Source organism: Streptopelia decaocto (genome assembly GCF_964273445.1).
Source record: "Streptopelia decaocto genome assembly, chromosome: 1".
Classification (NCBI taxonomy): domain Eukaryota; kingdom Metazoa; phylum Chordata; class Aves; order Columbiformes; family Columbidae; genus Streptopelia; species Streptopelia decaocto.
The window spans coordinates 67,805,556-67,877,644 of NC_138663.1; the positions used below are offsets into that span (position 1 = coordinate 67,805,556).

The 72,089-nt window shown below is 39.6% G+C and overlaps 1 protein-coding gene across 1 annotated transcript; it reads right to left on the reverse strand.

Annotated features, from left to right (window-relative positions):
• Positions 1–8,370: 8,370 nt before the first annotated feature.
• On the reverse strand, positions 8,371–50,042 carry PKP2 (plakophilin 2). The gene is made up of 13 exons (XM_082052557.1): positions 49,810–50,042; positions 42,431–42,539; positions 39,193–39,890; positions 33,689–33,827; positions 30,480–30,687; positions 24,786–24,963; positions 16,126–16,243; positions 14,481–14,642; positions 13,459–13,632; positions 12,716–12,869; positions 11,271–11,460; positions 10,210–10,297; positions 8,371–8,720 (listed from the first exon to the last, which is right to left on the reverse strand). The coding sequence occupies exons 1-13, from the start codon at positions 50,025–50,027 to the stop codon at positions 8,652–8,654; spliced, it is 2,505 nt and encodes an 834-aa protein (XP_081908683.1). The 5' UTR covers positions 50,028–50,042; the 3' UTR covers positions 8,371–8,651.
• Between the last annotated feature and the right edge of the window lie 22,047 nt (positions 50,043–72,089).

The following is a 72,089-nucleotide window of genomic DNA, read 5'->3' on the forward strand; positions in this document are numbered from 1 at the left end:
ATACATTCCAGCGAAATGGCAGGTTGCAAAGCAAGCCTGAGAGCTTCTGAATCCTCTTACCACTGACAATGCGCTATCCATTATTTTAGGGGTATCCCTTACAAGGCCCATGTTTTTAAATTCTCTCTCCATCCCCTGGAGGATTCTGTTCTTTGTATGGTACTGGTACTGCAAACACATGTGTCTGTGTGTGTGTGGCTTTCCTGCACTGTTGTGACCTTAACCCTCCCTACCTGGGGGGAGCCTGTAAACCTGTGAGCAATCATTGTATTAACACAACTACTGTAATGAAGAAGGACCCAAACAGATGTATATGTCTTTGTTTTGGCAAGAAAATCCTCAAGCCACATTTGTGGTATCCTTTGTTTCACGAACCTCCCTTCCATCCACTCTGTCCTGACTTTTGTGTGCCTGGTAATGTATTTTGGGTTGTATGGAGGTAAGCAATATATTACTCTGACTTCACTGCTGAATTTAGAGTAGATGGAACTGACTTTGATGTGGGAGCAGAGATGGGACTGCTGAATTATTTCTGCTTGCATCTGTGTCAGTGAGATGTGACCCTCAGAGGTTGTCTGCTAAGCCAGAGCAAAAATCATTTGAACTTTATAACATGTTTGCAGTTTTCAGCAAGCCTGTTGTACAAAGAGATTCTCAAAAAAAAAATATTTATTCTGGATGGGGATGGACAAAGAATAATATTTTGCTTAATTTAGGGGGATAGTTATAGTTTTGGGCCAGAAAGAGAAAAAATGTTGGGAACATCTTCACATAAACCCTTCTTCTCTTTTTCTCCTTGCCTTCCTCTTCTTACCCTAAAAAATCTATGTTAAATAGCATGAATATAGAAATTAAAATGGACAGTAAGTGTACAGTACAGTCAGTATAAACTATGGGCTATTTGCTGTCCTTTCTGTGAAGGTAGCAGGTCATGCTGGGGCTTCACTTGCATCCAGAGCACTGGAACAGGCTGCCCAGAGAGGTTGTGGAGTCTCCTTCTCTGAAGACATTCAAAACCCACCTGGACATATTCCTGTGTGATCTGCTCTAGGTGAACCTGCTTTAGCAAGGGTGTTGGACTGGATGATCTCCAGAGGTCCCTTCGAACCCCAACCATTCTGTGATTCTGTGATCTTGTGGACTGCCCGGGGTGAAGGAAAGTGGTGCTGTTAGCAGTCAGGATACTGTTTTCCTGCCCAAACCACAGGGTCATGAGCATTTAACAAGAATTTCATGTTTAACAATGATTTTGTTAAAATCCTTGTTAATCCTTAAAATCAGCACACTGATTTTTAATTTTTTCTTAGCTGTGTGTCTACAGAGGAAAAAAAAATCCAAGCCAAGGCCCTACAACCAGACCACATGAGTGGGAACAGTGGCAGAGAAAAATATATATCTGCTGCAGGTGACTGGTACAAACTCATGAGAGATCAGGGACCATTGTCCAGGGCTACACCTTATTTACCTTTGTTTTCTTTCCTGTCTGGGAATCAACTAACTGCTGTTTGCCAACTTTAATGGAGAACCTGAGAGCAAATGAGAGCTGGGATGGGCCAGGGGTGGTTGCCATGAGCTGGGCTGCTCTCTGGCCCTGTGGGGAAGGCAAGTATGTGCCACAGCAGGGCAGATGACACGTGCCTGCCATTTTGTTGTTGAAGTCACACAGTGAAACTCTCATGTGGACCAGTAAATGTTCTTCCAAAGCTGCTCCAGTGCTGTGATGCGGTGGAACAGGCTGTGGGTGCTGGGCTTTTTTATTTTAATTCGTCTCTTCCTGAGTTACAACAGTAGGATTTGAAAGCACTTTTCCATTGAAAAATACACAAAATGGTAACCGTGGGCTCCAACTTTTAAATCTACATATAAACATCTTCTTAGATCAAGTCACCTCAGGTTCTTATGCTTTTTTTTCTCTCCTTTTTTTTTTTAATGCCAATGTAACAAGTCTACATCTGTATCCACCATGGTAGATGTGAAGAACACAAGGTTGCCTGTAAAAATACAGGTCCATGTCTCTCAGGTGTACGAAATATCTCCTTTTTAATAGGTAAGCATATTATAGACTAGAGAACTTATTGTGTCCTGCTTACTATCCATAATTACCTCCACAATAACTTAATTATAACCCCAAGCCCCAGTAATGGTGAATCTGTCCGTCTTTCTTCATAACAGGAGAAAATAACTGAACTAATTAGGAAGAAGGTCCTTGGTAGACAGGTGACCTGCAGTGTTTATTCAGAAAGCACAGCAGTGGTCAGGCTGCCAGCTGGCAGATGTGGCTGCACAAGAGGCAAGTGCCAGACCACTGTTGGCTTCCCCCAGCTCAGTGTGCAGGACTACAGAAACCTGCAAAACAAAATGCCTTATCTATGACCAGCCCCTAAACCTTGGGAATATCTACTCCAGCTTCATGTTTGTCCCACGTACAAGTTGGGAAGGGAGTTGTGTGGAACGCAGTCAGGGTTATCCTGAGATAAGTCCTCCTTGCTGGAGACGCTGGAAGTGCCTCTGACCCTGCATCTAGGCGGTCTTACTTTCTGCCAAATGAATTTCAGAGCTTCTGAAATGTCTCCTTTCTTTTCCACACTACTCACTTGGCCTTTCTCACTTTCACAGTTTACTCACCTCATAACTTTTTTGCCAAGATAGCATTTGCTGGCTGACCCTGTCTGGTAACGCTTCTCACTGGAGGTTTGGCATCCCTCCTCTCTCACCAGAGAGAAGCCAGCTCCCTTCCTTCCTCCCCATGCTCTGGCTTCCCTGTCCCTTCCTCAATGACCTGCACTGCCAGCCTCATCCCTTTCAAATGCCTCTGCTCCAGCCTTTCACACCAGAAGACAGATTTTCCTCCACCTCTTTGTGTCACTTAAGCTGTGCCAAAGCTTTTGCAATAACGCCTGCAGGAGCATTACTGCTATGCAAAGCATCACTTATTGACTTCCAGGTTTTAAGTATTTTTGGGTTTACTAGTAGCATAATTAAAAATGAACAAACAAACAACCAACCCCCCCCCCAAACCTACAGCAATTCCTGTAATCCCAGTTTTCATGTTAAGCATGAAGTAAGAGCTGGATAATACACTTAATCCAACCTGCTAGCGAATAGAGAGAGCTGACACCCTGTCCCTCCTCAGGGTAAAGGTTGTCTGTGAAAGCCTCCATTGTTCTCTCTGCAGCATCCTGCCTGTTACCCTGTTGCAACTGCAATGCAAAAGCAAAGGTAACCACAGCAAAAATGCACCGTATGACCTGCCCCAGCTATGCTGCTGAGCAACGTTTTAATTACAAAGGGGAAGTTTTATGATGAAAAAGAGTAATTCCTCTTCACACTATTTCCTCCCTTTTAGATAACAGCTTTTTTTTTTCTATGCAGTCTGTTTTAATCTCAGTTACAAATAATCCCACTTTCCAAGGTTCTTCAGCCTTAAGAAGTTGCGTGGTTTAAACTTGTGCAGTTTTTAGTGCCCAGTTTTGTCTTAAACTTCAGTGTGCTCATGTGCCCTGAGACGCAGTGTGCTTTCCAGAGAGAGTTCAACACTGATACTATAACATTGCTGATTTATTTTGTTATTATTCCAAGCCAAACACAGCTATTCTGACTGTGGCCCATTATCTTATGACCTTCACGGGCTTCAGAAAGTTTTTGAACTTTCTGAAAGATATTACCCTCTCAGCCAGCAGCTAAAAAATCCCCCTCAGTCTTCATCATTTGTCTGTGTTTGCCCGGTGGCTCAGTCTTGGCTATTTCATTTCTTGGCGAACACAAAGTACGACATATTTTTGAGGGTCAAACAATGCCCTTAGATCTCTCTAGAACTGAAATCTCTTATTTAACCTACAGGAGCTCTCAGATATCTAAACACGTTCAAGGCAGTAGTGGTGTCCTTCTGATCTCCAAAAAGAAAGAGCAAGCTGGTGAGTCTTGAGACCAACACCTTTCAAGGTGTAAGTGATGGCAGGTTGGCTGGTAGTCCTACGGCTGACTACAGCTCAGAGATGGCAAAACGCAGGCAAAAGTAAGAGAGACCCTTGCACAATTTCAGAGGAAATATGTGGTCAACGTGGAAAAAAGAGCCCACTGATGAGCGTTTGCAGCTGGTGTCCCTGTTCCCTTTCACAATCATGGTGCTGCCTGCCCTGTGACCAAGGGCATGGGCATGTTCAGAAGGCCTGGGGGGAATTTGCATTATTAGCTCTAAGCTGTAGCTGCAAAGGATGTGTAAGGCAAAGGCCTGCTTCCTCTTTTTGATATCCATGGATATTCAGGCTTGTCTGAGAGGTAACTAAGAATAATAGGATACAAATAAGGGAATGGGAGCTTAGGTTGAATAATGGAAAAATTTGCAACAAATGTTACATTCCTAAACTTGAATTATTTACAGTCACACTGGACACAACACTGGAAGACACAGCTGAAGAACAGATGCAAGCAATCCCTAATTTCTGATCCTGAGATGACAATACCTTTACTGTATATAATAAAACTGTTCTGGCTCCGAACATGTGAAATAAGATAAAATGGGCTTATTTCCTCATAATATGCAAACCTATTAACATATCCAAAGCATGACTGTAGAGAATGGCAAAACCCTGCTGTATGTATACTATCTGGTATAAACTTGCTTTTTATCTTTTGTATAGTTGCGCAAATCTCCATACATTTTTTTTCAGGGGGAAAATGCTGTGCAACATCTAAACCAACATGTTAAAAGTAGACTCACAGGGTTATATTCACACCTGATTCTTCAAGCCTTGTCCTTGATGCACTGTGATGTTGAGCTAAACATGCGTTTTCTCCAGCCCGATTTCTGCTGCTACTTCCAGATCTTTTTCTCATGTCAGATGATGCCTTAAGGTCATGTTATCTTCCCCATGGGTTGGGTCTAGAGTTTGAGTCAGGAATGCAAATTGAGGTTTTAATCAGTAGCAATTAAAGTAAAAGAAAGGAAGAGCAGCTGCTGGAGTTGAAATAACTTACCTAACGTCAGTCTCATCACTTTGCATAGCTTGTGTGTGATTCACCCTGTGACTGTGCTCATTAGGCCATCCCATGAACCATACCCCAAGGGGGCTGTGAAGTGATACTGTTGGGATTTTTGGTCCTGAGCCATAAGGACAGGAAAAGGCAAGCTGGAGGCTAAGGGCTAAACATGGTAAGAAGCAAATGGGCAGCCTGAGGTACAATCCCTCAGCTTTACTGAGTTGCCTTTTGAGGATGTGCTGCCAGGCTGAGCAGTGGCAAGGGAACGGGCTGGGATTTTTGTATCATGGCTCATGATGGTGTCACTTCATCTCACCTGTGGTTTTGTACGGACCCAGCAAGGAGGGTTGAACATGTTCCTACTCAAAAGATGCTCTCCCTCTTCCCCCCCACTACAAAATGCCATGTAACCTAAACCCTATGTCTGTGCACAATATAATGCAATATTTTATGTAGTTTAATTCTATCTAGCAAGGAAGAGAGGAGAAAAAGCTTTAATATTTAGAAGCAATGACAGTAGGAAAAAGGTAGGAGGATGAAATGGGGAAAGGAATGACTAATTCTCGTGCAATGAATTAATGTCTGCATTCTGTGGTATCTACTACAATATTATCCATACTAATGAAGAATTTCCACTAAAACAATTCAGTGAAAGGTGTTTGCACTGGATTGTAGTTAAAACACTATGTCAAGATAGGAGGATCTGGGGTCCGTTCTTGGTTCAACCAAACACTTTTTAGACACTACCCAGCACGCTTAAATTCAAGGTCGCAGGTCTCTGTAATATTTCTTAAGTCCAAGACTATGGTGAGGATGATCCCAATAACGTTTGAGATCTCCAGTGGTGATATGGCCCATGGTAAAGTTTCCTGGCAAAGACCAATTAAAGAGGGGTGAAGACAGAGGATGCCAGGTGCTTTGATAGGTCAGCAATTCTGGACAAAGAGAGCTGTAACAGATTTTGTAAGTAAAAATAAATTGTTTGCAGAAGCACTCTGATGTCAAAAGGAGCATTACACAGCTTGCCTTCAGGAACACTCTCCTGTTGTAGAAAAGTCTGTGTCTCTGCACCTAGATTTAATTTAGATATGAATTTGCTTTTTTAAAGGAAGGGCTAAGGCTTGAAAATACATTTGTTGCATCACAGCAAGTAGGTTCACTAATAATAACAAAGACCAAAGACAGACTTTTTGCATTAGAGAGAATACTTTATTATTTCTCTGACTAACATTGTTTGCTTTCTTTGGATTCCTGCTGAAATGTTTTTGATTGCATACAAGTAGGAGATCAGTTGTACTAAGGTGTGTCATTGTTTCTCATCCCTGTTTATAGCTTTCAGTTGTTGCCCAGTCTGATATTCTTCCTTGTGACTTCTGAACACTGTTTGATTTTAAAGGGACGCTGCCGATAGAAACAACCCCAAAAGTTTGCACCCCATTCTTAGGGACATTTTACTGGGACTTAGATATCTTAAGAAGGGCATTTGAAAATGCTCAAAAAATGCCCAGCATTGGTCTTCTTTTCTCTTTTTTGAATAGCGTGTGGGTTTCACAGAACTAAACCAATACTCAGGTGTTTCTGGAAGCCCCCTTCCCGACCTTTAGGCTGCCGATCTTTGTTCCTGTGCTGCTCTGTATTTAGGTTTACTCTATGTATATTAATTGTGCCTATTGCTACTTTTTGGACAGTAAAAGCATACTTGTCCAGGTTTCCTGGTGTTTTTTCATTCATGGCATACATAGTGTTACTTGGGTTAACAAGTCAGAAGAAGAAGTTAGATTTTAATTGTCTGTTTTCTATCATATTTTTTAAAAAATTATAAAAACAATTTCCTTGACATGCAGTGTAAGTTCCCCTCCCCTGTGTTGCTTTTGGATCTGGAGTATTTTGAAAACAAACCTCTTAAAAAAACAATAGTATTTTTAAAACCTCTTACTGGAATGCATTTGATTTGAGTTATTCAAAGCAAATGCGGAGGACTAACAGCCCTATGAAAATGATCTGTGATGGGAAAGCAGGGCTGTTTGCCCACCTCCCCAGGACACGTTCTGTTCTGCACGCACATGTGGAACTTCCCGGGAACCCTGTGAGAACTATGTGCACCCACCAGCAGAATTTAGCTTGCCAGTATCCAGAAATATGTTTGGACATAGGGCAATGTCACAATTGGCTGGTTGCAAATTTCTGGCAGGAGCTAGACCTTTGGCCAGGAGTGTTGAAATGAATAGGCTTGATGATCTCCTCTGTGAGGTCCCTACTCAAAGGACTGTGCGTCCCTTTCTGGATAGGAGGAGCTGTAATAGCTGCTGTGCCAGTAGCTCAGCATGGACGTACAGGACGGGCTCCATTTGTGCAGGAAGGATTGTAAATACATACGCCAAAGTCCTGGTTGCCATAAATGTAGCTTAGCTCCCCTGATTTCGGAAGAGACCATGTCAGCTGATAATCCAATCCACAGAATTTTATATATGAGTTTCCTGTTGGTTTAATGGACAATTTAACTACAGGTTTGTTGAGATAGATCTCGCTTACTAAAGGTATCAGATGGGGTTTTTTAGTGCTTCTTTTCCCTCTCTGAGGATCATATAATGCCTTTAAGTACTCAGGAATTTTTCTTCTCCTGTTACCTATTCCCACATGTGCAGACATAGTCCTTTGGTTATCACGTTGCATGTAATTGCTGTAGGGAGAAGGATGATTTCAAGTAAGAGAATATGAAACAGGATCAGATGAATTCCTTAAGCAGCACAGAGCCTTATCTCTCCTGTGTGTGTATCTGTTTCTTCAAAAATAAAGGCGAGACTCCACTCCCTTTACTATATATAGATTAGCAATAGAATCTTTTTGAAAACACAATTTTCTTAAAATAATCACTGAATCACCAGCAGCTAACTCTTCCACCAGTTAGCAAAGAATGATGGATCTAAGGTCAGTCCAAAGTGTCTGAAATATATTGGTTCTAGTTAAAACCCTTTCTGGACACAGTTCTAAATTCCAACAGCCATGTCAGGGAGGATGAGAGGAACAAGGTACGATAAGACCTATGTAAAATCAGTTTTGTTGCTGTTGCTAATGAAATCTCAAAGAAAAGAGGCTTAAGAACCAGTGAGCACATGTATACAAGCAATACAAAAAATAATAATTTCAACTTGATTGGTGCTTTTATAATGCAGGTAGTGAAACAGCTTCTTGTGAATACTTACAGAATCTGGAGATTCTTATTTAGCACGTGGGAAGAAACAAAAGGGTGAAAAAGTACTATGTCCTGAGCAGTGCACTTGATGATTACCCACTGTACAAAATGATCTCTATGAAACAGTCTGAAAAGAATTTGCTGCCAATCAGCATTACAAACCCCTCTGTGTAAATGCCTGTTAAACAAAATGCAGTCGCCTGAAGCTCTGACTAGTGGTTAACCTGGATGAAACTTCACCTCAGATGTCCTGAAGAATCCATCTTTGGTTATTCATATATTGATATAAGCTTCTCAAATTGAAATATACTGTGACAACAAAGTGATTAGGATTAAAACCACAAAACAGTTATCCTCTGGTCACTCAAGTCCTATATAAAACTAGCCCCTTTTTTCTGAGATACTTCCTGGTTGATGATGACAACACCAACCACGTGATGTGTAATCTCATTTGTCTTCAGTGGTGTTATGCTCTGATTCAATCTTTTAGTGAGTTATAGGCTTTTGTGGTCCGGCTGTTGATGAAATCCGCCTTCTTAAAGTCAGCCTTTGGAATGAAAGAAACAGAATAATTCGTTATCTTCAGTGCCAATTCTTCAAGGGAAGGGTGAGTTCAGAGCTGTCTAAAAGGGTACAGGCAGAGTCCACCACAATCAGCAGAGGCAGAACAGGCATCTCCCAGGAGTGACTCCGCTCAGTCTAAGATATGTGAGATGAATTACTGGAGCTGCTTAACTCTCTCCACTAACTGTCCAGGGAGTTTTTTCTTCTAGCTCAGCTCTACAGGCTCCTAACTCTCAGGTGACTAATGTCAGCTGAGATTAACCCTATCTGAACAAAGATTACAGGGCAATGCCAAAATGACTCAGGACACTATCAGTCTCGTTTGACCAAGTGATTTCTGTTACTTACTAGACTAACTTTTCAAAAATGTCTAGCCGTTAGGTAGCCTGCAGTTTTCAGTGCTGTACCTGATATCTCTAGGGGACATGATTTGCTTAGGAAGAACAAGTATTCAGCATTTTTTGAAACTCAGATCCAACAAATGTGTCTTACAGGCATACTCAAAGTATCAGTGACTTCAGAAAATTCATGCCATGGGGGATATTGCTGTACAGCAAAGCCAGGAATGTGGTTGCCAAAAACCAGAGACAACAAAACCCAATTAGAGCTTATATGGGTATAGCACCCTTATTCTTGAACACAGATTTCTGGCTTGTAGGGCAGTGTACCCTGCCGAATGTGATGCAAGGCTCTTAAAGGATTCTACACTAAGTAACTTTTCAAACAAATTTCAACAAAAAATCTACAAGAAGGAACCAGCTGACTAATAAATGTCAAGGGCTAGATCTTGAAAAAATGGAATGAAAGGAATGAAACAGATTGAAATGCATGTTAAAAGTAGGTAGGCTGAAGTCAATCCACCTTTGTATTCAAAAAGCAGTCACAGAACTTCAAAAGGAGAGAAAAAACTGTTTTGTTTGTTGATTGATTCTGGTCATTTTTTGTTTGATTTTAACTGTGGCTGTAAATGTTTGCCAATGCCTTTCCTAGGCTGCCCTACCTTTTTGTCTGAATATAACTAACACCTGGGCTTGCAGACAATATAAACAACAAGGAGAACAAAACTGCTCTGGTTTTAAAGCAGGAAGGTGCTTTGCCCTGCCTTTGCTTTTACTGACACCTTAGGCCCTATGTGTCAGGTTGGTTCAGTCAGTGGCGGATGGACTCCCACTGTGCATCACTTCTCACTATCAGAGACTTCTGACAGCCAGCAGCGTTTCTCATAAATTTTACCAGTGGATATAAAACCAGAGAGGAAGAGAATATGAACACAGATGATAAAAAATTAAGGGCATGCCTTACTCGTTCAGGATTATGTACAAGTAATAGAAACACTAAATTCAGACACCACTTGAAATCCTATCACAGGTTGTTTCTTAACAGTGCAGAAGTGCTCAAGGCCCCAAAGGACAAATGACAGTTCTAGGTCTGAAAGGACAGATTACAAGTCTTTGCCCTAACCCAGATCTTACCTTTTTGTAAGCACTGTGGAGATCAGTATGTGACCACAAGGAGTAGAGGAGGACTGAAGCAGCCCTGCTAGCTTTGCTGAACATATTGCTGCAATTTTGTGGAAAGAATAATAAAACATCTTTAATTTCCCACTTCACGATCACAGTGCATGTGCAAACTTCAGCAAACGTAACCTCATAGCACATTTTCTGTCTCTCTCTCTCTCCTCCTAAATGCTGTTTTACTATATTTTAGGTATTCTAGCATGTTTCAGGCTACATACATACCTCCCTGCAACATACCTCCCTGTTTCACTCATTCTTCAAAATTAGAGGGAAATGAAGTACTCTACAGCCTTCATCTTCAAGCAGCTATCATGCTGTTTATATGCAGTTTAAAAAACTAACTCTCAACATAACAAGCATCTGAAAGGATCTTTCCAGCAGGTACAATCTCTGGTTAGTTAGATAGGATTTAAACTATTCAGAGCCTCATGAGGTTTCCTTTACTGAGATGAATTTCCTCTTTCATTTTGTAAATAAGAGAGGAAAGCAAACAGAATAATTATTCATATTCACAAAGAATGAACTATTTTATTTTGAGTAAACACTGGTTGTGATTATGTATTAAATAATGATTAAAGGAAATTCAACATGTATTATCTAAAATGCCCGTTTATAAATATCTTTCAAGTTCTATCAGCTCTATAAAATGTATCTGCATTTTTCTGCTAAAGATTATCAGGGCTGTGTTACAAGGAACAGGAAATATAGAAACTATTTGGGGACAGATACGATCTGACGATCAGTCACTATATATATTAGAATATTGTGCCGTCATCTTCTGAGGAACTGTTTAAAATGCTGGAACATGGCAAATTTAGCTGTGGATGGAACAGAAGTTATAAGAGATTTTTCTGTATTTCCCAGTATGTGCAATTCTATTCACATCACAGTAACTCGTTTAAGCTGTCGTGTACCTTAAGATGCAACGTTTTCACCTCTGCAAATTGCAGAGGTTGCAGGTTTTTTTCTCCCCAGGGAAAGGAGGAGGGGGAGGGAAGGCTTCTCAATCACCTTACCTGTCATTCATGCTGATGGCAATAATCTTGGGCAGGCCGTCAGCACTCAGGAGAAGCCGTGCATTGTGTGAACTGCTCTGTGTCAAATTGTACAGGGTGTAGCAGATGGATGCTGTGGTTTCACAGGCAATATCAGATGCCAGGACAGAACTTGGAAGTATCAAGACCAAATCAGGCAAAACTTCTCTGGCTACAAGTCGGAAGAGAGACAAGCAACTCCATTATTAACAGGTACAGATTTATCTAGGGGTCCCAGAAGATTTATCTCAATTTAAGGGTTCATTATGATTAATAAATATAGACACTTTGATCTAGGAAACAGCATGCCGTTACAAATGTTTTCCTTTGTCCAAAATTACCTGAAGAATTTGACTTGAATGAACACTTGTTTTCAGTCAGTCAGAAAGAACACCTTTTCATGGATAAAAGGTTCACCCCAAATTCCCCCAGTTCTCTCTACCATGGGTAAAGCAAGAAAATGACTGTGAATGTGCAAGGTGAAGCACCTTTCTCCAAAGTTAATGCTATCCTGTCTTTTCCACATGATTTCATAAATTGTTTTTCCTGATGAAATTACAACTTCTTGGTTTAATTTTTACTCTTTCTGGGGGATTCACCACTTGTAATTTTTAACACCATATGGATTATCCCTTTGAAATCAGTCCATGTTACAATATTTTCATTAATAGCGAATGTTCTCTAAGGATTAAACAGTGCCCAGGAGACTGCTCTGCAGAATTCTGGAGGTTAATCTGTCCCATGAACCAGCTGTATGCCTGTAATTTCCCCTTCTCCCTTTGATGGGAACACAGAAAAGGACAAAAAATCATGTGAATTCATTTTATCTTGTACATGAAATTGAAATGAGAATACTTAGAATAAAAATGGCTTCTGATGTCAAAATAATTATAACATTTTAGAAATGAGGTCCTCTAAAAAGACTGGACTATTTTCTCTATGGCATCTTCTAGCTTCCATTCTCAAAAAACTAATGCAGGAAAACTGTATGAGCTGCAAGCTTCTAAAGCTTTGGGTCTAAAAGAAGAAAATACCATCTTCTCTAGAGGAATCAGAGATGTTCTATGATTTCTCACAAAGGATTATGTAGCTGTGCTAGCACAGAACTCTGCACTCACCTATTTTAAGCAGAAGAAAAACTCCCTCTCTAAATCTGTGTAGGTTTTACTTCCATTATGTATTTTTTGAAAGTAACATCAATGGAAGTATCTGATGAGGACTATAAAAGTCAGAAAAAGCTTGAGGTTAGAATATTTCTTAGGCAAAACTCTTTATTTGCAATTCTGTATAATGTCTGCAAGTATTTGACCTAAAAATCCACTAAACTCACATATCAGGTTTTTTGCACATTTATTTTATTAAAGAAGGAAAGTTTAAGGTAAAGAGAGCAGAGAACAAAAGCCCGAGAGATGTTAAACCTTCCTCACCTATATCACTTTGCAGAGAGGTGTTGCGAGACAAGTTCCTGAGCAGTGAGACTGCCGTCTTCTTTACTGTCGGGTGACTTACATGCAGCATATTTCGAATACTTGGAAGGCCATTTGCTCTCTGAACAACAGTCTGGGCCACCGCAAACGGCATCTGTTATGAGGCATGTGACAATAGTGTGTCATTACCATGAATGTATAGCTTAATAAAAAAATGCAGCAGGTTCTCTACTTAAATTTAAGTACGTTTAAAATAACTTAAATCCAGAGTGACATATGAGCTACAACAGAAAAGGAGGGTGATATAAAAGAAGTTTTGAACCCTTTTCCTCCCATGTGCTCTGTGGCCAGCTCCTCAGACAAAGGTCATTAGTTTTTTTCACCAGAAAAGTGATCTGCCATTGTGTCAGAGCCTTCCTCTCCCCATGGGACTGATTATGTTCCACAAACCCCCTTTTTTTCTGTGCTTTTAACGTTTATTCATCCCTCATTGTGCAACGAATTAGAAAATTCACATGTGAGATGTATATGGACTAAGAAGAAGCAGTCCCCATATTTGCCAAAAAATGGCTGCACTGCCAGTTATGACTTTCCCTTCAATGTTCTTCAATTTCTTGACCATGTCTGTGAGACAGTGACTTGTCAGTGGTTACCTGATCTGTGGCCATGTCACACTGCAGCCCTAAACTCTAGGCATTCACATTAAGAACAAAATGACATGAAAAAGAAAAAAGCTGACTTACTGGTCCACTGCCAGCTGTGAGGTTTTGAAGAGCTCCCAGGGATGCTTCCTGGGTGTAGTTTCTGGTACTCTTTGCTATTAAGGAGAGATATATCCTAATGAGTGTGGAATGCCAGAGAGATTCGACACCTCTGGGATTGCTCTTTTCTTCAGGTATTGGGGTGTCCTGCTGCTTCTAAACATGTAAACAGATAAGCCTTTAGAAACAGTGACCTGAAATGACTTGATGCATCACAAGCTAAACTAGCCATTTTGTAACTCTCTTTGACCCGATTATTTGCAATCATTATCAAGTTGTGAACTCAAATGACAACATGTAAAATTTCAGTATTTAATAATACTGGCCACTCCGTCCAAAGAGAGGAGACAGGTGTTGAGGAAGCTGCTCCTCATCTCTCAGCAATTGACACTGGGGGCTGAGGCCAAGGAGAAACAGAAAAGGCCAGCTAGAGTTGTACTGTGGATGGAGCAGAAGGCAGAAGACACTCCAGCAAAACTAATAGATGGGGAATCTATCCTTTTCTTTTGCTTCCCCCCGCCCCGATACCTGTTTTCTCTCCAACAATTCCCAGTTGCCAGATTATTTGTGATATATATCACATGGCATCAAAAGAGGAGGTTGTGAAACAGTTCAAAAGCCAGGAAATCATGGAAGTGACCAGTCACCTAAAGCTGGTTTCACTGGTGAAACCATGACAATGCCTGCTCATTAGTAAGGCACTTGCACAATTGCTGTACGTGGTACAGATACCACCTACATCCACCAGAGGGGATGAAACTGAGTGGCTGAAGACTGTTCCTTAGCTAAAGAAATAGTGAATTGCTATGTCATTTTCACCATCAGCAGCTGAACAAGATAATGGGTTTTAGTAAAGACTACAGATAAATTTGCATGTTTGGGGCAAGTAAGCATCACACTACCAGATACATCAATAACAGACTGTTAAGTAGATTACAGCCTTATTCTCCAGAAGTTGCTACAACTGATTAATAAAATGAGATGCAAATAAACAGATGCTTTACCTCTTTTACTTTTCTGCTCCGTGTTCCAAAACAGCCCGGTGTTTTATCATTGCTAGAAATATTTCTTCTTTGCATATATATGGTCCGGGCATAGCTCTCAGGGAGCTCTACCTCTAGCTGGTAGGAAAGATTGTGAAGAATGCACACACAGTTCTCTGTGGCCTAAAATAACAAATGAATAGAAATCTTTAAAGCTTTGGCACATGTTGAATGGACATGTATAGACATGGGAAAAGCTTTCATTTGTGGATCTTCAGCAACTAACTGCAGGGCTCACAGAAAAACGATTCTTTGTGCCGGTGATCCACAAGACTGAATTTACACTGATAAATTAAACATGCCCTGGGATGTTCCTGAGCACTGAGGCCAGCTGGCACACAGGGCTTGCATTCAGAGCGGGGTGCCTGCCTGTCGAAAATGGTCTTGGGACATTATAATTTCTGAATTGTGCCTGGGAATTGTTTGGGCGAGTGCTATTTGGCACAGACCAGAAGTGTGCCAAGGAATGTTTAAGAGCTTAAGAGTAAAGCTGATCACGTACACACCTCACTGTAGCATCAGCAAAAGGGAAGATTTGTATCTTTCCTAAGGAGGAAGCAGTTTTCTGTGGTAGAATGCTTTTTAAAATTCAATGTGCCATTCTGGGCATGGCTAAGGTCAGGTCTACAATTTCTGAGTGATGAGTCCAGTGGCAAACAGCTTTATTAGCAGTTCCTCCTTTGTTGAAAGTAGAAAAGGAATGAGTGGTTTTAAGACAAAATGCAACAAGGAGCTATTGGCACGAGTGTAATGTGCTGGATTCTCCCTGAAGCTAATGGCACTGAATACAGGGAGATGGAGAAGCTCAACTAACTAATCCTAGAACAGAGCTATAAATGTGCCGTAATTACCATTACACAGCACAAGTTATAGCAGGCACACTAGAAATGCCTCACAGGCTACAGCTAACCTTCTCATAAGTGACAGCTGGTCTTCTCACCCAACTTCATCCAGATAAAAGACAAGCACCTAGTCTGAGCAATGTTCATGGTTTATCTGCAGTCAATGGTGGGAGGAAGAGAGTGAGAGAAACTGGCTTCTGGAGGTGTCCATGTGCTTGTAGCTACTGGCTTAGGCAGAAGGTATAACTTAGGAAAATCAATCTCATTCTGAATGATGCAAGCTCCTTAACTATGTTGTGATCCAAAGAAATTTAGGTTCTTCATTTTCTAAGGGGTATATAGCACTAAATATACAGGAAAGTAACCAGATTAATTTTTTTAAGCTTCTAGCTGGCTAGCTCCCTGAGACAGCTATAAAGGTAATATCTGACTCTTCAGGTGTTTCAGTATCTCTGAAAGCTGTGACTTCACATCACATTTAAAAACAAAACAAAACAAAAAAACGACAGAAGTTTCTAGCTTTTTCTGCTGATTCTGAAAATATTTTCCCAATGCCAAGGTATGTTATTCTTTTGGACTGCAGCATAAGAAAAAACAGTTCTGAAAGCTTCTTACTGGACTTTCATCTTTAGTGACAGTTCTAAAAGCTCTGGAAATAAGTTTGGCAGTTACATCACAGCTGTTCCTGAACACTGGTTTCTAAACAAAAAAAAAATTCTCTTAGCAATTTCCCCTAGGAAAAGACTTCTCATCTCAAAGAATACCTTGTCATTAGGCTCGTGGTCTGCAATAGTTCCTTGAATATAATACACAAGAGAATCAATCAAGCCGTTGCATTCTCTCATCTTTTTCCTTCCTTCTGGGCCGGCAGAGCTCATGTTTCTGTGCAGGAAGGAATATGTTGGTCAGAAGAGATTTAGTCAAAGATATTTCCTTGTGCTCCTCTAACAAACTTCTCCAGCTACATATTAAAGATACTGAAGTTAAAGTTTTCCTTTCTTTAGAGCTGTAAGATAATCTGAGCCTCTGCTAGGCAAAACTTTCACTTTAGTGCGCTACCAGACAAACATACTCCGGAAAAACAAACTGTTGTGGTTGGATGAATAAAGTAGGACCTGACTCATATCTTCATCTCAAAGCTGAATTAATCCTTTTTAAACAGTCAAACAAACTGGACTTGTTTTTCCATTATTCCATTTGTCAATATATTTCTAGAATATGGAACAGTAGCTATGTCAAAATATCAGAGGAAAGATACCTGTAAAAATTTCCACGCACACAATCATCCTTTAGCATTTACCTACACCAAACCAGTTCTTGATCCAGGATGATGCATCAACAGACACATGTTCAGAGAGTTTTAGCAACTTTTGTACATTAATAGGTAAAGATCACCGAAGTCAGTTATGGTGCCAAATTCATATGGTAATTAATATGCCCATGGAAATGCTTGGAGGGATGCGAGCGGGCAGGGGCGACACAAATGCAGCCGAGCCAGCAGGACAGAGCAGCTGCCTGGCCCCACTGCTGCGTGAAGGGCTGATGTGATGAATCACGACATGGCAGGACAAGGAAGAGGAAAAAATACACTGTGCTCAGCTGATTCCCAGCTTCCCAGAGAAACTAATGTCATTGAGGCAGAAAAAAGCTGAAGCCACCAGAAGCTGCTCAGTCAGAGCAGAAAATGCCAGATGACTTCTGCAGAAGCCTTCTGCTGTCCTACCACAGTGGCTCAGACACTGCTCCACACACGCTTTCTGCTTCCTCCAGACCCAAAGGAAGCCACTGTTTGCCTGAGTTTCAGGTAATATTTTATGTGTTTTGTGGTAACCCAAGTACAACTTGAAGATGAATTATAAAAGTGATTTTAAAACTCTCAAAAAAACCAAACACAAAATTGCTGCTTGAAGTTTGGCTCTAAATAAGCTACTGATTTCCAGGGAAGTAACAACACTTACACTTTTCGGGTATAATTATTTTTACAACTGAACAAACTCTGAATTATGGAATGCTGGAATTACAAACCTAGGCCTCATTATTTTGGACTCCCGCAGCTCTGCTGGCTAAAAGGCTGCATGCAGTATCACATTCCAGCTTTTTTGTTTGAAATATTAAATATAACCCAATCTTAACATTCATCACAAACACAGAGGGACATGTTCCTTTAGATAAATTCAGAGTGTTTATTTTACATGCTTACTTTACCCACTGGAAATTACAATGGTTTAAAATTTTATTACTGACAAAGCCAGTAAAGTACAGCTTTAAACTTTCCTGTGGCTTATGATTGTAAAATGAATGTAGTGGTTTATATACTGTCAATGCAGTTCTTCTGTTTCTTTCTCCCAGGAAGAAAATATTCAGATTAAATACTAATGCATTGTAATTATAGTTTTACTTTAGGCCATGCTGTTTACAATATCCCCATTTATGAGCTCATTTATTCTCTCATGGAATTATATATCACAGAATCAATATTCATATTCTTCAATATGGCCATCGCTTTGGAATTTAATTTTACCTATACATGTCACACTCGAGGCGTGCCCCCTTTTCATATGTTTATGGTTATGCTGACAGAACTGTACATGTTACAGCCCTTCTAGCGCATAGTCAAAATAGCTTCTGAGGCACACAGACTAAAAATACTGTTAAGAGATAAGCATGGAATTTCCCTCACCAAAGACACTTCAGCTGATCCAGTATTTCATTTCGTCACAGTACATTATTCTAAAAATCCCTGAACTTCTGACAGCTATGACCATGCTGAATGGCTGTGCAAGGCGAGGCCATCACCTGGTCTTGCTGTCTAGAATGATATGATGGGACACGTAGCTTTATAGCTCCGGTGGCAGAGAAAAGCCTGAATCAGAGGCACTGGCCTGTTCTGCAAAGGAAATGAATTACTAAACTCTGTTTCATTAGGAAGCTGATGCTCAACTGCTCATCCAGACAGAGATATCAGTGTATGCCTGTGTGCATCTGTACACATATGGCTACTCCATTCTCCACTTTTCCCTGTTTCTTTGTCACCACAGTATGGATGGGGAAGGGAAGAGCTCCTGCTCTCCCACTTGCCCAATTATGGTCATAACCATGTTACTCTGAGTAAGGTTTGAGCTGGTTTCAAAGCAGAGAAGAACATTTCAGGCAAAAGCTTACTTGACAGTTTATTTGCTAATTAAAGCTTGAGAAATTCCAAGAAATAAAAATATTCTTAGACCAGAAAAAAGTAAATGTTTCTGCGATGTTTCACAGAAATGTAATTTTAAAAAATAAATAAATATTGATTTTGACACAATGGTAACATTTTGCTTAGAAAATTGTAAAACTGACTTCATCTTGGCTTCCCATGATTTGAGGTTTCTGACAACTGGAATGCCTTGCTCTGAGCTCAGGAGTTGGACTCTCTTGCAGTGGAGCTCCTGGAGCCCTTGAAACACCCAGTGTTTGGGCAATTAACATGGTTGGGCTGGCCCAGTACTATGGTTTGCGGCAACTCCATGGTGAGACTTCAGGGCTACCTAGAAATCTTCAAATCTGCTGTGCAAGTTTGTTTTACTGCCATTTCATCACAAGTACACTGAGGCAAATACATTTGTGGAAAAAAGCATCAGCTGGAGTCAAGAGTCTTCTCATAGAAAAACTCTTCTGTTACACAGTTCCTGATATCTCAGCCCTGTGTTGGTATTGAGTGGCTGCGAGAATACAGCACAGGGAGAATGCAGCCTGAGGGAGATTGCTGCTTGTAGGGATGCGCTCCTTTGAATGACTCAGAACTTACATTTTGGGCTCATCTAACTATTAAAAATTTCTGGCTTTTGGCATGCTTAAATATACTTATCTTGGTGATATGCCCAAACTGTGCCCCATTCTAATGTGGCTGCATTGTATCTAGTTATGTGCCTCATTTATCTCCTCCTTTATTTACTGCTTCTGTTTTCTCTTGCACACACACATGGTATAACTATATCTGTAACCAAAATAGCCATTTGCCCGTATTTCTGTGGCATTTGTGGAGGATGAGCTAATTCCCTCTTGGGAAATACCATTTTGATCCAGAGATATGAGGTAAATACAAAGAAGTGCAACATATTAAAATCAAGGGTGATTTTGAAAGAAACAGAATGATAATGTATGTTCAGTTAGATTGCAAATGGCACCAAATGAAAGGGATACTCCCTTGAAGCCTGCACGGAGTCACACACTGGCTGAGTATGTTGGAAAAGATTTTTGCACTGCTGTGAATGATCCACACAACTGTTAAGAAGAGCGTTTTTACTCCTGGGACTCATTCTGCTAAAACTGGTAATTGGAATGTAACTCAATTATGTGATAACAATTTCCTGAAGTAGTTCTGGAAATTCCATTCCCTTCATGACTTACACAGTTCAAAATGCAACAGGGAGGGAAAAATATCCAGGGATCTACTTAGTGACTACAGGCACCAGGCTGCAAGCTCCTTGCTGGAAATAACAGAATTCCTTTCAGGAATTGGGGGAGCAGATAAACTGAAGAGGAGGCAAGAGAAGATAAGAGTGGATAGAAATAAACTTAAAGGAACAGCAATGCTATGCAAGAGGCCTTGGTTCAAAGACTTGCTATCAGTCATTTGTTTTATGTTCTCTCTTAGAAGCTTCTGTTACGAAATTGAGCTGCCGTTACACTTTTCAACACACGGTGAGAGATTTGGCTTCGCTTCTCTCCAGAGCAAACAGAAGTAGATTTTTACACAGCCTCCTGGTCTGACATGCTCCTTGTGGGTCACTGTGTAGTTCACAAAGACCTTAAAAGGGAGCTGGGACAAATGGAGGGTGAAAAATAATAAAGAAAGAGGAAAAGTTACTTCCATTTTACTGGCTGGGGAACCAGGAACAGAGAGGTTGGCTGACTTTCTGGAGGCAGTTATCTAGAAAGGTTTGAAGAATTAGGATGCATAGGACTATAGGATGCTCCAGTTGCAGAGCAGTTAAAAGGGAGGACTCTGTAATGAAACACAGCAGTTGCAATTGCTAGATCCATCACTTAAATGAAATATTTTGCAGGAGGAAATGTGATCACTAAACATAAATTTTGGAATGTTAAACATTGCAGAACTTTTGGGAACAGGTATTTCAAGCTAAAAATGGAACGAGATCATTATCAGCTTCCAAGGTATAATACAGCCAGCCTTCTACTAAGTCTTCCCTTTTATCAGAGGAAGAATCATGCCAGAAATCCACTTACATATATATATAAAATATTCAAAACCATATGTTCTGTATGCTCTTGGCATCTTACCCTTTCAGACTCAAAAAAGGAGTATGGAGGAGGAGACTAAGTGTCTTAAAGACTTCTACACACTTGTAGTGGAACTGGTGACAGAACTATTATGTGTAGGACTTTCAGGCTAAGAAAAAGTGACTTTATCTTTAAAACCAAACAAGACCTGTCTGTAAAAGCCTGCAATACTCCTCTAGGTAGTTTAATATACAAATTTTTTACTTCTTCAGCTTGTTGTCAGTCAACGAGCGAAGTCTTTTGATTTGGCTTATTCTGCCTGTTCATGGCACAGTGCTTTTCATCATATTCCAGGACTGAATTATACCCTTACTTATTCTAACTGTTAATGCAGAATTGTGGTGTACACAGCTTCTTTTAATTATATTTTGTGGTTAATGATTTCCATAAAACTGTGACAAATTAGAGACCTAGAGAATGGGATTAAGAAATCCTTCTAATGTCAAACTTCCTTATCTGTGACTACATACACTGACACAGGTAGATGAAATTCAGGACTCCACAATCCTTGTTGCAATAACTGGTTCGCAGAATAGAGAATGTTCCAGTCATTCACTCATTCCAGTGTTATTTTCTGCAATAACATCTGCTAGATGCAGATTCACTTCTCCTGAAATTCTGTCAGAGGATGAAGAGAGCTTTAATTTACTAGTTGGTAACTTTGTCGCACTGCGCAAATGCCCATGTCAGATGTTAGTGTTAGATTTGGACTGTGGGTGTCCCTGTCAGTCAATAGGTGCATGTAAATTTTTGAAAACAAGTTTTGGCATTCTCCTATAACTAAGTACAGTACTATGCATAAAGTATTGCACTTCAAAGAACTATTTTTACCCTGTAATAGAAGCTGCAGGCTGTAGACTTTATCAACATACATAACAAACATGTTAGTATTACAAAAGGAAAGACTAATTATAGATTTATATTGTGGCAAATATATATGCTCTTTAAACATCTTCATTAGTAACATCATTCCCTCAGTGCACAGTTTTTTATTTTGTGGTATGCTCTTCTTTTACTTTTCAGCACTTCTTTGTGCAGAGAGATTTTTTTAAAATTTATACATAAGGAAGCAATACTTTTAGTGGCCTAGCTTGGGAGGTACATTAGTTTACAATAAAGAGATGCAAACCGATTATTCTTAAAAAATTCAGATATTTGGTCTGTACAAATATGGTAAGCCTCATTAAAAACTCTTGTCTTCTAGAAAGTATGTTGGCTGGCAATCTTGCAGATCAGCTTTAGCTGTGAATCACAGAATCACAGAATGTTAGGGATTGGAAGGGACCTCAAAAGATCATCTAGTCCAATCTCCCTGCTGGAGCAGGAACACCTGGATGAGGTTACACAGGAATGTGTCCAGGGGGGTTTTGAATGTCTCCAGAGAAGGAGACTCCACAACCTCCCTGGGCAGCCTGTTCCAGTGCTCTGGCACCCTCACTGTGAAGAAGTTACTTCTCATATTTAAGTGGAACCTCCTGTGTTCCGTTTTGTACCCATTGCTCCTTGTCCTGTCATTGGTTGTCACCGAGAAGAGCCTGGCTCCATCCTTGTGACACTCACCCTTTATATATTTATAAACATTAATGAGGTTACCCCTCAGTCTCCTCCAAGCTAAAGAGACCCAGCTCCCTCAGCCTTTCCTCATAAGGGGGATGCTCCACTCCCTTAATCATCTTGGTTGCCCTACGCTGGACCCTCTCCAGCAGTTCCCTGTCCTTCTTGAACTGAGGGGCCCAGAACGGGACACAATATTCCAGGTGTGGTCTCACCAGGGCAGAGTAGAGGGGAAGGAGGACCTCTCTTGACCTACTAACCACCCCGCTTCTAATACACCCCAGGATGCCATTGGCCTTCCTGGCCACAAGGGCACAGTGCTGGCTCATGGTCATCCTGCTGTCCACCAGGACCCCCAGGTCCCTTTCCCCTACACTGCTCTCCAACAGGTCGTTCCACAACTTATACTGGAACCTGGGGTTGTTCCTACCCAGATGTAAGACTCTACACTTTCCCTTGTTATATTTCATTAAATTTTTCCCTGACAAACTCTTAAGCCTGTCCAGGTCTTGCTGGATGGCAGCACAGCCTTCTGGCCAAGTTGTTGATGAATATATTGAATAGTACTGGTCCCAGTACCGACCCTTGAGGGACTCCACTAGATACAGGCCTCCAACTAGACTCTGTCCTATTGACCACAACTCTCTGGCTTCTTTCCTTCATCCAGTTCACAGTCCACCTCATTACCCGATCATCCAGACCCTTGTTCTCCTCTTAGTTATAATTTTTAGTGCTCAAGCTCTTAAACATTGAGAAAGACTAGAATATGGACATCATATTTTTACAATAGGTAATGTATCCTTGGACATGTCAATAAGGGCAGTTTAAGAGACTTTTCATTGAGGCTGCAGAGCCAGCTGCAGCTCTGGAGCAGCCCCACTCTCTGACTTTCTGTACAGAGTAAGGTATGTTCAGAATCTAGTGTTATTTAAATTAAAACAACTCAGCTACTGCTACTCTTTATTTGTCTCATACCAAGTTGTGTCAAGTTGCAGTGACAAGCTCAGAAAGAGCAATACCATGCTAAAATGGAGAATGATTCTATGTTCCCACTGGCTGGCTCATTGGGAAGAGATGGTTCCAGAGTCCAAATGCAGGAGAGGAGCAGAGCGGCACAGCTAACAGCCAAACTGGTTTTTGTACAAATGCGGCTTGGACTAATTAGTATGAAAAAGGACAAACTGCTTCATTTCATAGACAACACCACTAGCATTAGCTAGAGAGATTTTATTATGGGTCATTAATGTTTCTCTGTACTTACTTTTGAGCCATCAGAGTAAATGAAAGTTAATTACTACTTACAGATGAAGTTAAATAGTAGTTAGTGGGCTGACAGGAGTTCCTGCAGAAAGAGGTGCTTTATTGTTGAGTATTTTGTATAGCTAACAATTCTTTTGTCCTCTGAAACCACCCATGACTCAGATACAGTGCTGTTTACACAGTAAATATTCATGCAATACAGATACAACTACTCAAGGACATGTTAGCAAAACAGATATGTGCAAGGCAAAACCGGGCAGCTTCCCTGCCTCTAAACTTCAAACTTAATTCCTTCTACTTTGTAAAGAAGAGTTTCAAACTCAGGCCATGCTTTTGCACTCATACTTTACCCATTAATTATTTCAAACTATGTCCTTTCATACATTTTAAAATGTGAAAACAAAAGACATGTAACTCTAATACTCATATTTTTATTTATTTAACATGCAATGACTTTGAACTCAAAAGCACAAAGGGCCACAGTTTTATGGTCTGTTATTTTTAGAGGTGCTTTCATTAAAGATGTGATTTTTATACTTCAGTCATTTAGGGGTGTGTTTACTGACGCCTTTGGTGTTTCTTTGTAGTAGTTGCTACTGTGTTGATGAGACTATTAACTGATTGCAGCAGTAATCTATTCATTCACCCCATGGCTGCAGCCTGGGCTCAGTGTATTTGAACTTATGCATAAAGTTGCACAGGACTTACTTTGGTTTAAAATATGGCCTTTTCCAATTTAGATTAAGTCATTTTCTAATCAGTTTAGCTATAGATTATGATATATCAAAACAAGAATCTTTGGCAGCAGCTGAAAACTGAACACTTCTCTGTGTTTTCATGTACCATGTCGCCTTTACTTAGTCTATTTAGAGGAGAAGTGATTATGAATTGAAATAAACTTTATATATTTAACCAAAAGGTCCTTGGAGATGCTACTGAATATAACTGTTAGTTGTGGTTTATATGCCAAGCAGAAGTAAAGAGTGACTTGGTCACTGCTGAACATGTTCTGCTTACCACCTAAAGAACTGTTCCTATGCCTGGTAAAGCTCATAGGACTCAGCAGGTATTACAGCAGGTGAACATACATCCCTCATAGGGATGTATGATCAAAAAGGTTTGGAGACCACTGCACTTAAAAAGAAAGTTGTTTTCATTGTATTGCACAGTAATTCTTATGGTCTGATATGCATGAGGCCATATTTCAAAATATGATCTGTATGCAAACTCTTCTCTTGGAGCCATCAAAGTTCAAAGCAAGAAAGAAAACAAGTGTGCAGCCTGTTTTATCATCACTATTGTTTTGGGTACTTGTAGACAGAGTGCTCACCTCAAGCATCCCGTGGCATTGTAGAAGATATCAGGGTCAGGTAAAACACTTGACTTTGGATAATCTCGATCTGGCCAGCCAGAGTGAGGGATGAGAACAGCTTCAGTCAGCGTCTGCAGGGCTTCTCTAATCAACAGGTGCTTCAGCTGGTCATTGGAGGACAAATTCCACAACAAACCTGCAATATCCAAAATAAAATCAGAGTGGCAAAAAGACTCCCCCACAGTTTGAAAGACCTAATCTGAAACTCCTTGAAATGAATGAGTGAAGGAGCCTGCCTGGCACTTGATATTCTGATGAGGAGCAGAAGTGTGTGATAAGAGTTTATCAGACCTGGTCTGAGGACATGGAAATAGGGCAAAAAAAGGGGCACAATTATCCACGTAATTCAAGTCAGATCTCTACATAGTCAAACAACTGAGAAGTGCAGTTTTCCATGACTCTGCATGTGCCTTGCCCATCTGCAGCAATCATCTTATCCATTACCAAATAACACAAGCTTAATAGAGCTGACATTACGATTGCCAGTGATCATTCTTCACACTTCCAGGGAGTAATTAATCTCTTCTGGATGCCTGGCAGGACTAGTTGCACTTCCAAGTACCAAGTAAAAACCTATGAGTGGAAGAATAAACTTGCATGCAAAGGGGGTAGATGGGAGGTACTCAGGGGGCAATTACAGTTCTTTGGAAATCTGCTGGAAGACAGGAGATGTCCATTATCAAGTTTCTCTAACATTTAATAGTAAAATTCCTCATAGGAGGGAAAGCTGTTAATCACTGGCTGGCCATTCTTGTCCAGGAATTTGTCACTAAACAAATCATTAGGTTACCCGATACATCTTGTCTGCTCACTATCTCCAAACAGCAAAACAAATCTCAAATATAGTCTTCTATAATTAGCTTTGCTCATGTCCTATTCTAACAGATGTTTCAGTATTTAAAGGGTGGCTACAAAGAAGACAGAGACTCTTTTTTTTACAAGGAGTCACATGGTAGTGGGTACAAGTTACTCTTGGGGAATTTCTACTGGACACAAGAAGGAAATTTGTCATGATGAGAACAATCATCCATTGGAACAATCTCCCTTGGGAAGTGGTGGATTTCCCAACATTGGACACTTTTAAGTTTCATCTGAAGAGGGCACTGGGCCATCTTGTCTAGACTGTACTTTTGCCAAGAAAGGTTGGACCAGATGATCCTTGTGGGCCCTTCCAACCTGATATTCTATGATTCTATTAATTCCTTTTAAAGTACTATTTCCCTGGAAATAGACACGTATCTGCTTGTCACTACAAAGGCATTCATTGTTTCCCCAGCTTGCTGCTCTAAGTTTCACAGACCTCCTCCTCCAAACACTGGCAGATTATTAGTGAATGTTCCTTTCATCAGTTCACAACAACAAAAAAATGTTTCTTTTGTATCTCCTTACACTTTGAATTTAATTACAGCTATTGTGAGCAATAGTAAAATCAAAACAAAAGCCATCCAGAAGGAGTCTGTTCCTTCTTCTGGGATCAACTCTTCAGTCTCTGATTTAGGAGATAAAAAGAAGAATGTACTTTCCTAAAGGATAAGTAAGGCTTACAGGAAAATCAAACATGCATTGGTAAGGGAAGCAGGTTAAGACAGAATGGCACAAATGCAAGGGCACAAGGATAGTATATCATAATAAAAGGAACAAGTGTATTTTGGATTACAGACAGATACCTACAATAGAATTGTCAGAACAGTGTTTGAGATGTTGCTCACACTGTAAATTTTGCAACAAAATCCCTATCTTTACCCACAGGCACTATCTCACTGACTTCAGAAGGATTCTCTCAGTGGTATTCTGGGTGTGAATGAATTTATTCACAGTCAAAAATGTCTGTATGAGTAGGCTATTCCCTCACAGCTATGCTATAATGTGTTCATAGAGGCATAGTTTGCTCTTAGATGGTTATTTGGGAAAGGGGTGGGGTCTCCTTTTAAATTTATATTTCTTTTGATGACAGTTCTGTTTATGCTGTAATCTCCCCTGTGAGAAAAAATTTCTTTCATTTCTTAGATTTATGCTGCATGATAAGAAGATCAAGAGGTTAGATACTCCCTCGAAGTTCATCTGACTTACCTTCAAAAGCTAATATTTATTTTTTTTTTTCCACTCCATAGGCATTTTACTTTCTATTCCTCCATATGCTCTCCAAATACTACGAAATGCCATTCTTGTATTGGCTCCTGCATTGTCTCCAAGTCACATCCTCTCCTACTATTCCACGAGTAACCTCATTGCTTCACTAAGAGATTTGCGAGAAGTTTGTTTGTATGTCAAACAATGATAGAGCCTATGGTTCCTTTTCTTGTATCAATGATTTTATGAAGCTAGCAAATCCAGCCAATGTGACCTTCAGGAGGTCTCACTCCCCATAAGAAGAAGTGGTATAAGCACAGAAATTACACGGAGAAACCAGGCAGCTATTTTCTGCACGTGGGCATTAGGTAAACTGGTTCACAGCAGCTTTCAAACAACTGTCATAAGCACAAAGCCACTTTGGTGGGGGATTTTCTGTGTTTGCTTGGGATGCACAGACTATGAGGCAGGACACAGCACTTGCTATAATCATCATTTGTCTCCATACACTTAGTTGCTTTCAGGCTTTTAATGGGAGGATACAAGGCACACTGCATGACTGTGCTCAGATTGTGTACCTCAGCCTAGGTCTTGGCCTGCATCTGCACTTCTGATGTGCCTATGGGAGCATCTACAAAGGGATGAGCAGGTTCTATGTGTAATGAAATCAAAACAAGTGAGTTACATTTTTGCTCCTGATCCTTACTTTCCTGTTACTGGCTTTTTAGTTCCTTTTGCACAGTAAGAGAGAAAGTGGAGGGAGGACCAGAACAACAGGTCAGAAGAAAACACAAGCCATCAAAATATTATTTGAGAATATGAGATATGGTATGGCTTAATGTTAGGCAAGCATTTATCTGTATTAACATTGCGGTACTAAAAAGCTAGTGACCTTAAAGATAAGCTTCTAAGGTTGAGATGTACTTATCGCATGTGCACAAGTATCAGATCATATTTCTGACAGGTAATGAAGAATGGTATGAGAGAATCTCTGTGTCTTAGAGTTTTAACTTCCTTCTCTCCAACAACTTCCTTATCTTTGTGTATTTTTGTCAGGTGGAGTGCTTTGGTACCATGCTTCCTACACAGCAGTAGAAACAAAAAGCTTTCCTCTGCTAAGCTTAGACATCTTTATTAATGAGTATCACATGCTTTTGACCCTTGGCCAGGAGTCTTTCACCAGAGTTCAGTGTGGTATTATCAGCTATCAAGATTATTTTACTAATCACTTATGGGAGGAGACATCCAGTTAATTATCATATCACACATTTGGAAGTCTATAATTTACAGTTAAAGTAGGCAAGTAATAACTATAATGTGGAAAGAGAGATGGGCTTCTCATGCAGACCAAGTGGAAACCCAAAGGTTCTACACTAACATTTTAGTAGAAAGGCACTCAGAGGTTTGCATTGTGCTTGGAAAACTTTATATATTGCAGCCCTTCTTGGGCTACGTAGTCAATCTGTACAGAACAGTAAATCCAGTGTTTCCTAGATATCACTGTATATGTCAAGCTCATCATGAAGCACTGACCTTTGTAAGCATATGCTTAACAGTGACTGTCTACCTCCTGTCTGCAGCCCGCTTCTCACCTGCCTTTGAAGTGTGGGCTGGGAAAGAAAGTGGCTGGAAGCAAAGTCAATATTCTTATAAAAATTCATTCAGTCAGGCTGCCTTTCCTAAGTAATGGCAAAAAATATGTCCTAGTGTGATTTTCACCAAGAGACCTAGTGTATTTCCTAGTAACTGCACATTTGGTCTTGAACAAAATGAGAAATACTTCTCCTTTCCTATTTTCTTAAAGCCAGCCCCTGCAGCTGATAGTACATAATAATATTTCGGTTTTTGTAAACTACAACATCCTGCCCAATATTGCTTAAATATTTTGTTGGTGTCTTGTATGTTTTCTGAGTGAATATTCATGTTCAATGACAGCAGTAATTGCAGAAAGAAGGTGCCACTTCACCCGTTCTCACACTGATAAAAGATGGTAGTATTCACAATACCTGTATGAGTTACCCTGCACAAACAATCAAGGCTCTTCTCAGAAATTATGAAGCTGCCAGCAAGAAAAAAGCATTAGCTTTCTGGCCACTGTGCCACCATTTTCACTGCTTCCCTCAACTGGTGCGTAATAACACCGAGAGACAACACACTCCGCAATTAGTCACCAAGTGACCCAATTCTTCATCTGATGAATGTGAAAAACTTTAAAATATTTCAATCTTGCAGAACTGTAGAACTGAGCCAAAAGAGCCAACAATACAAAGCTTTGTTCTCCAGCTTAGGGAGCACAGAATTTCAAATACTTAAAAGAATGCAGGATTACAGAAGGTCTCAACACGCCTTTGCTTCAAGGCAGGGCTGCTTGACACCTTCTGTATCTTTTGAAGCACTGTTATTTTAATAACTTGTGTTCCTGGCATCTTTAAAGATCACTTGAAATAAATCCCCATTCACTTATTCCTGGTTTTCTTCCATTTATAAAATATAAACCTGCTTTCCCTGAATGTGGGTCACAAGCAGTGGACTCCTTAGAGATGCACTACGGTCAAACAGGAGTGCAGGGATGAAGTGGTGGACATTTCTTAACTGGCTGCTGCAAAGCCAACAATCCAGTAACCACAGGTTTCTTTGTGAGCAATGGTGGACATTTCCTTCCACCATTCCTTCTGCTACAGTGATGTACAACAAGAGATGCAATATGGGGTTTCTGATCCAAAGGACTCTTCCTTCAAAATTGCAATGGGACCTGCTTATTTTTAACAGTTCCTTCTCAAGGACATTGGAAATAAAAGCATGAGAACATAAGCCCTGCAAAGACTGAATCCAAAATGCAGGTACCTTCACTGATGTTACCATATGATCTTTACAGTCAAATGGATACCTGCAAAAATTCACTCCCCTGCACACAGAAAGGGAGCAAACTGTTTTTGTGGCAGGATTTTCTGCTTGTCACAGATCTGAGAACACAGACTCAGGTGTAAACAGCAAAAAGTGAGAGAGGTCAGAGTAGAAATTTGGGTTGGTAGGGTTTGTGGGGAGTAGGATACCCACTTTCTGTCCAGAGTGCCTGACAGTTCTGGGGGCTAGTTTTCAAGAAGGAGCTCCCAGTATGCATTGGCAGCATAATGTCAGAAAGTGAGGGCTGAGCAGCTGTCTAAATAGCGGGCATTAATTATGATCCCAGGCACCTCTGGGACTGCTCTGATCACTGCTCACCAAAATGTTCCCACAGAATTTGCTGTTGCAAATATGTATGTATATATATATATTATCTAGCCTCACTTTCTTTTCTGGAATATCTAGAACTTTAAGCTTCCTGAAAATGAAGAGACTCATGTAATTTCTGAAGAAGCTTTAAGAGGGGAAGTTGTAGTTCTTAGTCTCATCTTACTGTCTTAAAAACTGGTCTTGAGTTCAGACCTTGGAATCTCACCATAATGGAAGAGCTTAGAATAGGTGGCAGTGCTCTTGTATTTAGTCAGTAAATATTGACCTAGGTAAACAATCATGTACCTCACAGGGAAAGCTTGTGAATTACTTAATGCACTTCATGCTTGACTGCAAAGAAAATGCTACCTGTGATTTGCTTTTTAGTCTCCACATCCCTGGTTTGTCGGAGCAGGCGGAGCAAGAGTGGGATCCCTTTCTGCTCTGACACTTCCAGTTTGTTGTCATTGTCCTCAAACACCAAGTTTCTCAGAGCACCACATGCTGCCCGCTGAATGTCCTCATTCTGAATGTCAAGAAGCTGTAAAAGTTTGGGGATACCACCGAGTGAGAAAACCTGTAAGGAAAACAAAACACAGCAGAAAATAGTTAGATACTGTAAATGACAAATTTCACCCTACCCCCAGCAAATCTTTGAATAGTCATAGGGACTTTTTTCGTTTGCTCCTATTTGAAAGACTTGAAGCACAGATCATTAATCATTTGGACATGACTGTTAACTTCAGGGCTTTCATATGAGTCACAGTTAAAATCCACAACTAAGGGAGGCATCATATTTTAATAATTAATGTAAGAAAATGAAACTAAATCTCTTCCAGCTGTGCTGCAGATTTGTCCTCTCTGACAAGACATTTAATTGCACTGTATTTTAGCTTCCATGTTGGTGAAATGGATATCTGAGATTTAACTCTGGAACATTTATAAACTGCTTTCAGATTTCTGAATGTAAAGTGTTCCCAATATGCCAAGTTTGCTTTTTTCCTCAGCAGCTAGCCTGACAGAAAGACAATATTTTTCTCTGTTATCTTTTGTTTCCATATTGAAAATGTATTAAATGATAACACATTTTACTTAGTACTTCTTATCTGTGACATACTGAGAAAAAAATAGGAAACCAGTGAACTTCAAAATGTAGACCACTAAACATTGTAAGCTAGTTAACTACTGGACCACCTATGTTTAACAAAGACTACTTTTCAGCATCTGATTCTTTAGAAAATGAGGTTTTGGCCCCCAATGAAGAATGTAGAAGATGTTATTTTACAGGAGCTGTATGGAACCAAAGAGTTTCCCTGCCCTACATGTTGTGGCAAAAGATGAATCTGGTATATGATGTGGCATATACAAGCCTTGGCTCATTTAGAAATGAGTTTACTGGGGATAATCCTTTACATTCATGTACAATTCGGAATGGTTTCCTCCAGCATCTCAAAATGCCATATGGTTTTGTGGACAAACTCATCCTTGTGTAGAATCAACCGTATGTGAAAGGCTTAGAAATCTGATACAACTGTTTTGAGAAGTCTAGAGTTTAATGATAGAAAGAATTCAATATGACCGACAGGTGCTGGCAACATGAAGAAATGAAATGCAACAAAACCTTTTTCCCTTCCTGCCCTGGCAAACTACACTGCCTGCTTTTCTTTTGATTCTGTTGCACAAAAGACACAGTTTCTTGCTGCTGCACTGCTGACCTTATTCTCCCTGGTTCAACACTCATTTATCTGCTAACAGAAGGAAATACAGAAATATATATCTTGAGGTAAGTGGAGCACAGAACATGACCAAGGTGAATTGACCTATTTTATTACAGTAGATAAGCCCTTTTGACACCAATACTGTTTGTTTTTTACAAACATTTATGCAGACTTTCTGTTGGTAATTTTAAATGATTTACAACTTGTAAAAGAAGTGGTGTTATTTTGACCTAATGTACAGGGCAGGATATAAAAAAAGCTAATAATTGGTCTGTCTACATTTTTGTTGGTAGACAAAATTCAGCAAAAAAAGCCACTAGACCCACAGATTATCAAGTATCGGAGAATAAAGCACTGGGAGAGAGAGAAAATGAATGCAGGCTGAAAAGCTAAAAAGGGCAAACAAGAAAATGCCAATTTGAACAAGTCTGATGGGCACCAAACAGAAGAATTCGGTTAGGATAGGTAGGATAGACAGGAAAACAGAAGAAGGCTGAGGCTGACTACTCTAATTTGAACTCTTCTAACTCATCCACTTGTTTTTAAGGGAAGGTGCCTGAGAGAGGTTTGAATAATAAACCACCTTCAAACACTCATTTCTGAAGCTCCGTCCTCAAACTGAAGTTAAGGCTGCTAATTGTACTGGTATCTTTTTCTAAAACAGACTTTGATCTACTGCGAAGCAAGTTAAAACTACCAAAGGACTGAGTGATATTTGGCTGTCACTGACCTGGACTGCATATACATGGATATGGAGTTAAGGCTGAGATTATGTATTAATAATACCAAGCAAATTATGAAACAGAGCAGGCGTAGAAAATTTTTGGAAGAGGTTGAAGTAAACAACCACCTTCCACATTAATGCACAGCACTTTTCAGCAAGGGAGCCATAATTGTGTCTGATAGCGGAATTAAAAAAAAAAAAAAAAGGAAAAAGAAAATATTTTTCATATACCCTTTCAAAAAAACTTGTAAGAGACTTAACAAATCTCTTATAAGAGACTTAACAAATTTGGTTAATCCGAACAATGTATTAATGCAATTGTGCTCTCCCAGCAAGCCCTTACTGGTTTTGCTAATCCATACACTGTATTAATGCACTCATGCAGCCCTAGAAAGCCCTGAAGCTTGGATAACTCTGCACTGGACTCCCAGAGTTTAATTTTCTGGGATATTTCTGTACCAATGGTGTAAGCATGTCAGTCAAAAATGAGAGACGGGAGCAATTATACTCACAAAAAGTTCAGATGCCATGACTTACTCATAAGGAATGAAAGAACTACGTTTATTTAGACTGGAAAAGGGCAGACTAAGTAGGTAAAGACTTGGCAGCCTTAACACACATGAAAATCCATTATGAAAGGGATGGAAAAAAAAAAAGACAATTTTCTCCATATCCATCAAGACAGGATAGAAACTAATCAACTCAATTTGCATAAGGGGGATTTAAGTTATACTTTCGGATTAACTGATAAGAGTAGTAAAGCTCCTTCATTGCAGGAGCTTCTGGGATCTTAAACCATGGGATTTTTTAAAAGTTGTTCATAAACATCTGCAATTACAGATGGCTTCTTGGGTGAATTCTTACTCTACATTTCTATGTCTCCTATCACAAAACGCTAAAGACCAAATTTTTGCCAGAGCAGACTAATGTAATTCCATGGATTTAGAAGGATCTGCAGCAAAAACCATTAGCATATTTTAGGGAAAATATTCAACATCAGTATCCTACAATATCCTACAAGGTTTCTTGGAGTGGTTTTTTTTGTTTTGTTTTTCCCATGCTGGCACACAGTGCCATACAGTATAGAAAGCTATTTGCCCGACCTGATTGTAACTGGCATAAAAATAATTACTTACTTTTCTTCTGGCATCTGCTTTCTGGAAGCACTCATGCTGTATGAAAGTTACTGCAGCAAGAATCCTAGGTGTGGACTGTGTCTTTTCACTCTTCAGTATGCTCACTGCACGCTCCAGAGTCATCTCCCCCTCTGGGCTCCTTAAAAGTACAGACAGAGGAAATATAATGAAGTAAGACTGCACAAAAATCATCCTTTAATATGTGAAATTGTTTGTAGTACTAGGATTTTTGTACTTTTCAAGTAACTTTAACTTTTCTTAGAAAGTTATTCCCTTTCCAGTATCAGAAAACATTATAAAGTCTTTAAGTGATACTAATATTATGGGGGAAATAAAAAATGGAAGTGTTGCAACAATGAGAGGTGCTGGACAAAGCAAGTCATGCTTCAAATTATAGAAACAAAATGGAAACATCACTGGATGAAGGACTGAGATCCGAAAAAGGCCACAACCAAATCAGAGTATCTTTTACTGATCATGAAGATACCTCTATGTTTTCCTCAGTAATGAGATTATTGCTTTTTTATATTTCTTTTCATACCTTCCTTCAGTTTTTCAATTCCCAGACAACAAATTTGAGGGCTCAGTACCTGCATTTTTCAAGCTTATAAAAGTTGTTTTATTTTGAAATAGATAGGTAAAGCCTTTTTTTTTTCAGATGGGACAAAATAAAACCACTACTCATTAAGTCAAGTATGTACATTGCCTATAGTAGAGTTCAAATTATGTGTGGCCATTTTCCTCCCAACCTCCAGCCTTTTTGTTTGAATGATAATTGTGTTAAACAACAATATAAAAAACTGGAAAGATTGTTCACAGACCCATTTTTTCACCAGTAAACAGAACGTAAAACAATTCATGGCACAATCAGGTGCATTAGGTCTGGGACAAGTGGTTATGTTCCCCAGCCTTTTTATTTACTTTTTGTTTCAAATAGTCTCCACCTATATAAGAAAAAAGAACAAAAGGCGGGGGGTGCGGGCAGGGAGAAGTGGGCAAAAGCACGAGTGTTCTATTTTTTTGTTTGTTTGTTTAAATCAAATAATTTTGTAGAATCAGATCCCAGGCTGGCCAGACAGGGATGAAAGGGCAGTCTGTGAACCACAGTGAAACAGGTAGTCATTGGCAACAACTCCATATTTCAGAGCTACCAGAATCAGAGTGGTTTACTTGGTAATCATTTCAGTAAATGCATCTAAAATGAGAAACTGTGACACAATAACCTTTCATGTTAAAATAGGTGCCTGGGAAATAAATTGACTTAAATTGAAATTTTGATTTTTTTTCTTTTAACTAAGCAGAAATATTAAATAATAAACAATGTTCAGAAAAGTGAAAAATGAAGGGTTTTGATGCTGTGAAAAGAAACATTTCTAAAGCACGTTTGTGGACTGCACCAGGACTCACTCTGTTCTTCAGCTCTGAGACTTTCTCAATAATGGACTGGCAGAAGCAAAAGAGCCTGGAAGTCCAGGCTTGCCCAGAATGGGCTGCAGAGAAGCAAGGTAGACAAGCCAGACAGAAATCTGGCAGATTTCTCACATGAATTCTTGCTACAAATGCATTGAAATCCACCTATTTTCCCCAAAATATTTTATGATGAACTCATGAGCTCTGAGACAAAAATGGATTTTGTTGGAATTTCTCCTGCCAGTGACACTGTAAATCAACATCTGCTGCTTACTTGGGCTAAGGCAAAATACAATTAGTATGGCTGCAAGGACAGCAAAGAAATGAAGAACAATTTTAATGCACCTGTTGCAAATGAAATGATTCTCCTGTACCCTGAGGTTTCCACCTGCCTTTATATTTCCCTTTGGTATAAATCATGTTATTTCTTGTCTTCTGCTCTGAGTTAGCGTTTTGAACAAATATGTTGCATCTGTATGTGGTGAGGCATGGTTGTGCAAGACAAAGATGAAATGAAGTGGACAGTGTGTTGAGGGTGTCAAAGTTAAATCAAAAGTGAAATCAGACAGAACTACAGTTAATAACGCTAGTGCCCTGGGCTCTGGTCTGGCAATGCTTACAGCTTCCAGATTTTCAGAGGTTACTTCAGCTTGGATTTAAAATAAAGTAGCTACTAAGTTACTCAAAGTTGCAAGTCCTATGTACTGATCAGAAACTTAAAGATATTGAACAATGAGTACTGGAAAAAAAGCCTGATCATATTTCTTCTTACTCTGTTCTAAGCGGAGCAGAAAAACAGGCTTTTCATGCTTGGGTTTTAGTCAGGTTTCTTAAATCAACAAGGGGTTTGTGAGCATATTATATATTTCACCGCAATAGGTATGTCACTGCAATAACTTTGGAGTCCTTTGACCAAATTCAGTCGCCTTCTACACAGTGGCAGACATCTCCAATGTATTAAATTGTGAATCATTTCAGTGACTAACAGCAGAGAAAGACTCTATCCATGCACTTTCCAAGCTCAACATTGCTGCATGAGCTGATGGCTCATGGGGCACCAAAGAATCTATGTGGGAACTCAGCCTCAGGATGCCCAGTGTAGTAAAGGTCCATCAGCAGCCACTGCCAGACTGAAATAAACACCTGTACAGCTTCAAATCACATTTCTAAGTGCTGGGTATGCAGATCTGCCCACCAGACCGCAGAGTTATCCCTTCACAGCTGATACTCCTTCATGGGGAGTAGTCAAAATCTTTTCTCCTTTTGTGCGTTGCCATTCTAGGATTGCTCCTCATGGGATAAAAAGAACACTCACACTTTATCTGACACTAATAGAGGATGCAATATAACCTTTGACACTCAACGCTATTCATAAAGTTGCAGCGCCATAACTCTTGTCAAAATAGAATTTGGTGCAAAGGCTCCATCCTACCCCCAAAACATTTACAGGTAAACTTAACAGTCATGTGACTGACTAGCATGCGTAATGAGCATGCGTAATGAGCACGCAAACAAATACACATTCAGGCAATGGTTGTTAAACACAACAATGATTAGACAAGTTCTGACTTCACCTTAATTGCCAGAATATAACATTTTTGAGATATATAGACTGTGGTGTCTAATCATTTTGTGATAGTTCTCAGCACATTTAGAAGTCAGATTCTGTAAGCAGCTGTTTCTCAAGACAGCTTTAGGTTGAATATCTCTCTTTCCTAAGCCCTTGATACAATTCTTCACTTCTTCACTTTACTGGAAGATACAGAGATAACATCTTTATACTTTGATTTTTCTGTTTTGATTTCATAGCACAAACTAATTCTTCTACAGAAAGTTTGAAAATGCTTTTATATACATTTCAAATACTATACATAGCTAGCCCACTATTTCTCTTTAACCTTACATCACTATTTTACATCCTCTTAATTACCCTTGGAAAGATCCAAATTGTGTTTTCCATAAAAAAGTTCAAATTTCTGGAAAAATCCAATTACTCAGAAAATGGGTTTATCTTGTTTTCTCCCTTCCACTACTAAGGGAGCAACATGTAAGGGAACAATATATCAGATAATGCAACTTCAATATCAAAGAGAATGGGAAATGACAACAATGTGAAAGTCTCTACTAACATCTTAAACTGAGAAGTCTTGCCAGAAGATTGTACTACTGGTGGAATGATGGACTCAAGTGAAATTTCTCTGATTTGACAGCAGTGTATACCCCAAAGTAAAATACAGTCTATTATCTTTTAAGTACTTAATTCTACATTAAACTGTGTAGTAACTAGACATGGATCAACCAGAATGTACTACAAACAAAACAGGACTTCGGCATCAAGCCCTTCTGGTGGCAAGAATTGCAAGTGCAGTTGTTAAAACTGTCTTTTAGATGTCTGAAAACAGTAGAAATGTATGTTGATAACATACACATATTAGTACACAAGCATAGGTAACAAATACTGACTTCGATCAGCTAAAATTGCTATAGTTTCTTCCTCATCATTTAAGAATCAAGTGGTGCAAATCTCTTGTGGAATTTTATCTTACATGCTGTTTTTTACCATCCTCTTCACCAATATATTTTACAGAGACTTTTAAAAAGTCTCTCCAAAAGCACTCCCCCAAAAACCTAGCTATAAAACTAAAGTAGAACCTAGGATATTTGAAAATCTAAACAAGATATTTACAAGTAAATTAAATAGTCAGAAGTACTGAGATAAATGAAATCTGTAAACATCTGCAAAAGGAACTTTAGAAGCTTTCACAGCACTTCCAATTGTTTTCCTCTGTAATTTCCAGCAAGAGCTGAGCTTAAAAAAGGCATCTAAGGAATTTAACTGTCAAAAAGATTTCCATTGGGTCACAAATTTTCCACCTGGAGTTCAGCATGGTCTCAGCAAGCCACTTGTACAATTACTGCAGATAGATGTTTATATCTGCAGGTATGAAAAACACTTCAGTTGATGTTTGTGCAGGCAGACAACCAGACTCCAGAGGCTGCACCTGCAAAAGTAGATCCAAAATTGCTCCTACACAAATTTAAATACCAAAATTGCTCATTGTGGCTCAGAAACGCATGCAAGACTGCACTTGAAGTTAAGTAAATGATCACGTCAAGGGATATCTCTGCCTGTTTGCAAATTGTCTTACTGAAAAACAAAGTCCTCCCAGGTACCTGTTTTCAACATCACTTCTCCCAAGCTGTTGTGAGCTCTCAGCTGTGTTTTTCTGGACTTACTTGCTGTAAAGACTGAATAAGAGTCACATAATTAATACTGAATCTCTTAACTCCTGCATCACCTGGAGGTGAAAATTTCAGTTCAGATCAGATGTGGGCACAATATGTTTGTAGATCTAATCACAACACACAACATGTAGAAAAATGAACTTAACAGCTACACAGTTACAGAAAAAGAGACATTTCTTAATAACACTATTATAAATCACACCATGATTAATTTACATAAGAAACCTTGGGATCCTGTTTGGGTTATGAAACAACAGAAACCACAGAAAGCAGTGCAACTAACCACCTCCTGTTTACCAAGTGGTTTGTTCTATCCATTGAACCTTAAGAGCTCTGGAAATATTCTGAATTATTCTATAACGAAGGAAAAACTTCACTCCTGAGGGGAATTTCAGAACTGATAAATTTTCTCCTTTGAAAATGAAATTGATTTTAAACATTCAGAAATCTTCTCGGGAAGGGAATTTCAAGGGGGAAAAAAAAAGTAATTTTGAGAAAGTTTTCCAATACATCACTGTGTATTGTGTCTTAGGTTGTCAATTACTCACTGACTACTTCATGTATCCTTATAAAATTGATTAACTCTTGGCAAAAGGGGTCCCAAACCTGAGCAGGAGGTGTGGACCCTGCAATATGTACATATGCATACATTTTTTCTCCTTTTCCTCTTTTGTACTGGCAGTGGATTTTTAAAAGCAAATCTACTTTCTGCATCCTCTGAACTGACATTTCATACATTGTGTTGTCTGCTGAACCATAAGCTGTCAGTTTACTTTCTCTTTTTAAACAAACAGGTTCCTTTCAGCTGTGACACCCCAGAACCAAAGCGGGTCCTGCATTGTGCTTACCCTAGCTGAGATCCGTTGATGGTGACTTGTTCACTCTGCAGGAAACCATTTCTCCCAGCTGCTGCCATAGCAGCTGTCAATGGCATCCTCTTCCCATCTGTTTCTGCAGTGACACTGGTTATTACTGAAGCTGGCTGGGAAGCTTGCCTCCTGAGCTGTGTGTTTCTGGAAGCGGTTTGGTACCAGCTGGACCTTAAAGATTGCCTGTTCTGAGACCCCAAATGGGAAGCAACTGGTGATCTCACTTGTCCCATTGCACTGCCCGAGGTCAGGTAGTTCTCTTTCTCCAAAAGGTTGGTCATACTGCGACTGTTGCCTGCTTGATGGTACAGAGGTACAGTGGGGCTGGGGTAGACACCATCAAGGATGGCATCATTAGTAGCCCCCATGTGGGAAAGTCTCTTATAAGAGCGTCCCCTGTTCACTGAATCACGAAGAGTGTAACCAACAATCTCAGACCGAGCATATCTTGGTGGGACAGTCCCGATGGATCTCCCGCTATCTCCGTGCCTCATGGAGAATCCAGTTGAAAACCCTCCGTCATAGTGAAAATCATTAAACACATTTGCCAATCTTTCAGGACCTCGCTGGGGTGAAACCTCTAGTCTCTTCAGAGGCTGCCTTTGTGCTCTTTCTTCCATTGTCTTGTAAGTAGCCCTCATTCCCCAGCCATTTGTGTAAGAGGATGGTGAGGCCACCTGTTCAAGGGTGCATAAAAGAACAGGAGTCACAGTAAGATCACAGCATTTAGGGTTAATAGCAAAGAAACCAAACAAAAAAAAAAAAGGCAAAGGTAAATATTCTAAGATCTGCTATCAGAATCGGAAAACAAAATATAAACATCACTAAAATTGTGTATTAAATGAGATTCTGTGACACTTCTTTGTATCTGCCTAATGACAGCAGGAAGAAGTACAGTCTAAATATTAGGAGACAAAGTCTAAGTGTGTAGTTTCCTGCCATTAACTCAAAATAGGTGTGTAAGTCAATTATGCCTGGTAGTGAACAGTCTGCTTAATAATGGGGATTCTAGTTTTAGTTTGAAACTCCTTGGGGATCTGCTACTAAAATTAAGTTCAAAGCAGATATTAAACTATTATAGGAAAGTGTCTGCATATTGCTATTAACCTTATTAATAAAAGGTTATTTAGCCCTCCTGTTCACTTTGTGGTATGATTTAGTAAGAAGAGATAGTCCCTTCCCTGTTTGTCTAGTCTCTTAAATCTGAAGATTATATAACATTCCAAGGAAACCAAAGTGACCATTTTAATGGTTTCCCTAATTCTACTGTTACAATTTAAGATGATTTTTCTTTTCCTGTCCCTAATGGGCATGGACATTAGTGGATCATCATCCTGTTCTATAAGTTTCTCTTTTCTGAACTCAACAAACCCGCCTCCTTCAACATTTCTTTGTAAGATGTGTCTTCAAGATTCTTACTGTTCAGGTGCCATCTGGGGCTTTCCAATTTTTCTACCTTTTTCTTACGCTTTAAACTGGACATCATACTCTATTCAAGACCTTCCAGAACTGAATCAACTTGGGAGACTATCTGGCTTTGAAATAAAGGAGTCATGGCCTGATTTTTTAAAAAATCAGTAAGCATAGTGCCATCCAACCATAAATCAAAGCCCCGTATATTCTATTTCCATGTTATATTGAAGTTTTATAATATTAGAAGCATTTTTTAAGGTAAACTGAGAAGCTTATACAAGATATTAATTGAAGGGACAGTGCTTAGCAGATAGGGGCCAGACTGACATCCCTTAATTTCATTGTTGAGGAATTACTGAGGGTGAATATCAACTCACAAAAGGAGTAAATGCTGTTGAATCTAGTAGGGGGGGAGGCAAGGATCATTGGATCTATCTGTTTGTTTTACAGAAGCTATGCAAGGATATATTTATCTTTTGTTTGGGGACAATGAGATTAATGCTTTTGTGAAATACTAGATCTTGTGGCATTTTCTGGTTTTCACATGGGACAAATCATCTTTCTCACTCTTCTTTTTTTTTTTTTTTTTTTTCCCCTGCCTGGAAAACTGCAGTATTTTCTTGTGATTCCTATATCATCTCCAGTTTTCCTCTTGTTGGTCTATTCTAGAAAGAAGAGTTTCACATAAAATATTATGGACTGGATGACAGGTGAGAACAGAGGATAAGAGGACAGAGAAGGAAGTGTATTCATGTAAATGATTCTAACTCTACTCCTATAGAATGGGAGCTTCTTCATTAATGGGCCAGGAGCTGGGCTGTTTCATTTAATGAGAATAAGCCATACTTAGGTAATTTAAAATGAAGAAAGAATTTGGCCCTATCTATACAGCTGTTTACTAGATAAATATTTATGTTTCCCGGCTGAACTGGTTTCAGTTTACTAACATGGATCATGCAGCAGCATAGCTACTGAGCTATATGTTAATTTCCAAGCCATATGGTTGCTCCCTCAAACAGGTTCATACCAGTTATGAGCTGTGTCACAAATCCTGCAGAAAACCTGTTATTTATCTTAGCATTCAAGTCATGAACCCAAGAAAAGTTGGTCAAAATGACAAGTGAATTTATGATTAGACCATTTAGAAACACCATTGGATTGCAAGGACCGTATTGCTGAAATTCTTGTAATGCTAAAACAGGTTACAACAGGATTATTTTAAATGATAAGGAACACGCTACCTGTCATCACTAAACCAAAGCAATCTGTTTTCCCATGGTTTTGGATGCTTAGTTCCCTAACCTCATTCACCACATTCCCAGCTCCTACCCATGTCACTCATTACCCCGTGGGATCGCTGGGCTTCCTCCAGCAACCTCCAGCTGTTTGGCTGGGTGAGTGTCAGCCTGGCCTCTGGCTGCTTTGAGCTACTGACGCTGACCTGCAGCATGGTGAGATGAATAAAGGTCTGACTTGTTACAGCCTTTGCCTTAGAGGAGCGTTAATACAGTTTTTCATTTTCTACCCAGTGCTCACAAACCCAACTGGATTGCAGAAAGTCCATCTGTATGACTGACTGAGTTCAATTTAGCAGCTAGGCTCAAAAGTCAGCAGGAGGAGGAAAAAACATTAACAAATCTCAGTTGTAAAAGCCTTCACTTCTAGAAATCAGGCTTTAAAAAGCAAACAAACAAGCAAGCAAACATCGAAACACCATTTACATGGTATTATTTGTGGTAACAAAACGGATAAACTATGCATGTGACACTATATTTATATCTATTCAGTGCTGGCTTTTCCTCACCTGGTTTGACTGATAATATGAGAAACTATGGGGGGTTCTTGGTGCAAAATCATTTTCAGTAATCCCCATGTTATAGACACGCTCTGGAACACTGGATGCACGGTGCAAACTGCCTGTAACCAAAGACTCATATTAGTAAGATGTCAACAAAACATGATATTGTTATAAATGGTGATGTACTAGGGAAATGTCCCAATCTGCACTGCCATTAATAGATATAAGCTGAAAATCAGATAGGTAAGTGATGGGAAGAGGTTTACATTCAGTGTATGACATGCAAAACATGATTAAGCAAAGATTTCTGAGAACACAAGCCAGCTTTTCAGTTTCCTACTTATTTTGCTTAAGACATTTTTAACTTCTAGAAGCCTTGTTGTTCATGTAGCTATTTAATGAAAAATGTTTTAACATAGCAAGCTGATTTTTTAAATATCCCAGAAAATGACAGATTATTACGTACTGAGAGATGGTGTCACTGAACAGCTACTAAGAACACTTATTTTGCACAGTAACCACTTTGAATATATATGTATGATTTACACCAGAGGCTGACTATAGCATGCACAGTACACAAAACGAAAATATTGCAGCTGTAGCTTGTAGATGAGAAATATGGGTTGATGTGTGTACCTGTTACTGTGCACCCTAGAGAAGTAATTTTCACAATGTACCACTGTAAACAAACAGCATACACTGAGTATAGATTGTTTATTTTGTAGTTGTCTACCTCAACTGCTGATGTTTCTTCTCCCTTAGGTGCTAATTTAATCATAATATATTGGAGCAAGTAATGCTTCACTAACCTTCTCAGTGCTTCACACAAACAGCGTGAAGAGTCCATGAACAAATGCCATGGCTTATAGAGGCATGTGGCATATGATGCTGTAAAGTAGGGTTGTTTAATGACACTTCAAATCTGCATCTGAAAGGTTCACTAATCCTACAAATAATGTAGAAGGTGCACAGTGTATCTGCTCTGATTCTTTTTTTCCATGACCCACCTTTGAAAACAGAACAGCGCATTGTGATTATTTCTTTCATTAAAACTGCATTCTTCTTTTAATTAAAAGCAAACAAACAAACAAACTTCAGGCTGTTTTTCTTTCACTGATAAAATACATTTTCAAAGAAAAGCTGCTTCTCTTTTTTTAAAGCAACAGATACTGCTGAAATGTTTGTGAAATTCCCATGTTACTATGAGAATCAGCATATAGAAATATAAATAGCACAGGTTATAACACAGACAGGTTTAAAGAGGTGAAACAGAAGTTGAAAGCAAGATACACCTCAAATTGGTCATAAATGGGGTCAGTGTGTGCTGCAGAAGTTCAGTCTGAACAGATAACAGTGGTCAATAAAGAAGTTAATTTGCCATGAATTTTCAAAACAGCAGGTATTACACGAGATACTACAGAAAAGAAATCTGAAGAAACAACCATTAACTGGGTCAAACTGATGAAGTCTCCGCTTGTAGAAATAGTAAGAGTCCTATGCCCATGGGAATTCAGGTGCCAAAGACACGCAGGCAAGTGCCTGCTGTGGTTTTTGAAGCACCTGGTGTATGTGGGCCAAATAGCTGAGGCTTTCAGTTCATGCAGCTGGATTCCAGGCCTCATTGGGTGCATGTGGGTATCCCTGAGAACTTCAGTGCTCCTGTATCCTTGAGCCTTAGTGTCTGTAGTTGGTAAAGGGCTTGATAAGAATGACAATAAGCAAGAGGCTCATGTAACAAGAATAATTTACGAATGATTCTTATTAGCACATAGCGACTTGGCTAAGTCCAAATTTGTGTGCAATATCATATAGTATAATACAATACAGTAGCAGACTGCAATAATTTGAGGCCTAATTCAATCATACTTTGCAGTTATTTTTGCTTATTTAATCATACTTCCCAATTCCTTCATTTTGGCCATGCAAGACAGATTTAAACACGTATTAGGTGATTTGTTAAGACACATTCACGGTAACTTTATATCATGAGAGTGCAATGATGCAGTTTGGTCAAGCTCATTATTTGGATTGTAATAATTCCTTAGTGACAGTACAAGGTTACCATATCCCAAGGGTTACCCAGGTACGTGAGAAAGCAGTAAGAGGAAACTGTTGCAGAAAAATCCTGCCAGTATACAACCACATCCAAAACCCACAAATTCATATACATCTCTCATTTTTGTGATATCATTCCCATATCAATGTACTATTGCAGGTGCCAAACAAGACTCCATCTTGGCCTATCACCTGTGCCTGTTGTTTTAAAGATACACTTTATTAATCGCTACATATTAAAGTACTTCCATATAATAAACCTTTAAATACATATACATTTATGTTTCTTAGTAGCTATTATTTTTTGCCCACTTAATTTAACTACCAAGAAATTACTCTCAGCTATTTATGTACTTAGGGCACAAAGATGCTTTGAGCAAGTAATTTGTTTAAGTTTTAGCTAACTCTAAACTCCTTGTCTTTACTAAACAAATTTTAAAAAAAAAAAGAAGATAAATTAAAAAAAAAAGAAAAAGGAAGATAAATTAAAAATAACAAGGCGGTCCATGGACTGCTTGAGGATAAACTACATATCTAATGGTTCTCTCTTTGCAAAAGCAAAATGCAGTCAATCAGAAATTGTAATATGCAGTTATCTTCAAGTAGTCCTCTTTTTTTAGCCTTCAGTGTCCCTGTGAAAATATCCATCAGTAAATATTTTTCTCTTTCAGAGATAAACACAATATATGTTAGCTTATGGAATTTCATTTTGCATTTACAGTATCTTTTGTTTGCTTTTACCACATCTGTAAATTATTTTGACAGCACTTTATTTGTAGATTTATTAGGTAGACATTAAACGTGTGTCTTTTTACTGCATGCTGTTTACTTGTGCCAAAAGCCAGTGTGTTAAAGGAAAGAGTAGTAATTGAAATGCTGTGCCTTTCCATTAGTTATGAGATGCAGAATATGTGACCTGATCAAAACTCGCCTCTGTCAGTAAGGCTTCCTTCAGCTTACTTCTACCATACTACAAAAACCTGCATGTTTTTCACACCTCTCAGACTTGCTCAGTATTGCATATATTCAGAAATCATTAGGCAGTCCTTCTATAAGGGCTCAGTGTTCTGGTTTTAAAAAAAATACCAATGAAAGCTTCTTTAAAAATTTTTACTGATACGATTAATATTTTCTAACTATAAGACTCAGTGCTTTAAGTCTCATAAAACCTCTCTCTTCAGAAAGTATGTACACAATTCACTTACTCATCCATAGGGGACAAATACTATTTGAAGAGGCCATAGGATACTGCATTTTGTTTCCAGCACCCAGTCAACAAAAGGCTGGGTTTTGTATGGGTCCTGTGTCATGTCTGTCAACCCATGAGGATATTTTGGAATACTCAGGCATTTCAGACAGCAGCAGACACCCATGTGTGGGCAGTTGAGTGGAACCGTTTATCACAGTCTCCCCTGTGCCCTGTCAGTTTGAACTAATGCAGCTCAGGAACGCTTTGGATGCAGGGAGTGCAGAAGGAGAACTAAGCCCCTTCACCTTTCTCCATCCACGCCCAAAATAAAAGCTGTACAAAAATCACTTGATATCACAACAGTTATGACAAAATTTTGTATTTGAATGTTTCCCATGAAAGCCAAATTTTGGCTTAATCTTCCCCCCACCTCCCCCCCCGCCCCCTGCAGGCATCACTGTAGCTCTACTCTACCCACAGAAGTCTATGAAGGACTCTGATATTTTCACGCATCCTGAGTGCCCACCTGCTGATTATCCGTTGTCCACTCTTGTTGAGGGCAGGTGAGTGATTATATCCCCAAGAGGGACTCCTAAGTGTTCTGGGACTGTCATCTTTTAATCCTTTTTATAGTCCACCACTCACGTTAAGAATGGCATATCAAAAGATTCACTGAAACACTTCAGCTAGAGATCAAAGAGCCTTCTTTTGGTCATGCTTCTTCACTCTGCCAGTATATGTCTCATCTCAAAGCAGTTTTTTTTAACATTTTTTTTACTTTGTGCTGGTCAGTACATTTACACAAGTGCTCAAGTTTGAGAAAAAGATTTCTTCTGGGTCAGGAGGCTGAGGTGAGGAATTTATTGAAACTCACAAAAAATGGAAGTTACTAACAAGGATTTTTCCTACTTCCTTTTACCATGAAGATATAAACAGAAAATCACTACAAAGCAGTTAATATGGTCAGAATTCTGCAAATTAGAAGGCTGAGGACAGGAAACCCTCCCAACCCCTAAAACAAGTTTCACAAAAAATACTACTAAGAATTTTAGAAATGAAGAAACCTGAAGAATAAATAAGCTCTGATTGGAACTGTCTTGTATCTTATGCTGTTGATTTGGAAAGCATGTAAGTTTTAATTCTGTTTTTTATAAACACACCGTGTTTATTAAACCCTGTGTTAGAGAAAGAATCTCTACACAGACAGCAGTTCATCAGGCTGCTTGTTTTTTTTTATGATCTATTACGCAGTTCTGCCCTCACTTTTTACAATGGAACTGATAAGGATGTACAGGATGTCCAGGAAAGTAGACTTTAGTCCAGGGCTTATACTAAAGAAACAGAAGTACCACAAATGAATTCAAAAAGCCAATCAAATTCCAAACAGAACAAGCTCAGGGACAAGTGGACTCAGAAACAGAATAAAGTGTATTATACACAAAATAAACAATACTGTTGCATCACATGTGAGCTGAGAAACACCAGTCATTAAGGTATATGCTTCTGAATGCTGTTTTCCTTTGATAAGACCCAACTGTCTACCATTCTATTTCCACCTATAAATAACATTCAGAAATTTGATACAGTTGCTTTAGTTGTTCAAAATTTTTCAGGGTAGTATAATCTTTAATTTATAAAGGTTCAGCAACTGATGAACTGGAAAAGTTGCAGCTGTTGTTAAACTACTGATTGAAAACCTTTTAATAACATTTGCAAAGTCTTAACAGGATCTGGGGCAGTTTTTGACTTCCATGTTCTGGCAGTTGCTGGAATCCTCAAATATGAGGATGACCTCAATTTCTATTATAAAAAAGAGGAAGTATATCCTCAAAAAGTAGGTAAAAGGGCATAAACCAGCAAACAATATGGGGGTAAGAGGCAAAAAGATGTTTTTTCCACTTAAAGATAATGCTGAAGGCTAAGCAAACAGCTTTAATTTGAAACTTTAAGGAGAAATTACGCTGCCTGACAGAGTCCCTGCAGCTTCAAAGATTCCAGTTACAGCATAAAATGGGTGTGCACAGACAATACTGGGTAAGACCTTTACTACCACTGATTTTTCATACCCAGTGGTTATGCACTTGGCTAATTTTAGGCATGTATGTGGTGAACACTCTGGTTAGGTATGTGCTAAGTATCTTGCTGAACAGGGTCTGAAATACACTTGCAGATAGTGCAGTTGTATCATAGGAGCCTGCTCCTGGCTCCATCTAAGTCTTCCCTGTGACACCAAACAATATGGCACCCCTGGTGAATATTTCTAGAAAACTGCTAAAATTCAGAGAAAGTGAGGGTTTTTTTGCATGTAAAACAGTGCATATTTTTTTAAGGTACCCTACATGTAAGAATGCAGATGTTTCTTAAAGCACAGTCAAATTTCGAGCAAGTCAATTAAGAAAGCACATTGGGATATACATGTCTATATACATATATTTCTCAGGAAATGTATAAATATATGGAACAGATTCAGTTCTGTTTAATTTTTTGTGAGTTTTACAGTGGGATTAAAAAATGCAGGGTGAGTTGGGCACAAGAACACTTTTGAAAGAAGAAAAGTTCATTTTATGTATGAACAATCCATGTAACAGACATGACATTTGCCACTCCTGATCCAGAAGATTAAAAGTTTTGGTGTTTCAGAAACGCGAAGGGCTCAAACACTTGACCTTTAGAAAAATAAAGCAAACCAAGACAACTATCCCCAAATCCATCAGGTTTGTTAATATATTCCAGAGAAGTTGAGTTAGAAGGATGGAAACTTTGTCTTCATAGTGTTTTATCTGTGGTTTATAGACATAATCTCAGGTTCATGACACCATCTCGTTAACTATTGCTTAAAAAGCTTTTCCCATGCTCTCTATTGAGAGAAAAAGAAATCAAGTCACTTTAAAAGTGTTTAGAAACCTAATTTAAAAGAGAGCTGCTAAACTAAGAACTTGCATGTGTAGCTTTACTTTGCATAGCTGTGTATATCTGTCTACGCAATGCGTGTACCTAATTTTTCTGAGCAGAGTATGTCCATATCTGCACTTTATGCATTTTTGCCATTAGGTGCTTTTCATATGAAAGCCAGATGAAGTACAAGGAAACATTCCTCTTCTTGACAAGACAGATGAATGAAGCATAGTTAGAAATTTAATTTAAAAATGCTGACTCACAGCATTTTTGCAAATGAGAGGTAACAGCTTCTTTAATGACAACTGAGCAACAGGGTATATAGCCAGTAAGTTAGCTGTATCTTCCTATTTAAAAACAGGATTGAAGTTTTCATGGTATGGGTTGCCTTTTATTTATTTATTTATCTATCTATTTTTAAATTTCACTTTGAAAACAACACATCTCTTCACTGTTAATGGTTAAGACTAAACTCCTCAAGCAGCTTGCCTTTAACCCTCAGCACCTGGCAAAGTCATCCTTTGGGTGCCTGACACTGCAAAAGGCACAACTGTGCGAACCTTACTGGCGGATCTGGCTTTCTGGCTACAAGATCTTAGAAGTAAGGATCGATTGACTTCAAACTGTGTTGTGCACATCAAAGAAAGAGGTAAATACAAGTCTGGTAGCATTATTATTCCATGTTTTCCCTTCACGTCATACCTAGAGTTACTTTTCCAAACCTTTTGTTCTTGTTGTTTTGTTTGTTTGTTTTGGGTTTTTTTTTGCTTTTGTTTTGTTTTTTAAATTTCCACGTGAAACAAGGAAAGACATTCCTCTGTTCCCTCCCATTTTATTTGCAAACGGGGTAAAGCTAAGGTATTAAAGTAAGTACAGTAAGCGGTTGCTGGATTAGGAGAATTTCGGCTCCATTCTTCCTTCGGGCAGTGGTGAACCGAGAGCAGCCCCCGCCACTCACGCATATTACGGCGGCTGGGAAGGAGAAACTTTTGACCCACCTGGGTGGGAAAAAAGAAGAAAGACGCCACAGAACCACGATTTTATGCCAAACCCCGTGTAGGCCGATGACCGGCACCGCGGCTGCCCTGAGCGGCCCAGGGCCGAGGAAACTGCGGTCACGGCTGCGGCCGCCCGGGGCCAGATCGGGTCTCGCCCCGCAGCCCCTTCCCCTGCTCCCGAAACCGCCACCGACACCACCAGGCAGTACCGAGGGGCGCAGGGCCGAGCCCGGCACCGGGGCGGGCACTCACCGTTGTGCAGCGAGCCCCGGCTCTTCCTGGCCAGAGTCTGCTGGACCTGCCGCTGGATGCGCAGCACCTTCTCCTCCCCGGCCCGGCCGCCCGAGAGCTTGAGCCTGGCCTCGGAGGGCAGCGCCAGGCTGGAGCTGTCCAGCTCCCCCAGGATCTGCTGGCCCAGCACGGTGCGGATGTAGCCCTGCTCGGCGGCGGGGCCGCGGTCGGCCATGGACGCAGCCGGGCACGGCGCGGCTCCGCTCCGATAACCTGTTGCGCCTCCGCCGCCGCTGTCTCCCCAGCACCAGGGCTCAGCCGCCGAGGGCCGGGCCGGGCCGAGCCGCGCCCAGCGCCCAGCACCACCCCGGGCTCTGCCCCGCCCGCCGCACAGGTGCCAGGCACGGCCCGCACCCCGTCCCGCCCGCCGCGGCCGCCTGGGGCGGGGTAGGGCCGGGCCGGGCCGGGCCTCCCCCTCCCCGCTCTTCCCGTCTCCGCCCCGCCCCGTCCCTTTCCGCCGGGGTGAAGGGTCTCCCGCAGCGGTTCTGCCCGGCCCGGCCCAGCCCTTGCCAGCGGGGCGCGGCGGCTACCTGAGGTGAGCACCTGCCCCGGGCGAGCAGCCGCCGCCTCAGGCAGCCGCCGCCCGTCCCCGTCCTCTCTGTGCGCAGAAACCTCTGTGCAACCCCCGCCGTGAGGACGGGGCTGCGCAGCCGGGACCGAGAAGAAACTTCTTCACAATGAGGGTAACAGAGCACTGGAACCGGCTGCCTAGGGAGGTTGTGGAGTCTCCGTCTCTGGAGACATTCAAAACCCACCTGGACGCCTTCCCGTGTAACCTCATCCAGGTGTTCCTGCTCCGGCGCGGGGTTTGGACTAGATGATCTTTTGATCCTTCTAATCCCTAACATTCTGTGATTCTGTGTGGACTCCCGGGCGGATCTGTGGCGCCGTGTCCCGCACCCGCGTTCCTGTGGCACACGTAACCCCCGCAGGAACAAACACAGGCACACGTTTTAAAAATATAAATATGCTCTGTCCGCATGCGTTTTCCCTTGCAGATCCTTTTGCATTATGTTATATCTTTTAGGTACGTCTATATTTTACACACAGCTGCATTTTGTGCACACGTACCTAAGTTTCAATCTAGAAATAAAATATGCGAAACTGCTGACAGTAGTTTCACCCCTTGCTGTGAAGATCAAAGTTTCGGGCGGGGCTGTGTTAGGGGGCTGAAGGGTTGTTGGTTTGGGAGATTTTCCTGCTCTCTAGGTTTTTTTTTTTTTTTTCAGGCTCTCCTGAGGATTTGCAGAGAGAGGAATTGAAGTCGCCTTTTCTCCGTTTCCTTGTAAAGAGTTGGTGAGGAAATTGTGCAATTAAGGGCTGAAAAAAAACCCCAGACTGGCTCTGCCCTTGCAAGGGTCTGTCTGCACGGTCGTTAAGTGGCTCATTACACACCGAAATACAGCTCAGTGGATGTGAGCCAGAGGAAGGTTGAAGTTCTCACACTATCTCAGGACACAGTTTGGAGTTACTGTTTAAACACTCTATCCATGGTGGGTTAAAAGAAGGAGGAAAAAAGGGACACGCAATGTCTTGGGGAAAAGAAAATGCAGGCGTTAGAAAAAAAAAAAGTAGGTGATCCAGAGTTGCACGATTTAAAACAAACAAATGATCAAACAAATGAACAAACCAAACAAAACCAAACCACTCCAAAAAAATAAAGAAACCCAAAAAAACCTACCAAACTAAATGTAGGTATTTTAGTGGAAAAACTGATGTTTCTTAAAAGCAAATGAAAACTAATGTGACATTTAACTTCATGTGTTGCTATTCCAGAGACACGCTGGGACTTTATTTTATTTTATTTTATTTTATTTTATTTTATTTTATTTTATTTATTTTATTTACCAGAACTCCAGAGGTGGCTGGGGCGAAACTAGGGCAATCCTTGTCTTAGGGTATACCATAGTGTAAGAAACAGGGGCACCTTCTTTATTCTCCATGCTGAGGAGTTCACAATCCCTTTGCCCCTGATTTACTCCTTGTCTCTCTTCCTTTTTTTTTTTTTTTTCCTTTAGGTGGTGGAGGGACCTCTGGCCTTTCTCATCACTTGGTCTGGCTAATGTCATCCCTTTTTGTTCTAATGTGGCATATCACAAGAGAGGTCACATTAGTGATATGTGAGAACATTTTCACTGGTGAAGAGAAATGGAGTGACATGCTCCTTCCTTTTAGATGGGGAAAGGTTATGTATGGGAGCAGAAAGGTTGGAGATAACCTGTGGGGGTACCAGCTGGGAAGAAGCAGGAATTTGTGGAGAGGAGAAAGTAGGAGATATGTGGCAGAACTACGGAAAGCAGGGGGAAAATGTAGCAGAAAAGTGGAAGGATAAAAACCCCAAAGAGTGGGCAGGCAGGATAAGGCAGGAAAAACAATGGGGAAGACACATCACAGCTAGGAAGGAATGTAAACTATGTTAGAAACTACGTTAGACCCTTTTGCTGACATACAGACAGTCACAAAAGCATTTCCAGTAAACAATAGATACTACAATCTCTGCACGTATGACTGAGGACTACTGAGGAGATTAGAAAATAGTCTAAAAAATGTGAAACATTTCCTCCCCTCCTCCTTTTCCCTCTTCTCCATTCCTGAACTCCAGCACAAACATGAATTCTGTATAGTTTTTATACTCAAAACCAATTTGGTTTCATGCACAGAACACACCTGAAATGAATTCAGGATTTAGAAAATACTCTCGATAGAGGGTATCCTCAGATACCACTGACACCACATATAGGTTTACAAGCTCTTGACACATTGGCATTGTCTCCGTTGGAAGAGCTGTTGAATTGTTATTAACTTTATTTTGCAAGTATGTACATTTATTTGTGCTTGTGAGATCTGTGGCAAAAGATATCACAGTTTGCTCTGGGATTTAAAATATTCAATGAGATTTCTGAGATAAATTTGTCTCCTTGTAACTAGGAAGGTTTGAGGCGTGGGGGAAGGGGAGAGACAAAGAATTTTGTGTGCGCAGCAATTCAGACAATGCTTAACCAAGATCTGAAATAGAAATCAATTAAGGCTTTCTATTACCTGAAGAAAATAAGAAAATATCATGTAACTGATTGCCCTATCAATAGCAGTTCCTTGAAGCTGACTTACGTTGGATTAACACCTCTTCTCAACTGAATTGGGAAAAAAGTCCATGTCTTTTGAGAGGGAAATATTTTACCAGTGCGATTTGAGGATGCAAAGCAACATAGCTGGGATTATCCCTGAAAGGATCGCAACTTGTGATAGATGATTGCTCCTTAGATTTTTGTAAAAGATATCTAATTATGATGTATGTAGTGACTAAGGGATGAGGAATCACATACAGAAGCATTTGCTTTCTGTCCAGTGTCTGATGCAGTCAAGCAGATCAGAAAACCAGGTATTTCTTTGTAACACTTATTTCCTATTCTGACCAGATGTGCTTGGTCTGAACGGTGCAACCTTTCTCCATCAGAAATTCTCCACAAATAATGTTTATATTAAAATTGTGGTAGTTAGTCCTTTCACTCTTCTTTCCCTTCCTCCCACCCCTCTCTCTGTGTTAGAACTTACAGAACAAGCTGGGTTTGTACCTTGGAAACAGATTATTTTCAGCTCCAGGAACCTTAGAGGAAATGGATGTAGGTATGAACACTGAGTAGTTCAGTTTAAATGTGAAGCAGCTCGCCAACGAGGGCTTAATCTTAAATACACACAACATTATTCCTAGGTTTATCTCTAGGACAACATGGAAAATGAAGTGCCGTTAAGTGCCGTTCAATCAAGGCTTTTTTCATTTTAATCAATATTTTGGATCCCGTGGTTGAATGTGTTACGTGCAAATGCCGGTTGGTCAGGAATAGCCGGACCGTTTTCGTATCTGTCTTTTTCTTTCTGCTTTCCTTGGAGTCACCCCGCCGAGGGGAGGGGAGGGGAGGGAGAGGTGACACTGCCACCGCGCGTTCCCCTGCCGGAACGGCAGAACCAGCCCTGCTCCCTGGCGCTGTTCCCTAGGAAGGGAAAACATGCAAAGCAGACTTGGAGAGTCCCCGTGAAGGAGTTAACTCCATGCTTAAACATCCCAGATCGGTATTTTATTGCAACTTGGTCTGTCACAGGAGATAAGACTGAAGTTTGATCCATCTGGCTTTTGCACCAGGCACTGGTATCCTGTATTTTCTCACAGTAACATATACATTTATTTCATCCCAGCATCATTTTTGGAAGCAGAGAAACAGAAAATCATCTGTTTTGTCTGGTGAGATAAATTATGGCAAAGACTTTTTTTTTTCAAAGACACCTAGGTGAAAAGTGCTGCTTTTGCATTGGTAAAATGACCGTGATAGGAGTTCCCTCCCTGACAGAGATGTGGCAATAAAAGCAGTACAAACCGCGACTGGGACTCTCTACCTGACCTCGACAGAGTTCAAGGGAGTGGCAAATTGCCTGAGAAAATAAAACACACACACATATACAAAAGATGACAATGATCCTCATTGGAACTTTAGAAACCTTCAGTCACTCTGATGAGGTAAGTGTGCAGCTGCCTGTTTTGGAAATCCAGTAGCCTAGAGCTGAGTAAATATTCTGACTTGAGAAATGTCATAACGGAACTGCCATATGGCTGTGAGCTTCACTTTATGTCTTAAGGGAGCCAAGGGCTGCAGGAATTCAGGATGATCCTGAAACTGCAGATAACAGTGGCTCCCCAGGCCTATGGCTTTTTTGTTATGTAGTAGGACAGGACTGACTTGCATCCTGACCCGGGTGATAAAATAATGTTCATTTCATCAGTCTTGCCTCAGTTTGCTTTTTCCTGCAGGTGGTGGTGTTGGTTTTCTAGCCTACCGATACCAGGGTGGCAGCTGATGTTGTAGCCCTCAGGTAAAATCTGCTCTTGAATCACTGACTGTTGGACAGTTTGCATGCTGTCACCACCACACAGAAACTTGATCTAGTGGGAATGGGATGTTGCTGCTAGAGATCTGCGAGATGTCTACATTAGGATGCATTCAACAAGGGCATAGTTTTGGATGCTATGCCCAGCACAAGTTGTGGGGTTGGATCATGCTCTGATAAACAAAGTAGGTAGAGCCATCTCCAAGGGATGTGGTTATGTGTGGCTGCCCTTGTGTACGATGACATCTGTCCTTTGTGATGGCGTAAAAATGTTTTGACACAGTGGATGAGACAGCAGGACCTGAGATACGTTTTTTGACATGCCTGACTATGAATCACCTTTGTGGAGGTTCCCCAGCCAAGGCCAGGCTGGTTTTACTTGTTAGTGGGCTCCTCTTCACACAGCGGGTAGGGGAGAGCCTGGTTGTACAGCTCCATTGGGAAGATATTTTTCAGTGAGCAAGAGCAGAGGCAGCAGGGTTAGTCTAGATTTTCCACCTCCCTTTGTGTTCAGCAGGACCAGCTGCACCCTGTGAACGGGGGCAGCAACTTTTGGGGGAAGGTGATGAAGCCTGTTCTGTCTTAGCCAGTCAACATCTTGGGGATAACATTCCCGACTGTTCTCTTTTAAAACAGTTTATCACAGCTGGCCCAAGGCTTGCTAGCAATGCAGGCAAAACTGAGCAGCAGGGAAGAATGGGCGAAATTGGTGATGCTGCATTTAGGCATTGATAAAGTAACAGCACAGTCCGTCCATGTGTTGGACTGTTTGTTGCCAGAGTACCTCCTGCCCTAGCCCACTGCCCATGCCCAAGGCTTGCATTCCTGTCCCCATTTCTTTTTTTTCTGGTTCCTGTGCTCTGTTTTATCCTGCCATTCTTAGTCTGTCTCTTTAGTAACCAAGTGTAATACTTTAAAAGTGTGATTTTTTTTTTTTTTTTTAGGCTCTGAGATGCAAGTAACCAGTTCTTGGAACAAAGTGTTGTGCTCTGCATCTATCAGTTCTGGTGTCATCTGAGTGCTAGGGAGACAGCCAGGAAAGATGTAGGAAGACATTCAAATGTTCTTATCAGATGCTATGCTAAAAAGAGCAACAACATAATGTGACTTGTTTGCAAGGTTTGGAATGAAAGGAATGAAGCAGAGCTAATTTCAGTAAGCTGTGATCAATGCTCTGAGTAACACGCTTATTCAGTTGTCTTAGACAGTGGTTGTTTTTCCATGCATTAGCATTTTGGTGACTGTAGTAAAAGAACATGTTGTATATGTAGGCGGAGGTATGAATGCTTTTAAATTTTGACACAGGAGCACAATACCAGTGTTTATTTGAGTTGTTATTGCATGAAGTATCACCTAGAGGCTCTGAATTTTATCAGGGCTCTCTTTTAGTGGGGGCTACATATGAGAGATTTTTGTCTTCACCTTGTGGTACAAATAAACAATACATCCAAATGACTGATGTCTCACCTTCATATACAAGTCAGGGATGGAGGAATTAAATGCTATTCCTGAAGAAATGTGGTAACCCAGAAAAAGAAAACCATTTTGTATTTTTTTGGCTCCTAATTCTGAGATGTAGGACGTGAGGTTGCCGAGGACATAGTAGAGCAACGTTTTAAAACTATCTTCTTTCTAGTGTTAGTAGAAAGGTTTTTACTGGTCATATTTCCCCCATCAGAACATCTTTTGAGATGCTAAAATTTTGTGCATTTTTTAAAAATAAGACACGTAAATACCCATCCCTCTCCCCCCCCCCCCCCGCCCCTGAAAAATAAAATCATTAGGTTGGTACAAAAGTAACTGCGGTTTTTGCATTGTTGAAATTTGCTGTTTGATATTGGAATATGTTCTTAAATCAATGTGTTTATGTTATACATCATTTTAATGCTCTTTTCTCACTTTATTTTTTTGCTACTGGCTTATTACTTGCTGTTTCTTTTATGTTTAGTTTAGACTATGGAAATGATGTTAGACAAAAAGCAAATTCAAGTGATTTTCTTATTCAAGTTCAAAATGGGTCATAAAGCAGTGAAAACAACTTGCAACATCAACAACATTGATTAGTTTCATTAAAATATCCTAATATCTTTTGCTATTATGTTTTGTGAAGTTGTAGAAAACAGGGCTGAAGGGACTTGAAGAGGATATCTACTCATTTTCTGCTGTAAAGAAGAATTACCTATATCTAAAATATCACAAATATCAGACTAATTAGTTTTTAAAATGTTATTTAATGCAGGATGGGAAGCCACTTCTAAATCACCCTGTTTTTCCACAACCTGAAGATGCACACATGAGAGATCTGTTATAATAGACTCACTTGAATAATGCCAGATTAATGCATCCAAACCAGTCACCATAAGAAAATGACAGAATGCACTAAAACATTCAGGAGATTAAGTTGGAAGAAGACCAAAGTGTACATGCATATTCATTCTGCATTGGATTCTTGACTACTCTTTAACAGCTTTGTGCACAAAACAGTCACAAACCTGGCTGACCTGTTTCCCTGGGAGAGGAAAATCTCAGATAGGCTCCAGTTACCAGAATAGTTTATAAGCAATCTGTGTGTAACACCAGCAGGTCCAGCTGGCGAGCTGCTCTGTGAACACAATGATTTCCTTGATTTCCTACTGGGCTTTTTTTCTTTGTTTTTGTTGTTTGTTTGTTTGTTTGTTTGTTTTGGTTAAGAAGTCAGAGTAGTTAACTTTTCATGGGCACATTTTTCATAGTAATTTATCATGAGTGAGCCAGGTCAGGAAAAGTACAGTCCAACCTGATCCTTGCTCAAAATAAATGCAACCAGTTCTACAGTATAAATAGCTGCCTTGTTCCCCATACTTTTATATATATATATATATATATATATATGTATGTGTGTGTGTGTGTTTAGATTTTGTTGTTAGCATAGACACCGTTGTGTATAATACAGAGAAAAAGTTCATACTCTAGGCGTTTTCAGTACAGTTTAGCAAGTGCCATAAGAACATAAAAATGTCTGTCCTGGATTAGACCAAAGATCCAGGTAGCTTACCATGCTGTCATGGTGGCCAACAGTGAATGTCTACTACCAAACCAGAACAAATGTGAAATAGCACTCCCCTAGTATTCTTCTGCAGCTTATAGCAATGTACAGCTCAGGGATGCCTTTAGTCACAGGCAGTACCTTTGTGTTTAATTGTCTTTAATGATTTTCCCTCCATGAATTTGAATAATGCCTTATTGCATCACTATTGCTCTTTTGTAATGAGTTGTACAGCTTAATTATAGAGTATGAGAAGATATATTCCCTTTTGTGGTTTTGAATATGCTAGATGAAAATTTAACTTGATGTCATTTATTTTTGGTATTATGAAAAACAAGGGAGTAAGAGTTTCTTATTCATCCTCTGTGTGCTACTGATTATACAGTTCACTACTATGTTCTTCTGCAATTGGTTTTCCAGGCTGAAAAGTCCTAACCTTTTAATCGTTCTCTGCCTTGGATTTATACACCTTGGATTTATACAGTGGTACATTAATTACTTCATGTTTTCTTCCTTATTCTGCACCTCATAATTCCTTTATGTTCTGTTAGCTTTTTTTGACTGCTTCTAAGTTGATGTTTTGAAGTTAAAGACCAGTGCAGAGGATTCTTTATTTGGCCTGTACACTTCCTACAAGGATGTTTAATATAACATCATAGTTACTATTACAGAGTTAGTCCTTGACAGTAACATTGTGACACAAGCCAAAAAACAACACTGGGAAGTGAGTCAAAACCAGACTCTCCCCTTTAAATTGCCTGTCTAGTTTAGCCATGAAACATTCATGTACAGTGTCTAAAAATACTCCAGTGTGACATTTAACTCTACATAAGAGTAATTAAATTCTCCTATTATTATGGTATTTCCAGTCCCGGCAGACTCTCTGAATCTGATTTTTTCCTAGCTTGTCACTATTGTTAACTGTCCTTATCTCAACTGGATTGGTGGTAATGTACGTACTTTGCCTTGAGAGCTGCTTTTAAATATTTTGCCTTAAATTTCTGTATGATCTCTGAGATTTTGCGGTTGGACATCCAACCACTGCTATAGTTCTGGTGGTCTCACAAGTTGTCCATGATGCTGTAGAATACACATCAACTTTAACTAGGAAGATAAAGTGTATAAACACACATAAAACCACATAGTGTTAATTTGTGAAAAAGAGCCATGGTTCAAAAGGAACTAAATCAAAATATTCGAGAGAAACACAGCCCTTATGTGTAGAGAGTAAACAATGGAAGAAACCCAAAGTTGAATTGCTTGCTGTGTTCCGAAGACTGAAAAATGTTTTACATGTATTCATGAACTAAACTTGACAACATCACCAAAACAGAATATTTGGCAACTGGTTCCTTACGTACAGCCATCTGCAAAATGAAATGAAACTTTGGGGAATTTTCTACGAACATGCTCTAGCTGTGGCTTGATCAGTATAATCAGGCACGTTCACATTCTTCCTACCCTTTGCTTCTCTGTTGCATAATAAATTCATGTATATTTATCAGTACCATAGCATCTGCCATCTGTTAATCCAGGTGCTAGATCTAAACAGTAGAAGTTCTCTGTGCCAGTGGGCTGTTCCTTGCTATGTGCTATGTCTCTGAAGTTAAGTATCATTTTGATATTAACAGAAGATTTGAATATTGTTCCTTCCTTTGCAATTTTGTGGAATGTTTTAGATAAATTATAAAAATGTGTGCAGTTTCGTTTTGGTCTCTGTAGTGTCCTGTTTCATTTTTAGCTTAATGAAAACTGTAAGTATAGGAAGATTCTTGTTTTGTACACTTTAGATTACTCTGATATACTGTGCCAGCAGCCACTGGATTTCACTTCTTTTGGTCTGCCCCAGACAATAACTCCAAATGGGATATGAGAACTTTGTAAAGCACTTCCTAAAAATCAGAAGTAATCCAGCCAAATATCTCCCTGATGTGAAGCCACTGGCAGTAATGGAGATATAGCAATAACAAATATTGCCTTGACATCCACTAAATCTGTTCCATTTGGTTTTGTCAATACGTTTATGAATTTTTTTAAAATGAATCAGTCAGTCTCTCCATAACCTGAAACCAGGCTGATTATTCTTATTCAAGCTGTACTTTTTCTGACACTGATGAAACACAATTGATCCCCAGACATGCTGTTGATGATAACTTATTTCCTGCTGCTGCAAAAAGCCAGTATCTCAATAGGCAATTTAAACTGGAATATTCAGCTGAAGAGCAGTCTAGGCAGACAAAGACATTTTTTGTCTAGATCTTAACTGGAAAAAAAAGGACTGCACACAGTTAAGCAGTGCCTGCCAGTTCCCAGGAATGCAGTTGTCTGTAATTGGGACGATCACTGCAGGCATATTCTGTTACTGACAGGTCTTCTGCCAGCCTCTCTGAAAGTCCTGCTGAAAGTTTTCCTCACTAGACCTGGAATCGTGTGTAGCCAGAGTTTGCAGTTTCTTCTCCAAACTCGTTTTTTTTAACATGGAAAGGACACCAAAGGCTTCCAGTTATTAAATCAATGTTTCATTTGGAATATAAAATAATAAATCAGGGCATGAAAATTATTTAAGCTGTTTTTATAGTTAAAACAGATGAAATATGATAAATGTCCCTCCTGCGCACGCTGTTCCTTGCAGGTCTGGTTGTTTCCCCTTGTCCATCAGCTACCATTGAACAAACCCATACAGCCTCTTCTGGGCTGCTAAAGAGGTGTGTGTCTTTCATTACCTCTCAAGGTACCATTTCATGCCACATCTCACATGGCTTGCTGCTGAAATGGTGATTCCCACTTTTTCCCTCACAGTCTCAATCAAATGGTCCTGTTTTTCCCTATGTGTTGGCTGTACCAGTAGTTTGGCCAGAGGGTAAGAAGGCTTACCTTGCTGCTGCTGGAAAACTAGGAATTTATTTTTTGTTGAGTTACTGTCATGTGAGGTTTGCAAATGAAGGTGTAAGGAGTCATTAGAGAAGGAGTGTTGCTTTTACAAACTGGGAACCTGGCACCTGACCGCAGTGGGGGGGAGGACTGAGAGACATCAGACTACAAATCCTTAACGTAAAACAAAGTCTCTTCAAACTAATCCCAGAATGCAAACTGATTACTGTATTTAAAAAGTTAAGCTAGGGGAAAGGATAACCAAAGAGCCAGAAATCCATATTTTAAATGAATCATTAAGGGGAAGAGGTTTGTTAGAATTAGATGAATGAGACAGGTGAACTGAGACAGGTGTTGGGTAGTGTGTAAACCCTTCAGTACCCAACCAATGGGAACTGGGGAGGGAACTTGCAACTGGGATTAGGGTGACATAAGCAGGGGCTTTTTGGCCTGTTCCGTGTTTTGGCCTACACCTGGTTTTGCAAAATCGTTAATACAATACGCTTTGCTGAGAGATCCTGCCTGAGCCTATTATGTTGGCAAGATGATAATTTCCAACAAAGGAGCAGAATCAAATCTTCTGGCAGTAGTAGGCAGGTAACTTGAAACTGCACAGCTATGGCTCTGCTCCCTCTTGTGGGCTGCCCCTCACTACACTTGGGAGTCTCTCAGTCTCTGTTACCACTTCATACCTTTTCCTCCTTGCACTCCAAAGAACTGAGTTTAACTCTGAGTGCAGTAGTCCAAATGGGATGGACCTTTGTTTCTTGGAAGATACCAAACAGAAGATAATACACTGTACTGGAAGAAATTAAGTAGATTCATCAAAAGTGTATAGGCATGCATATATGTAAAACGCATACATTACTGTATGCATTCTAAATGAAAAAGAAGATGAAAATCAGTGTCTGTGTAGAAACTGCAGACAGTTGGAAAGCATGCATGAGTTACTTTCCATTAGCTTTCCTTTCACTACTGGGATCCATCACCAACAGCTTGTTTATTCCCTCCTGCCCTGGGTAATTCAGCTTCTCTTTCCTCCATCATATGGAGAAGTTTGAAAAAAGGCTCTGTATTTGCAGGATGTATTCTATGTTCCACAGCTCTGAAACAAGATCTTGGCAATATTTCAGATCAAGAAAGCTGAATACTATTTATATAGATCTCTGGTGCTGTATCAGGTTTCTAGGATTGTTTTTTTCTTTGCCTTCTCTGACTGCACTTGTCAGCTACTTTTCCTACACATTGATATTACTTTTTAGAAATTATAGAGCCTTCTAGCCTACTGAGAGGTAAATTAAAGAGCACTGAGATTTATTCACCAAATTGAATTTCCAATTAAAGTTACAATTGCTCACAGTATTGTTTATTTTCCTTTTACAAACTTAGAAAAAGACTACTTAGGAATATGGCTAATGACATTTTTTATGGAGTTATAAGCAAATGTGCTTATATAATACTTCACTTCAAAATAACATGGAAACATTGCAATTAAGTTCTGTGAGACTCGCCATACTCTCTAGTTCGTTTTCTTTCTTTATATGTGGATAGGAGGCTTTATTCTCCTTCCCCATTTATATATAACTCCACTTAAGCACTTTAAGTGGCACTGCTATAATACTGTTGTCCAAAGAAACAGCCTCAAAATGTGAGTGGAGATTGGATACCTGTTGAAATTTCTGCTGATGGTGAAGTAAAGTTCTGCTGGAGGGATACCCACAGAAAAAATCATCAGACATGGCAGACATGGCAGCAAGAGAAGAACTGACTCATGGTCGGCGCTGCCTATTCCTTGCATCAACTGCACCTCTCATGCTCTTCATAAGACGAAAGAGGGCCAAGTTGAGAACAGCACAGACAAGGGTTAGAAGTCATCACCAAAAGATCAGTCAATAGGAATTTATTGCTTTCTTGTGAAGAGTATGTTTCATGACATCTGAAGCCCAGCTGAACCAAAGGCAGGAGGTGTTACAGGGCTACCAGAATAGAAGAAGAAGTAGGAGCCAAGGTGCCCACAGAGGCTAGCTTTCAAGTTACTGGGTGGAATCCACATGGAAATATCTGATACGAACAAAGAAAAGTTGTGTATGTTTAGGGGTATCTTAGGGGATGCCGCCTGAAAACTAAAGACGAGCTATTGATGTAGTCCTCATAAAGGAAGAAGAAAAAGATCATCATTGGCACTATCAGTGATGGTCAGGGTTCAAGGCTTTTGCAGCTCCATATGTTCTGGAAAGGGACAGCTTTGCTTTGATGCCCTCTTTTTAACTGAGAAGCATGTCAGCTTCTTGACTTCAAACAGGCAGTGTTTGTTCGGCAGGACCAAAGACCAGGAGGCAAGGAGGAGCTGTGGCTTACCTTGGGCAAGGTGGAATCTGCTTCCAGCATATAGACAAGGAAAGAGTGACATTTTCTGGTCCCATCAAGAGGAAAGTAGCTAGGAAAGGAAGGAAGGAAGGAAGGAAGGAAGGAAGGAAGGAAGGAAGGAAGGAAGGAAGGAAGGAAGGAAGGAAGGAAGGAAGGAAAAAGAAAGAAAGAAAGAAAGAAAGAAAGAAAGAAAGAAAGAAAGAAAGAAAGAAAGAAAGAAAGAAAGAGAAGAAAGAAAGGAAGAGAAGAAAGAGAAGAAAGAAGAAAGAAGAAAGAAGAAAGAAGAAAGAAAGAAAGAAAGAAAGAAAGAAAGAAAGAAAGAAAGAAAGAAAGAAAGAAAGAAAGAAAGAAAGAAAGAAAGAAAGAAAGAAAGAAAGAAAGAAAGAAAGAAAGAAGAGTTGGGAAGAGGTGTTAGCTTTTATTCATGCTGATAATAGAACCTTCAGGTGCTGTGTAATAATAACAAGAAAATATTGGAGCTTGTGGTTGAGTCTATCTGCTCCAAAGTTTAATAAACTTTGAATTGTGCCTCTATATTGTTAGTGTCTCTTTAATTAAAAAAAAAAAAATTAAAAAATTGGAAATATAGACAAGTTATGTTTTGCAATGAGCATAGTAATGAGACTATAAACATACAAAACTGTTGTAATAAACATAAATCTGAAAATGTAAAACAAGTTTCTGAAAGCAGAAATGTGTTGGGATATCATGAAATGTCTCATTAAAGTTTGGATACTTCATTTTCATGTTTCCACTTCTATACTTTTAAAATGAGCCAAATAATAAAAATGACAAGTTCTGGTTGGTCATATAGGCCAGTAAAAGTTTTAAGGAAGTTATTTTATATAAGAAAAAATGAAGGGTAGGTTGAAGCTATCACACTATAAACTGAAATGGAGATTCGTAAAGTGTCACTACCAATGGATTCTCATGTTTCATATCCATCATATGATATTCTCCAGAAGAAAGAAGTTTACATTGTGGAGTCTCCTCTCTCACCAAATTGATACAGAGACAATTTCCACAAGCAACTGCAGGTTCACCTGTTGATATACGTTATGGGATTGAGGCCTAAAGAATATATAGTTTGCAGTATCCTTTCAATATGACATGGAAGTAAAAAAAATACATTTACACAGAGATATTGGAAGTTATCCAGGAGGTTACAGCTCAGGAAAGGGATTTTTGCATAAGCACAACACTTCAGGAGAAACAAGGATAAAATATGGCAGCTATTAAGTGATGACTGGGTAGTGCGACCTGGAGGCCATTGAAGGTGTAAAGATTGCTGCATGATTTATTATATTTTGAGCAGCTGCATGATTTCTTATATTTTGAGCAGCAATGTTCTTTTTTTTTTTTTTTCCCCACACTAAAGTAGAAGTGATAAGTCATGCCTGAAATAAAGACATTTCTTACATGTCAAACAAAATGATGGATTGAAAGGTGTGGGATTTAACTATGACCGTCAAGAGAGCTTTTAGCTTTAAGTTTGGGCTCCATGAGATGCATCTGAGATGAGGTAATCATGAATGGTTTAAAAATCTCTTACAAAGGTAGATGGCTTCTACAGAGAAAAATGAAAGGGTCTCTTTGGTCATTCATCTATCAGAAGTGCTTCAGTTCACAGAAATAACCTGTAGTGTGTCAGAGGCAAACTAAATTGAACTAAATCAATGGTACCTTTAAAGACTGAAAGATACCATCTTGCTTGAAATATTGATGGGAAATACACCCCAATTCACATAATTGAACAAATCCTTAAAATAATCCTCAAATAGGCTTCTTTTTGGTGCAAACACTAGGTAGTAAAGATGATATAAGAACATGTAGAAGTTACAAACATTATCATTACCAAGTAACTGCTTGTCTTACAGTGCTGGAAGCAAGGCAAAATGATAGTCTTCACTCTTACTTTAAATCAGTTTAGGTTAGGAATCACTGAAGTAAAAATGAAACTATAGTCCTTGAAATCAAAGGAACCACTGCACTATGATCAAGCCCATTTAAGTAGAATCAGACTAAGCCATTGCATAGAGAGATTTCAAATCCATGCTAATGGTGTTATACACGCAGTTCTTCCATAGGACTTTCTCATCTTCTGCTCGTTGTTCTTCCTGCACTGCCACACAGTGCCTGTGTGATCTTCCCCACTCTTTTGGGTCTTTATGAAACATGGGTTTTCTTACCTGGAAGCTGTTGACTAGCTAGCTTTTAATTAGATTTTACCACTCTCCAATCTGTACAAAGTCTACAACAGGATGGCATTCCCCTGACCTTCCTAGAAAAGCAATATAAGAAAGCAAGTTCTTGCAGGCTGTTGAGCATGTAATGCTCTGCTTTGTGTGCACAGTGTGGGTAACAATGAATATCACATAGTTTGCATGCAACTCTTCCATCTTTGCAGATCTGTGTTAAACCACAATGCTAGGATGCAGTGATTTTGGTGATTTTATTTTGTAGGAGGAAGACCAGTGGGGAGCAGAAGCTCCTAAGAGAACAGCAGAGCAACTGAGACTGCGAGGAAAGGCTGTTTGGGCACATGTGTTAGTGTTTATTAGCTATGCATGTTCCATCTGCTGAAGGAAAAGAAGCAACAAGGGACCAGTCATGCTGAGTGGAGCAGCATTATGGCTGGCCTAAATGGCTCAGCAGAAAGGAAAAGAGAGACGAACAGGGTGGAAGTGTCTAGGGAAAGGAGAAGGTGACCTGGCTCTTTGAACACAAAAATACTTGTCAGCTACTGGTGTGTGTTTTTTCTGGCTTTATTACTGAGGACAAATTGCTGAAATAAGGCTGGAGTGCACATAGTATTAGGACAGTATTTAGCTTCTCCCCTTTCTTGAGACTTTTCTGTGAAACTGTCAGAGGAAGGAGGATCTGAAATCACTACATCTAATCACAGGAGACAGCTAACATCATTGAAAGATCCTTTGCCTTGGGAATTAGTACCTGGCTTAAAAGTTCTTAAATCATTGGCAGACGTTTTAAATTAGATCTTGCTGCTTATGTTAAAAGGACTACAGGAAAATAACACCAAGGTTATAAATTCAAGGGTTTTGATTTAAGGAAATATCAGAACCAAGACACACATGGAATATATACAGTTCTAGCCTGGACAGCACAGATCTGGTAATAGATAACTTAAAGGAAAATTTGCAATGAGAAGGGTGGGAGTAATCAAGGGCAGAGGTACTTTTCAGCTGTAAGAGGCAAGCGAACAAACAATGGATGAAGAAAGAGCACAGGGCAGTAAAAGACTATTCCAAAATACTGCAAAATGACTCATCTGTTGTTTAAATGCCTGTTGATCCAATAGGGACTTCAGTACATACAGCTGAAGGAACCTCATATGAACCTGACTGCATTAAGCTGAATTTTCAAAATGAGTCAAATGAAAGATTGTCCAATCTCAGAAATAAACTCCAGCTTCTTTAGGAAGTGAGATTTTAATGCTATGACATTAATCTTGCAAGTACATTTTTATTCCCCAAATAAAACTGGAGAGAAAGAAAAGGAACTGCAATATGAAAGAACTGGAATTGAAGAATTAAAATGGCTTTACCAAAATATGTTGAGTATGAATGTTCTGTGTGTATTTTCCATGTCACTTGAAGGTAACCAAGTGCCCAAGGGGCTGTTCTCAAGGTCTACTTTGGCCATCAACTAGAAAGTATAAATCACAAAACTGATTTTGTTCCTATGGATAATAATTGTCATGTAGTATTTCTTTGTAATCTCAAAACATTTTTTTGGAATGAAATATAAAATGGAGACATAATTCTGAATTCTTACATGTGTTAAATGTTAAAGAAGAAATTTCAAAACTGTGCATAAAAATCTTAATATTGTACATAGAATTTACTAGGAACAGTTCTAAAATGAGGAAATTTTATTATATTATTTCTGTCTTAGTGCATGCTAGCAGTGTTCTTAAAACAACTCTTTCATTTTGCAATTTTACCTAGTTCTGCTTTGGCTGGATAGTAATACTAGTTGAAATACCACTTTTTGTCTCCAGCCACTCTTCCATTGTCAGCTATGCTTTCATGTTCTGATTTATAGTGTTCTAGGTTATCTTCTCTCTTGTGCCTGTTTTAGCTGATTTTTCAGGATTGTAACCCACAGTAATATCAGAAGAAGTGTTAATATTGGTTGTAAATAAGGAGGGAGGGCAAAGTACTTTAATTACCTGGCAATAGAGAAGCCATCAGCATAGTTAATTTTTGAAGATTCACAAGGCTTAAAACAGTGATTACTTAGGACTTCCTTTTGTTATCAACCAAATGATTGCTTGTTTGCTCTTCCAACAAGATGTCCTATCATTTTGAACAGTAGTTGAGTCCTATAGTTTTTTAAAGACAGCAAGAGAAGTATGTTGTCTCTCTTTCCAATTCATTTTGCTCATAAAACCATAGAAAGATGGTTCTTCAAGGGGAGTGAACTAAAAAATAAAGGGACTGCTGGGGTCCAGGTTTTATTATTCTATTTTATTTTATTTTATTTTATTTTATTTTATTTTATTTTATTTTATTTTATTTTATTTTATTTTATTTTATTTTATTTTATTTATTTAACAGCTGCTTTGTATATCAACAGTGGTGCATACATTGTCAAGGCTTTTATGCTTGTAAAACAATGAATGTTTTTTGTTCCAGTGCTGAATCACATACCTAAGTGATGAGCATAAAGAACTTAAAAAGGCAGAAAACCTGGTATTTGTAAAGTTAGGCTCCTCCTACCATAGACTTCTTTTTGGTGGAAATAACTCTGAATCTCTTTACCTAGCTTAAATTATGTTTTTCTTAAACCATCTATGTATTATTGTTTTAGTTTCTTGTTCTACATGTTTCAAACCTACACAGGAGAATTTCTTTTAAGAAAGCTAAATTGCGCTGTATTATAAACCAAACAAGTATGAGTCTCATTTAAACAGCAATTTAATTTCATGCTCTAAGATTATTAAAGTATTATCTGACAGTCACAAATATGCCAATTGCACTACAGTTGACAAATAAAAAGGCACTTTACAAGTATTATGTGGGATCTACAATCTAATATCAATTCATATGTCGCCTAGTTTTAATTTTTAATTCTGTTCAGAATTACTTAATTAACTTTGTAATTGTCAAGTAAAAAGAAGCAAAGCTTAAAATCCGAAATCATGTCAATGAAAAATCTCAATTAGCTGTAACAGACTTTGGCTCACATGTGTGCTGCTATGGTTGTCAACAAAACTGCAGTTAAAAAATAAAAGATGAACATTAGAAGGAGCTCAAAGTAGGATCGTGGAGGAGCCTGTGGGTAGTGGGGATGATGTTAAGATTGCCAGGTGGATAAATGATGTCACTAAACTTGCAAATGCTTATGTAAACATATAATCCAACATGCCATATAGAGGAAAAACCTAAGTACTCCTAAGCAAAGGAAAACAGCTTTTCAGGTAAATACTGGTCTTTATAATGAACATGGCACATGCTCTGGAAGAATTGGTATATGGTCATGGGTCATGATCCCTTTATACAACCCTTTTTAGTCTTCTCTTTTTCTATGAAAGGTTTGACATCAGTTAAATATTGACATGTGTTATCCAAGGAAAGAAGATAAAACACGGTTAAGAAAGGTGATATAGATATGGTTGAGGTGCAGAAGTCAGTTCCAGCTCTCCCACCACAGGCTTCTAGACAAGGATACCACAATCTGGGGTAAAACAAGTACATAGCCAAAGCTGAGAAAAGTCCTTTCATTTTTGTTGTTATACCTGCTGACCCAGGAGCTGGAGATCTGATTATTCATGTGTCCTCCAAGCTGTGGTGACTTTCATGAGGCAAGAGAAGGAGGAAATCAAAACTGTCTAGGGCTGACAATTTAAGGAATTTATAATACCCATTCAAACCCGAGTGCTGGCCTCTCAGGGACTGGAGTTTATTGCTCTGTTGCATTAGGCTGTCTGTGTGAGATAAGATGAGGCCGTGAGGCCAATTTTTAATTGACCAGGGTAATTTTCACAAATCATTGTAAGTGACCTTTATACTCAGCCTCAGCAGAGATCAAAAATGCAATAGACCATCAGAGCTTTATTCTCTTTTCTTTGGAACCAAAATCCTCTAAACTTCAGTTAAGGCAGATTACAAAATTTTAATATCAGACTATCTCACGCTTCAGTTCTGTTTGTCACACCATTTCTGTGATAAAGCAGGTGTCCTGATCTTAAAATCACCTAATTCTGTCACTGTCATTAGCAATTAGAAAAACACAAAATATAAAGTTTCAATGATAAAATAAATCCAGCTTCATGTACCTCAAAGTATTTGCTAATACTAGGAGTGTGATAACACATTCTCTCAAATGTGCTTATTCTCACCTGAATAAGAAAAACAGAGTTGAACAAACCTCCCTAGAGTTCAAAAGTAAAATTTGTAAACTAGCCTAGCACTCCATGGTGAGCAAATGAAGTACAGTCCAAGCAGACATCTCCCCTTTCATTTTGTCTTTCCTTTGGTTTGTGCTATGTCAGTATGAATACAGTCTTCCAGCATATTTCTGAACTATTTCTATTCTTCATTTCACTATGGATTTTATTTTCTAAGAGTGACTGACCTGTTGTTAGAGCACAACTGCTTCGTCAAAAAGATGCAGACTAATATATATCAGTGAGTAAGGGAAAGAGGATCCCTGGGCTAGGTCGCCCTCATACCACACTCTTCCAGCTGAAAGTATTGATCATGGGCTCTCCTCACCCTGCACACTAGAAGTGCTGGTTTGAGATGTCCATGGGACAGCAGAAATGGCCGCTTCAGTCCTCAACAGAAGGAAAATCCCCCAGCTGAGAGCATTATAGAATTGGAAGGCGCTCACAGAGGAATATGTTTTGCATGGGTATGTTTATGTGAAGGCAATGTTTCTATGTATGGTAAGGGCTGAGGAGACTTTACAGTGACACCACAGCTCAGGTGAGACAGCAATGTGGCAAAGGCATTCGGGTGTTGCACCCTTCCCCAAAACATACTTTGTACTAAAGTAACAGGCTGAGACTGCCCCCAGGTCATAACCTTTGGCACCAGAAAAGGGGTATGGGGGCCAGAATCACTTTGCACAATGAAGGTTGCCACATACAGCTGGGAGGGACTTCACTTTGGTGTCCTTTCTTAGCTGGGCAGCAAGGAGTGGAAAACGGCCGTGTGGCACCCACCCTGCCTTGAGCTCAGCTGAGGGTCTGGTAGCCAAGACACACTGGCAAAGAGGAACGCCTCTGCTCTGGCCCCAAATGTAGTGAAATCTTCCTCACCCACTCTGCACGAGTGGGGAAAAGGTGGCATCACAGATCCTGTTGGTTTTCAGTGGACCTATGCCAAGAGTCTCTGATACACACCCTGATGCTGCTGTTTTTCTCACTCAGTGGTATGCCAACAATAAGCAGTGAATGGAACAGGTTGCTCAGAGAGGTAGTGGGGCTCCCATCCTTGGAGATATGCAAAACCTGACACAACTCTGAGCAACCTGTTCTAGCTGGCCTTGCTCTGAGCAGTGGGTGGGACTAGATGACCTCCCAAGGTCCCTTCCAACCTCAGCTGTTCTGTGAGTCTGTGATTCTGACAGTCCAGGTACCTGCCTGCCCAAATCAAATTTCAAAAAGTAATTGAAATAATATTGTCTAACCTCAAGGTATAATTTGCCTGCAATTTAATTTCTGGCCCACCTGTTCAAGGCATGGGTAAATGCATGTAGTTATTATAATGGAAAAAAGTTATGTCTGTAACAAAAATCATATATCACTAACACTTATTTTTGCAGAAACTCAATTAACTATATGTATTTTAAGAGAAAATAGATGAATGTAAGTACCTAGTAGCAAAAAAGAAAGTGTTATCAGATTATTTTGATGCAATGCCATTCTTGATTATGGTTATTAAGATTTGTTTACTAAACTGGTCTACCTATTTTCTTCTCACCTAATTAAAATTAATTACAAGAGGAGTAATTATGCTTGCAGTCAGACCTGCTACACTGAACATATTATTTACTTGAGCTCTAATTTTACAGCTGCATCTGATTTTGCAATATTGGATTTTAATATGTGGATGCTCATCTTCCTTCTCATATAGTTTCTAAAATGAAATGGCTTATGTTGTTGTAATTACTGAGACTTTTGAGAGCCATTTTGATCAAGACTGAGATAATTTGTCACTTCACCATGGTAAGATAGAATTTTAGCTGAGGAACTAGCTGTGTTTTAAATACACACTTGGCTCATGTTACTGTCCTTTCTCTGAATGGTGTTAGAAAAATCATTTTATAAACACTTATGTGTACCACTGGCTTATGAACAGAAATATCTGTTCAGCTGAGAAATAAGACACTTTGAACAGGTACAAGCATATTAAAACCAGCTGGCATGTGTTCAGTGTCTTTCATATAAGGAAATTATGCTTTCATACTAATAAAACTGTTATGTGTATTTATAAATGTATATTATGTATTTCATTAAAAATGTTAACTGTTCAAAAATATGGTTAGGTTTTCCTAAATGAAACAGGCTCAGCACTTTATCTGGAAAAGGAAAATAAGTGTTGCTATTTCAGCAAAATATAAATTTTCATCTTACATACAGAGGTGATATATAGAAATTAAAAGTTTTAAAGAACTGTAAAACAAATCTGCTAATATACACATCAGCCTCAGCCTGCAGTATGATACTGATATCAAAGTTGATGTCTAAGTGGATGGATGTGTGTTTTTAAACTTTTTTCTAGTGAAAAGGAAAAGAACAATGTGAGTGTTGGATCAGCTGTTCAGGGGCCACCAGCCCAGCAATGACCAGGGTAAGAACAAAGCCGAGGCTGCTGTTCTCTCCCCATACAATTCTCACTGATTCTTGTTAAGAGACAAAGCACAGAGTATGGTGACTTTATTAAGAAGTAATACAATAATTTAAAGAACAAATTGGCCAGTGTCTACTGTGCACCAGTGATTAAATTAATGGAATATAGCCACTGAGAACAGAAATTGAACTTTATTATCCAGGGGGATATTGGGTCTATAAACCAATAACATCTGAATAGGACCAGCCTATTCAGAAACAAGAATTGGCCTGAG

Excerpts from the sequence above, each read along its gene's own strand:
- PKP2 (XM_082052557.1), bottom strand. The coding sequence starts at position 50,027 with ATGGCCGACCGCGGCCCCGCCGCCGAGCAGGGCTACATCCGCACCGTG. Across the intron at positions 39,891-42,430 it reads CATATTATCAGTCAAACCAG|GTGGCCTCACCATCCTCTTA; the intron begins GTGAGGAAAAGC and ends ACCCTTGAACAG. Across the intron at positions 8,721-10,209 it reads TCCACAGTGCTTACAAAAAG|GCTGACTTTAAGAAGGCGGA; the intron begins GTAAGATCTGGG and ends TTCATTCCAAAG.